This window comes from Pongo abelii, chromosome 9 (assembly GCF_028885655.2).
Source record: "Pongo abelii isolate AG06213 chromosome 9, NHGRI_mPonAbe1-v2.0_pri, whole genome shotgun sequence".
In the NCBI taxonomy this organism is placed as follows: Eukaryota; Metazoa; Chordata; class Mammalia; order Primates; family Hominidae; genus Pongo; species Pongo abelii.
In genome coordinates this window covers 24,898,543-24,970,631 of record NC_071994.2, presented here as the reverse complement: position 1 = coordinate 24,970,631, position 72,089 = coordinate 24,898,543, and positions in this window count along the sequence as shown.

Below are 72,089 nucleotides of genomic sequence, written 5' to 3'. Positions count from 1 at the left end.
AGTCCAAAACCCAGAAGGATAGTCATTAAGTCTCAAGGCACCAAAATAATTACCTTTGACTCCACATCTCACATCTTCGGCATGCTGATGCAAGGGGTGGGATCTCAAGGTCTTGGGCAGCTCCACCCCTATGGCTCTGCAGGGCAGAGTCCCTGTGGCTGCTTTCACAGGCTGAAACTGAGTGCCTGTGGCTTTTCCAAGTGCACAATGCAAGCTGTCAATAGATCTACCATTTTGGGATCTGGAGGATGGTAGCCATCTTCCCATAGCTCCACTAGGCAGTACCCAGTGGGGACTCTGTGTGGGAGATCCAACCTCACATTTCCTTCCCACACTGCATTAGTAGAGATTCTCCATGAGGACTCTGCACCTGCAGCAGACTTCTGCCTGGACATTCAGGCATTTCCATACATCCTCTGAAATCTAGGCAGTGGCTCCCAAACCTCAAATCTTGCCTTCTGCTCACCACAGGCCCGACACAATATAGAAGCCACCAAGGCTTGGGGTTTGCAACCTCTGAAGCAATGGCCTGGGCTGTACTTTGGACCCTTTTAGCCACAGCTAAATCTGGGGCAGCTGGGACACAGGGTACCATGTCCCAAGGCTGCACAGAGTAGCAGGAGTGTGGGCCTGGCCCATGAAATCATTTTTCCCTCCTAGGCGTCTGGGCTTGTTATGGGAGTGGCTTCCATGAAGGTCTTTGAAATGTCCTGGATGAATTTTTCCCATTTTCTTGGCTATTAACATTTGGAATTTTTTTTTTTTTTTTTTTTTTTTTTGAGATGGAGTCTAACTCTGTCACCCAGGCTGGAGTGCAGTGGCACAATCTCAGCTTAATGCAACCCCCGCCTCCTGATTGCAAGCTATTCTCCTGTCTCAGCCTCCCAAGTAGCTGGGATTACAGGCATGCAGCACCACATCCTGCTAATTTTGGTATTTTTAGTAGACATGGGGTTTCGCCATGTTGGCCCAGCTGGTCATGAACTCCTGACCTCAGGTGATCCACCCACCTTGGCATCCCAAAGTGCTAGGATTACAGGCGTGAGCCACCATGCCTGGCCTGGCTTTTCTTTACTTATGCAAATTTCTGCAGCCAGCTTGAATTTCTTCTCAGAATATGGGATTTTCTTTACTACACATTGTCAGGCTGCAAATTTTCTGAACTTGTATGCTCTGCTTCCCTTTTAAATATAAGTTCTATCTTAAGATCATTTCTTTGTTTATGCAAATGAGCATAGGCTTTTAAAAGTAGCCAGGCCACATCCTGAATGCTTTGCTGCTTAGATATTTCTTCTGCCAGATACTGTAAGTCATCTCTCTCAAGTTCAAAGCTCCCTAAAACTCTAGAGCAGAGGCACAATGCCTCTAGTCTCTTTGCTAAAGCACAGCAAGAATCACCTTTATTCCAGTTCCCAACGAGTTCCTCATCTCCATCTGATACCACCTCAGCCTGGACTTCACTGTCCATATCACTATTGGCATTTTGGTTACAACCTTTCAAAAACTTTGTAGGAAGTTCCAAACTTTCCCTCATCTTCTTGTATTCTTCTGAGCCCTCTACACTGTTCCAACCTCTGTCCATTACCCCGTTCCAAAGTGGCTTCCACATTTTCAGGTATCTTTATAGCAATGCCTCACTCCCAGTACCAATTGTCTGTATTAGTCTGTTGTCACACTACTATGAAGAGCTACCTAAGACTGGATAATCTATAAGAAAAGAGGTTTAGTTGATTCACAGTTCCAAAGGCTGTACAGGAGGCATGGCTGGGGAGGCCTCAGTATACTTACAATAATAGTGGAAAGTGAAGGGGAAGCAAACACTATCCTCACATGGTAGAGCAGGAGAAAGAGCAAAGTGGGAATTGCTACACATTTTCAAACAACCATATCTCATGAGAACTTTCTATCATGAGAACCGCAAGGGGGAAATTCAATCCCATGATCTAATCACCTCTCACCCAGACCCTCCCCCATCATTGGGAATTACAATTCAACATGAGATTTGGGTAGTGACACAGAGCCAAATCGTATTAGTCACCATCTACCTTACAGAGTTATTGTGATGAGAAAAACAAGGTTTGGTTAATAAGTGCTAATTTGGTGGTAGTGACTTTTGGGATGTTAAAATGCTATGAAAATTTAAGATAAGTGTTTATGTATATGTATTCATGTTGTGTTTTGGGGAAAATGGCAGATAGCCTTAAAAATTAAACTATTTTCAAATTTAAAAACTAAAAATAACAATCAGATTTGAGGCAAAGTAAGGGCCAGATAGCAAAATAAAATCCCAAAGAATTAATACACAAATAAGCATGCTGTGTGAGCTTACCAGTAGGCATAATTGATTGAATCATTACTCTCCTTAAATGCTATAGTCAAAGGATTATTTGGATAGCAAATAAAAGAGGAAAAGTATACAGGAAATTTTAAAAAGTAAAATGCATATAGAGACAACAAAAGGTTATTTAAATCTCATTTCTTAAAATTCTAAATTCATTGGTTACACAACATAAATTCATTCACATGAAGAGTTTATCTTGTAGTATTCCATCACATTTTTTTGTAAATCAGAGGTTGTCAAGTCCCTGACTTGACCCAATAATCAACATTAAACACATCTCAGTGCAAGGACACATGGGGGATAATTGAGTAACACAGAAAAAATATTTGGCTCCCATCCTGTTAAAGTCTAAAGGAATTTAGCCAAGTATTACTTGAGATAAATGCTTTTGATATATTAACACAGAATTTAAGTAAAAATATACTTTTTACAAATGATTTACTCTGCTTGCTTTTTTATACCATTTCCATTTTTTGAAAATTTTGGGGGGATTTCTTTAATTTAACTTTCAAGTTCAGGGGTGTATGTGCAGGTTTGTTATTTAGGTAAACTTGTGTCATGGGGTTTGTTATACTGATTATTTTTTCACCCAGATATTAAGCCTAGTACCCATTAGTTGTATTTCCTGATCTTTTCCCTCATCCCACCCTTCACCTTCTCATATGCCCCAGTGTGTGTTTTTCCCCTCTATGTGTCCATGTGTTCTCATCATTTAGCTCCCACTTCTAAGTGAGAACATCCAGAATTTGGTTTTTTATTCCTGCATTAGTTTGCTAAAGATAATGGTCTCCATCTCCATGCATGTTACTGCAAAGGACATGATCTTGTTCTTTTATATGGCTGTATAGTATTCCATGATGTATATTTACCACATTTTCTCATCCAGTTTATCACTGATAGACATTTAGGTTGATTCCATGTCATTTTTATTGTGAATAGTGCTTCCATGAACGTATGTGTGCATGCATCTTTATAATACAATGATTTGTATTCCTTTAGGCATATACCCAGTAATGGGATTTCTGGATCAAATATTATTTCTGTCTTTAGGTCTTTGAGGAATCACCACACTGTCTTCCACAATGATGGAACTAATTTACACTCCCATCAACAGTGTATAAGGGTTCCCTTTTCTCTGCAACCTCAGCAGAATCTTTTTTTTTTTTTTTTTTTTTTTTTGTCTTTTCAATAATAGCCATTCTGACTGGTGTGAGATTGTATCTCATTTTGGATTTTATTTCCATTTCTCTAATGATCATTGATACTGAGCTTTCATTTCATATTATTATCCGCATGTATGTCTTCTTTTGAAATGTGTCTGTTCATATCTTTACCCGCTTTTAAATGAAGATTTTTTTGTTATAAATTTGTTTAAGTTTCTTGTAGATGCTGGATAACTTGACTACTACCTATCCTGTTTGTAGCCTGAAATCTTCCTGAAGGAACAAACATGATTTCTTTCTTTGCTGTATTTTGTCCTCTTACTCTTGCAATAACTTCTCTTGCAATCACTATGTATTGAATGAGTAGTAAATAAATGACTGAAAGTCCATTCTTTAACAAATACTTCATTATAAATTCCTACGAGGAATATCATAAAATAGTAAGTATGAATGAATTAAAACATAACAATGACATTAAATGAGAAGATTCATACTAAAAAAAAACTTTGTGACTCCATTTATGTAAAGTTTACAAACAGGGAAATTCATCGTGTCAGATGTTAGGATATCACCATCTCTTGGGGAGAATGGTTAATAGAAGAGACCACGATGGGGCTCCTGGAAACCCAGTGATATTCTGCTTCTTGATCTGTTGCTGGCTATCTAGGTGTCTTCAAGTTAGTGTCAAAAATACAATACAATGTGACCTGTGTATTTTTTGTATGTATGCTATCCTCAATAAACATATATTCAGAAATAATACCTAATTACCTAGTGGGGAAAAAAAAAAACAAATTAGACCATTTGACTGTTTCTCCTTTTTTTGTGATGGAAAATTGTAAGTGAATATTTTGTCAAAAGTTTTGAAGACACTCATATTCTTATCAGTTTAGCTTTCATGAGACATCTTCAAGAGAAAGAGGCACATTATCAGTGATTATAAGCCACAAATCCTACAGAACAGACATGCACTTGAGCATGACAACCTTCACAGCAGACTAACTTCTATTTTCCCAATTCTCAGCCCTGTCTTCAAATTCCAATTGTGCTACCAACTTAAAAGTAGATTTCTCTGTTCCCTCAGCTATTGGCTATGAATTTAGCATACCCTTTTATAATATCTCATCCCCAAAAGATATTCAATGTATTCCCAAATACAGGAGCAACTGACATATTATCCAGTAGACATAACGAGTAGACTGATCTATCATTCTTTCTAAAATACTCCTCTTGTGTTTGAAAAACATGTTGGTTTACTCAGACACTGAGTGGTGATTTTTAACCTCTGGTCAAGCCAGAGTGTTGGATCCTTTTCTACTCTGGAATAGCATCTGTATTATTGGAATTAGAACAATTGATTAAAAACTGTCCATAATCTTTCCTAAAGATAGATGTCCTATAAGCTTGCTCTGGAATCCGTCCCGTGATGAAGAGCTGGTTCCTCCTACATGGATAGGTTGCAAAATTCCATAGTGTAGATATGTGTGTCTTTAAATAGGAATGCACGGTACACAAAATTGCAAAACAAAAGCCATGAATCTGCACCTATTTGCTAGATGGAAACACTGACGTCAACATAACAACTGTGAATATCTTCTCTCCCTATTTTCATACATGTATTTGCAATTCTTTTTGAATCGTGATATACTATACTGATTGGCATCTACCCAACCTTTTCCTACCAAATCTTGAAACTACTAATCAGAGATAACTGGTGAACCTTGTCTTGTCAAATCATGTCATGCTTTGAAAGAGAAAAGAATAGTTTAATAAACTCATGGTGATTCGACTTATTTTCTATAGGTTTTAAACTAATAATATAATACATTGTAAAGAATTAAAATATACAGACTCGGGTACCAGTGTTCACTGTGAAACCTTGTACATGTCTTGCACCCTGCGTAAGTGTGTGTATTTGTGATGTGGAAAATAGTAATAACGATTATTACAATTATTATGATTTCACCAAACTTTACATGAATATTGTGAGAAACAATAAAATTAGAGTAATTGAAAGGATATCAATCACATAAAATATTAGCAAACTGTAGAAAGTATGTAACAATGTTGCACGTATTTATTACTGAGACGTGAAGAGTAGAAATCTAAAGTAGTGGTTTAGAGGTATGAAGAATAGAATATGTCAGTCTAGCATACATCCAATTGGAGTTCTATGAGAAAATATGGAGTGACAATATTTGAAGAAATATTACCTAAGAATTTCCAGAACTGATGAAAGATACTAATTATCATATGAAGAGCTATAACAAATCCTAAACAAAAGGAAGAAAAAGAAATCCACCCCTAGACACATGAAGATGAAAATACATAAAATCTTGAAAAATTATTAAAGCAATCAGAGAGGAAACGTACATTATTTATATGATTCAGGCTGAACACTGACTTCATATGGCAATTTTAGAAGCAAAATCTTAGCGGAATAATATCTTCAAATAACTGAAACACAAAACTGTCAATCTCAAATTCTGTACTTATTAGAACTATCTGTCGAGAATGAAAATGTGATATATATGAAAAGCTCTTGACATTTATTCAACCTTACTTCTAGTGTGTCTCCTTGTGGTACAAACTGGAAAAAATTAAATAAATAATACATTTCCCAGATTCTCTAGTAGCAAGTGTTTCAGATGTGACTTGAGATTAGCCAATCAAGAGCACATACACATGCTATAAAATGTACAAATGAGGTTCGGACTTGACCTTTTCCTCTTCTGTTGATTTTTGGTAAATTTAATTGTGGAGGCATTGTGTTTTGTTTTTACATTTTCAATTTTTGTATTTTCCCTAGTGGTTTGACTGTTTCTGTAGAAAAAGTAGTAGAACTTTCCTTTGATTCCTAGCATAATGGAAGGTGATCAGCAACATTTGAGGGAATTCATACTTTGCAAGAATAGTGAGAACCTGGAGTCAACAGTTATAGTGACCATATCCAGATCTGTGAACAATAATTAAAGTTATATATTTCTGGAATCAGTCTTGTCATCTGGTTGTAGTAGTCATTCCTGGAAGTCCAGTTGAGAGCACATTATTCTAAGGCATCTTATAAGCACATATTTCCCTACAGTAAGTCCCTTTCTCCTTAAAAATAAAAAAAGAACAACAACAACAACAACAAAAAACCTCAAGTGTGTTCTATTATTTGTCGTGGAGAGAATCAAGACTGAAGAATAATGTACAGAGTGTCAGTTAGCTGTAGGAAAAATTCGAGAAGCTTAATCAACATATAACTGCAGCCTCTGGAAAAAAAGAAGAGAGACTGGGCAGAAAAGGCATTGGGATAAATGTCAAAATATTACAAACTTGATAAAAACTATAAATATAGTTTACACATTGAGCCAAGAAACTCAATGAACAGGAAGCAAATAATAATAAAGAAAACTAGATATATAATCATGTCGTCTACAAACAGGGACAATTTGGCTTCCTCTTTTCCTAATTGAATACCCTTGATTTCCTTCTCCTGCCTAATTGCCCTGGCCAGAACTTCCAACACTATATTGAATAGGAGTGGTGAGAGAGGGCATCCCTGTCTTGTGCCAGTTTTCAAAGGGAATGCTTCCAGTTTTTGCCCATTCAGTATGATATTGGCTGTGGGTTTGTCATAGATAGCTCTTACTATTTTGAGATACGTCCCATCAATACCTAATTTATTGGGAGTTTTTAGCATGAAGCGTTGTTGAATTTTGTCAAAGGCCTTTTCTGCATCTATTGAGATAATCACGTGGTTTTTGTCTTTAGTTCTGTTTATATGCTGGATTACATTTATTGATTTACGTATATTGAACCAGCCTTGCATCCCAGGGATGAAGCCCACTTGATCATGGTGGATAAGCTTTTTGATGTGCTGCTGGATTCGGTTTCCCAGGATTTTATTGAGGATTTTTGCATCAATGTTCATCAAGGATATTGGTCTAAAATTCTCTTTTTTGGTTGTGTCTCTGGCAGGCTTTGGTATCAGGATGATGCTGGCCTCATAAAATGAGTTAGGGAGGATTCCCTCTTTTTCAATTGATTGGAATAGTTTCAGAAGGAATGCTACCAGTTCCTCCTTGTACCTCTGGTAGAATTCGACTGTGAATCCATCTGGTCCTGGACTCTTTTTTGGTTGGTAAGCTATTGATTATTGCCACAATTTCAGATCCTGTTATTGGTCTATTGAGTGATTCAACTTCTTCCTGGTTTAGTCTTGGGAAAGTGTATGTGTCGAGGAATTTATCCATTTCTTCTAGATTTTCTAGTTTATTTGCGTAGAGGTGTTTGTAGTATTCTCTGATGGTAGTTTGTATTTCTGTGGGATCGGTGGTGACATCCCCTTTATCATTTTTTATTGTGTCTATTTGATTCTTCTCTCTTTTTTTCTTTATTAATCTTGCTAGTGGTCTATCAATTTTGTTGATCCTTTCAAAAAACCAGCTCCTGGATTCATTAATTTTTTGAAGGGTTTTTTTGTCTCTATTTCCTTCAGTTCTGCTCTGATTTTAGTTATTTCTTGCCTCTGCTAGCTTTTGAATGTGTTTGCTCTTGCTTTTCTAGTTCTTTTAATTGTGATGTTAGGGTGTCAATTTTGGATCTTTCCTGCTTTCTCTTGTGGAAATTTAGTGCTATAAATTTCCCTCTACACACTGCTTTGAATGTGTCCCACAGATTCCAGTATGTTGTGTCTTTGTTCTCGTTGGTTTCAAAGAACATCTTTATTTCTGCCTTCATTTCGTTATGGACCCAGTAGTCATTCAGGAGCAGGTTGTTCAGTTTCCATGTAGTTGAGTGGTTTTGAGTGAGTTTCTTAATCCTGAGTTCTAGTTTGATTGCACCGTGGTCTGAGAGACAGTTTGTTATAATTTGTGTTCTTTTACATTTGCTGAGGAGTGCTTTACTTCCAACTATGTGGTCAATTTTGGAATAGGCGTGGTGTGGTGCTGAAAAAAATGTATATTCTGTTGATTTGGGGTGGAGAGTTCTGTAGATGTCTATTAGGTCCTCTCGGTGCAGAGATGAGTTGAATTCCTGGGTATCCTTGTTAACTTTCTGTCTCATTGATCTGTCTAATGTTGACGGTGGGGTGTTAAAGTCTCCCATTATTATTGGGTGGGAGTCTAAGTCTCTTTATAGGTCAATCAGGACTTGCTTTATGAATCTGGGTGCTCCTGTATTGGGTGCATATATATTTAGGACAGTTAACTCTTCTTGTTGAATTGTCTCAGCCCAAAATCTCCTTAAGCTGATAAACAACTTCAGCAAAGTCTCAGGATACAAAATCAATGTACAAAAATCACAAGCATTCTTATACACCAATAACAGACAAACAGAGAGCAAAATCATGAGTGAACTCCCATTCACAATTGCTTCAAAGAGAATAAAATACCTAGGAATCCAACTTACAAGGGACATGAAGGACCTCTTCAAGGAGAACTACAAACCACTGCTCAATGAAATAAAAGAGGATACAAACAAATGGAAGAACATTCCATGCTCATAGGTAGGAAGAATCAATATCGTGAAAATGGCCATACTGCCCAAGGTAATTTATAGATTCAATGCCATCCCCATCAAGCTACCAATGACTTTCTTCACAGAATTGGAAAAAACTACTTTACAGTTCATATGGAACCAAAAAACAGCCCGCATCACCAAGTCAATCTTAAGCCAAAAGAACAAAGCTGGAGGCATCACACTACCTGACTTCAAACTATACTACAAGGCTACAGTAACCAAAACAGCATAGTACTGGTACCAAAACAGAGATATAGATCAATGGAACAGAACAGAGCCCTTAGAAATAATGCCACATATCTACAACTATCTGATCTTTGACAAACCTGAGAAAAACAAGCAATGGGAAAAGGATTCCCTATTTAATAAATGGTGCTGGGAAAACTGGCTAGCCATATGTAGAAAGCTGAAACTGGATCCCTTCCTTACACCTTATACAAAGATTAATTCAAGATGGATTAAAGACTTAAACGTTAGACCTAAAACCATAAAAACTCTAGAAGAAAACCTAGGCATTACCATTCAGGACATAGGCATAGGCAAGGACTTCATGTCTAAAACACCAAAAGCAATGGCAACAAAAGCCAGAATTGACAAATGGGATCTAATTAAACTAAAGAGCTTCTGCACAGCAAAAGAAACTACCATCAGAGTGAACAGGCAACCTACAAAATGGGAGAAAATTTTCACAACCTACTCATCTGACAAAGGGCTAATATCCAGAATCTACAATGAACTCAAAGAAATTTACAAGAAAAAACAAACAACCCCATCAAAAAGTGGGTGAAGGACGTGAACAGACACTTCTCAAAAGAAGACACTTATGCAGCCAAAAAACACATGAAAAAATGCTCACCATCACTGGCCATCAGAGAAATGCAAATCAAAACCACAATGAGATACCATCTCACGCCAGTTACAATGGCAATCATTAAAAAGTCAGGAAACAACAGGTGCTGGAGAGGATGTGGAGAAATAGGAACACTTTTACACTGTTGGTGGGACTGTCAACTAGTTCAACCATTGTGGAAGTCAGTGTGGTGATTCCTCAGGGATCTAGAACTAGAAATACCATTTGACCCAGCCATCCCATTACTGGGTATATACCCAAAGGACTATAAATCATGCTGCTATAAAGACACATGCACACATATGTTTATTGTGGCACTATTCACAATAGCAAAGACTTGGAACCAACCCAAATGTCCAACAATGATAGACTGGATTAAGAAAATGTGGCACATATACACCATGGAATACTATGCAGCCATAAAAAATGATGAGTTCATGTCCTTTGTAGGGACATGTATGAAATGGGAAATCATCATTCTCAGTAAACTATCACAAGAACAAAAAACCAAACACTGCATATTCTCACTCATAGGTGGGAATTAAACAATGAGAACACATGGACACAGGAAGGGGAACATCACACTCTGGGGACTGTTGTGGGGTGGGGGGATGGGGGAGGGATAGCATTAGGAGATATACCTAATGCTAAATGACGAGTTAATGGGTGCAGCGCACCAGCATGGCACATGTATACATATGTAACTAACCTGCACATTGTGCACATGTACCCTAAAACTTAAAGTATAATAATAATAAAATTAAAAAAAAGGAGATATACCTAATGCTAAATGACAAGTTAATGGGTGCAGCACACCAGCATGGCACATGTATACATATGTAACTAACCTGCACATTGTGCACATGTACCCTAAAACTTAAAGTATAATAATAATAAAATAAAATAAAATAAAATATTTTAAAAAATCTGTAACTAATGTCATACTTGATAGATAAAGATAAAATATTTTGCACCTAAGACTATAAAAAAGTAAATATACTCTCACCACATGCAGTCAGCATAGTTGGGGTTGTAGCCAGTGTAATAAAGCAAGAAAAAAAAGTGTAAAATAAATCTATGTTGAAAAATAAGAAAGATTTCTATCAAGATGGGATTATAACCTGTGAAGAAATTTTATAAAATTTACCGAATAGCTCCTAAACATAATAAATGAATTTAGCAAGGCTGCAGAATATACAAAAATAAAAGAAATAATAAGTTATTGACATTAACAAATACATGACAATTACATTAGCATCTAAATTCAAGAATATTTTAAAGAAAATCTGACAAAACACTTCTAAAACACAGAAAACCACAAAACATTGCTTAGTGAAATTAAAGAAGACATAAATAACTATATACACATATTTATTATTAAATAATCAGCTGATTTAATATCTTTAAAGCATCAGTCCCCCCAGACAAATTTTCTACAGATTCAATGCAATTCCAATCAAAATCTTAGTAGTATTTTTTGCAGAAATTAATAAGGTGATTATAAAAATGATATGGCCTTTCAAAGGACATAGAATATCCAAGACAACATTGAAAAAAAATTGAATGATTTACATTACCTGGTTTTAAGGCTTATGATAAGCTGCAATAATCAATACACTATTTCATTAAATATTTCAATTAAATATTAATTGAATTAAATAAATAATTATTTAATTAAATATTTCATGAAAGATTTCATAATCTTGATTATTACAGCATATCATAAGCCTTAAAATCAGGTAATGTAGTAATATTTTGATTATTGTAACATCATAAGCCTCAAAACCAGGTAAAATCGACTCACGTGACTTTTAAGGACACATAGACTGAAAATGATGGAATGAAAAAAGATATTTCAAATAAATTGAAACCGAAAGAGAGGAAAGCTGGCTACATTTATGTCAGACAATATATCCTTTAAGTCAAAAATTGTAAAAAGAGACAATTAGGGCATTTTATAATGATAAAGGGGTCAATTTATTAAGAGGCTTTAACAATTATGAATATACATATACCCAATAATAGAGATTCTAAATATATTTTTAAAATTTAAAGACTCTAAAGGGAGAGAAAGATTGCAACACAATAATAGTGGGGAATTTAATACCTCATTTTCAACAATGAACATATCATTCAAACAGAAAATTAAGAAAACTGTGGACTTGAACTGCACTTTAAATGGAACTAACAGACATATGAAGAACTTTCCATCCACAAACAACAGAATATCCATTTTTCCCAAGTACACATGAAACCTTCTTTGGGCTAGATCATATGTTAGGCCACAAAACAAATCTGATCAAATTTAAGAGAATTCGAATTATATCAACTATATTTTCTGACCACAATGATATAAAACTAGAAATCAGTAACAACAACAAGAACAAAAAAAACCTTTAAAAAATCACAAATATGTGGAAATTAAGCCACATGCTTCTGAACAATGATGGGTCAAAAAAATGAAAAGGAAAATTTTTAAAAATATCTTAAGACAAATGGAAATACAGTATACCAAAACTTATGGGATGCAGCAAAAGCAATTCCAAGAGGGTCACATATAGCAACCAATGCCCATTAAAAAAAGTTCAAATAAACAACCTAATGTTAGATCTCAAGGAACTAGAAAAACAAGGAACAAACTAAAGCTAAAGTTAGCAAATTGAAGAAAATAATAAAGATCAGAGTAGAAACAAGTGAAATAGAGACAAGAAAGACAAATTAAAAATCAATGAAATAAAAGTTTTTTGAAAAGATGAACAAAAATCAACAACAGTTAGCTAAACTAACTGAGAAAAAAGAAAGAAGTCTTAATTAAGTAAAATAAGAAAAAAGAGGAGAAATGCAAATGATACAATAGAAACAGAAAAAGATTACTATGAAAAATTACATGCCAACAAGTTGTATAACCTAGATGAAATGAATAAATTCCTAGACACCAAAAACCTACCCAAACTAAATCATGAAAAAATAGAAAATCCAATCAGGCCAACAATGGTTTAAGACATTGAATCAGTGATGATAATTTATTCTACCAAATAAATTCCCAGTGGCTGGGTTGTGGTGGCTCATGCCTGTATCCTAGCATTTTAGAAAGCCGAGGCAGATGGATCACTTGAGGCCAACGAGACCAGCCTTGCCAATATGGCAAAACTCTGTCTCCACTGAAAATACAAAGATTAGCTGGGCATGGTGGCACACACCTCTAATCCCAGCTACTCGGGAGGCTGAGGCACAAGAATCATTTGAACCTGGGAGGCGGAGGCCACAGTGAGCCGAGATCATGCCACTACACTCCAGCCTGGGCAACAGAGAGACTCCACCTCAAAAAAAAAAAAAAAAAAAAAAAAAAAAAAAAAATTCCCAGGGCCTGATGGTTTCACTGCTGAATTCTATCAAACATTTAAAGAGGAAACAATACAAATTCTTCTCAAACTCTTTCAAAACATTGAAGAAGAGGAAATACTTCCAACCTCTTTTTTGAGGTCAGCATTATCCTGGCACCAATGCCAGAAAAAAAGACATTAAAATAAAACAAAATTGGAGGCCAACACCCTTGAGGAACATAGATGAAACAATCCTCAACAAAATAAAAGTGAACCAAATTTAACAATACATTACAAGGCTAGTCAAAATGATCAAGCAAGATTTATCCCTGAGATGTAAAAATGGTTCAAGATATTCAAATGAGTAAATGTAATAGGTTATATTAACAGAATAAATAACAAAAAACATGTGATTATCTCATTAAACACAGAAAAGGTGTTGTCAATATTCAACATCTTTTCATGATATAAACTCTCTCAAAATTAGGTAATCATGTAATGTGTCTCAACACAATAAAGACCATATATGAGAAGCTCACAGCTAACATTATACTCCATGGGGGAAGATTGAAAACCTTTTCTCCAATATCTGGAACAAGGCAAGGATGTCTACTCTCGTCAATTCTATTCAACATAGTACTGGAAGTTCTTGCCAGAGTACTTAGACAAGAGAAAGAAATAAAAGACATCTAAGTAGGAAAGGAAGAATAACGTTTTCACTATTTCTTGATGACATGATTTTACACATGAAAAATCCTGCAGATGTCACCAAAAAAATGAACTACTAAATGAATAAAGTTGCAAGATACAAAATCAATACATAAAAATCCGTAATGTTCTATACACAAACAAACAATTTGGGGAAAAAGCCAAGAGAACAATCCCATTTACAATAGCTCAACATAAATGAAATGTCTAAGAATAAATTTAATCAAGGAGGTAAAAGATCTGTACACTGAAAACTATAAGATATTGATAAAAAATATTGGAGAAGATATATGTTAATGAACAGCTGTCCCATGTTCATGGATTAGAAAAAATAATACTGTTAAAATGATTATACTACCTGCTATAGGTTGATTTGTTTGATGCGTCAAACCTTATGTTGAAATTTGATCCCCAATGTTGGAGGTGGGGCCTAATGGGAAATGTTTTGGTCATGGGGAGAGATATGTTGTGACTGGGCTAGTTCCATATCTGTGGTAATAAGTGAATCCTCACTCTATTCGTTTCCTCAAGAGTTGGCTGTTAGAAAAGAAACTGACAAATCCTCTCTCTCTTTCTCATTTCTTCTCTCAACCTGTGATCTCTGCACATACTGGCTGCCCTTCCCCTCCATTTCTGCCATGAGTGGAAGCAACTTGAGGACCACACCCGATATAGATACTGACACCATATTTCTTGTATAGCCTGCAGAATCATGAGCCACCTAAGCCTATTTTCTTTTTAAATTGATCCTTTATATCAACATAAATGGACTAAGACAGAAAATTGGTACTGAGGAGGAAGTTGTGGCTATAAAGTTACCTGAAAATGTGGAAGTAGCTTTGGAACTGGTAATAGGCAAAATTTAGAATAATTTTTCAGGCTCAGAAGAAGACAGGAAGATGGGGAAAAGTTTGAAACTTCCTAAAGACTAGTTAAGTGGTTGTTACCAAAATGCTGATAGAAATCTACACTGTAAAGGGCATGCTGAGGAGAGCTCAGATGAAATGAGCAACTTATTGGGAACTGGAGAAAAGGTCACCCTTATTACACTGTAGCAAAGAAATTCACTACATTGTTTTCATGCCCTGGGAATTTGTGGAAAGCTAAATTTAGCAGTGATGACATAAGGTATCTGTCAGAAAAATATTTCTAAGTAACCAAGTGTTCTAGAAGTGGCATAGCTCCTTTTAACTGTTTATGGTCAGATATGGGAGCAAAGGAATGATCTGAAGTTGAAATTTATAATTAAAAGGGAAGCAGAGCATACAAATTTGCAAAATTCCAGCCTGGCCATGTGGTAGAAAAGAACAGAGGGTTTTCAGGAGGAATCCAAAGGTGCTGCAGAGAAACCACTTGCTAGGGAGATTTTTCAGAATGGCTGTTAACAAAATCGTGAAAGATAACAAGTGTTGGTGAGGGTGATAACTCTGATATACTGTAGGTGGGAATGTAAATTAGTATAGCTATTCAGGAAAACAGTATGGAGGTTCACCAAAAAAACAAACAAATAAAATTACCATATGATCCAGTAATTCCACTTCTAGGTATATATCCAAAGGATTTGAAATCAGTATGGTGAAGGCAAATCTACACACTAATGTTTCTTGCCATATTATCCAAAATAGCTAAGTTATGGAATCAACCTAAGTGTTCATCAACAGAGAAATGGATAAAGAAAATGTGGTGGCTGGGCATGTTGGCTCATGCCTGTAATTCCAGCACTTTGAGAGGCCAAGGTGGGCAGATAGCTTGAGCTCAGGAGTTCAAGACCAGCCTGGCAACACAGTGAAACCCCATCTCTACAAAAAAATTTTAAAAATAAAAAACTTAGTCGGTTGTGGTGGTGTGTGCCTATAGTCCCCACTAAATGGGAGGCTAAGGTGGGAGGATTGCTTTAGTTTAGGAGGTGGAGGTTGCAGTGAGCCGAGAGTGAGACCCTGTGTCAAAAAAAAAAAAAAAAAGTGGTACGTATACACAACAAAATACGATACAGACTTAAAGAGGAAGTTATGTAATTTGCCACAACATAGAATAACCCAAATAAGCCAGGAGCAGAGACAAATACCATATGTTCTCACTTATATATGGAATCTAAAACAATCAAATTCATAGAAGCAAAGAACAGAATGGTGATTATCAGAGGCTGGGGAGTGGGGTAATGGGAAGACAATAGTTAAAGGACACAATGTTTTAGATAGGAGAAATAAATGACAAGTATTTAAGGTGCCATATATGTTAATCAACTTCAATTATTTCAAATTGTATACATATATCAGAGCATCACTTTGTACCCCATAAATTTTTACAAGTATAATTTGTCAACAGTCAATAGAAAATAATTAATTAAATATCAATATAAAAATAAAACATTTAGATAAAAATTTAGTGAATCTGTTTTTGGAAAATATTTTTAATACAAAACAAAAACACAAACTATCAAATAAAAAACAATAAGTTAGACTTTTTCACAATTTAATCTCTTGATCTTCAAAAGTCACTCTTGTAAATAAGCTAAAAGTAATTATTTGTAAAATATATATCCAACAAATGATCTGTAGCTAGAATATATCAATAACTCATATCCCAACGAAAAGCAATCAACTATTTTTTAAAGGGTAATTATTTAAAAAGATATTTTACCAAAATGATGTGCAGATGATGAGTAAACACATAAAACAGTAATTAACATCATTTTTCGTAGGCAAATGCTAATTAAAATTGCAATGAGATATCACTACATACCAATTAGAATGGCTACAATTAAAAATACTTACCCTATGATGTCTGCTGAGGTTATGCCACAAATGACTCTCATACCCTGTTGAGAGAAATGTACAAAGAAAATAAATTTGGAAACACTTTAGGAATTTATTAAAAAGACAAAAATAAAATACCATTTGACCCAGTTAGTTATTCAACTACTAAGTTTCTACGCAAGATAAATGCAAGTATATATTCACATAAAGTTTTGTACACAAATGTTCATAGCAGCATTTTTTAAAATAGTATTTCCAAACTGGAAACAAGTCAAATATCAATCAACAGGTAGATGAATAAACAAGTCATGGTATATCCATATATTGGAATACTACTCAGCAACAAAAATAAAAAACAATGTATTGATACACAAAACAATATGGGTGAATCTCAAAATAATATGCTGAGTGAAAAAAGCCAGATAAAAACAAAGTACTGCCTTCCTGATTAAATTTGTGTATAAAATTATAGGGAATACATCTGTATGGAAATTCTAGAAACTACAGTGACAGAACGCACATTAATAACATTGTATATGAGAGAGAAAGAAGGAAATTCAACAAGGCACAAGAAAATTTGAGGGGATATCATGTAAATTTTCTTGATATTGGTTTTAGTTTCATGGATATATATGTATGTCAAAATTCAACAAAAAACAATATACACACACACATACACTTACACACATATACATACATAAGTCAAAACTCAACAAATTATATATACACACACACACATATACTTACACACATATATGCATCTGCCAATAAATTAAATTAGAACATAAACTGTATGCTTTCTATATAAGATACACAATTCAAAAATAAGAAACAAAACATCTCGAAATTAAAATAATGAGAATATATACAATGCAAACACCAATAAAAATTATCATATTATATATAGCAAACACTATTTTGAGGTGACAAATATTAATGGAGAAAAAACATTCCATAATAGCTCACGTGTCAATTCAACAGAGAAATATAACAATACTAAATTTATAGGTTTTATAATATAGTTTTAAATTATATGATGTCAAGCTAACAGAGCTAAAAGTGAAAATAAAATAACCCACAATTAATTTTGAGATTTGAACATAGTTTTGTGAGAAACTGCTAGAAAAAGTTGACCAAAAATCAATAAAGAATAGAAGATCTGTAAAACTTCACAATAACATTTTTCTCAAGTGTTTGTGAAAGATTTCCCAAACCATCTGTTGAGGCATAAAACAAGTATCTATAATGATCCAAGAGTGATACCATGTGTTTTGTTTTATGATCACAATTAAATTTCAGTGAAACTCAATAATAACATTATAACTAGACAAACCCTGAATCCTGGACATTAAGAAAGTTACTTCTAGATACTTACTGGGTCAAAGAAAATTATTGAAATGAAAATTTGAAAATATTTTTCAAGGAGTTACAATAGTGTTATCCCAAGCCAAATGTGTGCAATTCAGCTACTACAGTGTTCAGAGGAAAATGTATATACTAAACGACAAGATAGTTTGATAAGCAATGAGCTAAACTTCTTTCCAAAAAGCTGGCAAAGAACATTCAATTAAATCCAAAGAAAGTAAAATAATGCAACCAAGAAATAGAAAATATTAAGTAAGAAAAAAATCCACAAAATGAGAAGCTTATGTTTTTAAACATGAATTGATAAAAACCTAACTAAACTAATTAAGGGGAAAAAGTAAAGAATGGACTGATAATATAAGAAATGCAAATGTTGCCATTATTTCATATTCCACACATGTTAAAAGGTTAAAAGAGGCTTATCATTAATAATTCCCTGCCAATAAACTGACAATTTGAAAAACACAACTTATCAAAATTGATATTAAAAAAGCCAAAATTTGAGTAGCTCTCTACTTACTAATATATTAAATTAATTCAAACCTTCCCATTGAGACAGCTCCAAGAGCAGATGGTCTCACTGGTAAAATTTTTCAAACATTTAAGGAATAAGACAATCTTACACAAACTTTTCCAGAGAATAAAAAGTGTTAAAGTACCTCAATACACATTGTATGACCTGGCATAACTAGGTATCAAAAACCATAAGGAAGATTGCAAGAAAGGAAATTTACAGATCAGTATCTCCCAGGAATAAGGACACAAAAACCCTCAATGTAACATAAATTGTTATAATCTATGGTTAAATAAATATTGTATCTTATTAGCATTAAGTAAAAATTATGTCAATAAACAAATGTTCATTCCAGGAGCATAAAATTGCAATTAAAACTGAAAACTCATGAATACTATGAGGCATGTTAAAGAATAAAGAGAAAAAAATTATATCAGTATCTCAATAAGTATAGAACAACCATTTGATAAACTCCAATATCTATTCATTAAATAACAACAAAGAATATTCTCAGAAAACCAGGAATAGAATATCTTCAGTCTAGTAAAAAGTATATGCAAAAAAAGCAATAGACAAACAAACAGTGAAAACTCTCAGAAAAAAAAATACAATAAAACATTGAATGTTTTCTTTTGCAGGATAAAAACAAGATAAAAATGCCCATTACCTCCAATTCTATTAAACATATTATTAGAGGTAATGTAGTAAATGTCAGTGCAATAGAGAAAATGTAATAAGGCAACAAAATAAAATAAAATATATGAGAAAGTCCAGGCATGGTTGCTAACACATGTAATCGCAGCACTTTGGGAGGCCGAGGCAGGTGGATCCCTTGATATTAGGAATTCAAAACCAGCCTGGCCAACGTGGTGAAACCCCATCTCCACTAAAACTAACAATAAAAAATTAGTCGGGTGTGGTGGTGTGCACCTGTAATCTCAGCTACTAGGGAGGCTGAGATATGAGAATCACTTGGACCCAGGAAGCAGAGGTTGCAGTCAGCCAAGATCACACCACTGCCTTCCAGCCTGGGCAACAGAGCAAGACTCCGTCTCAAAAAAATATATATGAGAAAGAAATAAAAATTACTATTATTTACAGATGATATATTTATGCACACAAAAAACAAAATGATTCTGAAAATAAACTGTTACAAATAATAAAGATTACTGAATAAAATGCTAATATAGAGAAATCAATTGCATTTCTAGAGATTAGTACCACACAATTGTTTATACATTTTACAGGCATTATTTTCAATAGTACAAAAGATATGAAAATCTCAGGATAAATTTAGAGAAGGAATATATCATATACCCTGTTCATGAATTGGAAGACATAATATTGTGAAGAGTCAATTCTCCCCAGTTTTATTTATAAATAAATCTAATGCAATCTTAATTAAATCCCACCAGGACCTGAAGCAAAAATGTACCACTAATTTTAATGATTAGCAGTGAAAATGACCTAGGATAACCAAGATGATCTTAGAAAAGGAGTGCAAAGCTAAAAGACTTACAGTATTAAATACCAAGAATTATTTTAACACTAAAATGTCTAAGACAATGTGGTATCCATGTGAAAATCTAATGGAACAGAATAAGCAGCCCAGACACAGATACATATACAACAACACTTGATTTTGAACCCAGACGCCACTGAAATTTGGCATGGAAAGGATAGTCTTTTAATTAGCACTTCTTGCTCCACTGGATATTCTATTAAAAAATGAACTTTTTGGCTTCTACTTTACAGCATACAGAAAAATTAATTACATATAGACTAGAACAAAAATTGGGAGGTGAATTGTGGCAGGAAGTTAAACTGGAAACTGAAAAAACAGGTAAAAATCATGTTTATGCTAAAATTTCAAGGAAAAGTGTTAATTTTTGTTTTTTCAAAATTCATAATCCCTAATAACATGTAAATAGGCATTACATTTAACATAGGTTTCTCAGAATCTGTATTTACTACATATACCTTTATTAACATGCTAACATAGAAAATCATTCCTTGACACAATGGCCCGAGAACGAAACTCAAAAAATGGGAATGAAAACACCCTTATTTTCAACATACTGAAATTTGTATTTTTTTTAACAATAAATTTTTAATGTATGTTTCCTTGGGCAATATCTTTAAACCTAAGAAATTTAATTTCATCTGATTACACTTTAAGGAGGAAGATATCCAGTTTTTGTGTTTTATCTTTCAGTTGTAAAACTTTTATAGTCTTAACATAGGAGGAGAGAAAGAAAAGACGGGAGTAGATGAGTGAATGAAAGCAGGAAAGAACGAAGAAAAAAGGAGAAATAAATAAAGGGAGAGAGAGAGGGTGAGAAAAAATTGTTAAGCAGTAGAGTTTCTCTTAGGTAAAAAGAGTAGTTGGTACTTAAGAATCCACTTTACTGGTTACATTTATTAATTCAGATAAGGCCCTTTGTGAATAGTTTTTGTACGATGTGACCAGAAATTATTTAATTAAGTTAAAAGAAATTGAATAATTTTATGATGAACTAGAAGGAAATACATACAAAATTGAGGCATTATAAAGAACTATGAGAAACTAAGAAGGAATTTTAAAGCTGGGGCAATTTTACTTTCTATTTAATTTACTTATTTATTTGTATATTTTCTTTTTTAAGTTGACATATAACAGTTGTACATATTTTGGGGTGTACATATAATATTTTGATACCTGTATACAATGTGTAATTATCAAATCAGGGTAATTGGAGTATCCATCACCTCAAAGATTTATCTTTCCTTTGTGTTGGGAACATGACAAGGCTTTTCTTCTAGCTATTTTGAAATATACCATACAGTATTATTAACTATAATTTTTTTTTTTTTTTTTTTGAGACAGAGTCTTGCTCTGTCGCCCAGGCTGGAATGCAGTGGCACGATCTCGGCTCACTGCAAGCTCCGCCTCCCGGGTTCATGCCATTCTCCTGCCTCAGCCTCCCCAGTAGCTGGGACTACAGGTGCCCGCCACCACGCCTGGCTAATTTTTTTTGTATTTTTTAGTAGAGATGGGGTTTCACCGTGTTAGCCAGAATGGTCTGGATCTCCTGACCTCGTGATCTGCCCATCTTGGCCTTCCAAAGTGCTGGGATTACAGGTGTGAGCCACCGCGCCCGGCCTATTAACTATAATTTCCCTACTGTACTATCAAATAGAAGAACTTCTTCCTTCTAACTGTATTTTTGTAGCCCTAACCAGCTTCTCTTCGTCATGCCCCCTTGCTGGTTGTGTTGACACACAACTTGCATGAGGTCTTCAGTAAAGTTTCTTATACCCACAGATGTCTTGTTCGACTAGTATTTGGAGAAAATCAAGGGAAAAGAGAAGAATACCATGCCTCACTGGTGCATGGCTGAGAGAAGGGAAAAAAATGGAATTCAGGTAGGCAGGTCATTGAGAAGAGAAGTGAGGAGCTAATATAAACATGTGGAAAATTTGCAAAAATCTATGGAAGATCACTACTTTCACAGGATGAGAGGTAAGGAAGTTCAAACCAATTTTCTTTAAATATCAAAGGACTGGGTGACCTTTGATACTTTAGTTGCAATATAACTAGAAGGTAGAATAAAGAGTAGAAGCAAATGAACTCTAAGGCCTCAACCAACTTCGAAATGCTTTGATTCTAAGAGAAGCATATGACTGTTTAGCAATATATCAAAGACTTGCCAGTGTGACTGTGGTTTGGGCCAATTATTGCATTTATTTATGGTTTGGGAACTTCATTTAGGGCTTGAGGTACAAGACTAAAATAACTCAAGTTCAAAGAAATAACAATGACATTGACATTTCACACGATCAGCAAGTCTTTCAGGGAGTTACAGAATGGCAACATTTAGAAGTAAGGGATTAGTAGAGAAAACTGTCCCCAAAGCCTCATTACAGAGTAAATCAAACCTGACCTGCTGGCCTGATGTTGCTGTCACATCAGGAGAGAGACTAAACCACTAAAAATGGCAAATGCAGCAAATCCCTTATTGCTTCTTTAGGGTAAAATAGAAAGAGAGATAAATAAAAAGCCTAAACCAAGCCATTCTGCAAGTTCTTAAAACTGGGAGGCCCTAGATACTGCCATTTTTTCGATCAGATTACACAAGATAGTTTGTACTTAATTATCAAATGCAAAAATCAATGTCTGCTTATTAACTCTGAACAAAGAAGTTTTAAATGTTTGTCATAAAACTCAGAGTCTAGTTAATCAAAAGTCCAATGATATGCAAAAGGGGTCACTCATGCTTAGCTCTTTACATGTTGACATTTTGAGACAGCAGAGAGAGGCACTATATTAACCATGATGCTAATATGAATAACAGAGGAACTTCTGAGTCCCAACACATTGACATATCCATAGTGCCCTTATGAACATCATTCTATGATTATAGAGGACTGACTTGGTTGGGCAAGATCATACGTAACATATGAAAAGGAAAATGTATATTTGTCATTAGAATCACTACTTGAACTCCAGGGAAGTGCCAATGATTAAAAACCAGAAGGTATCATACCCTATGACAGACATATTTTATTGTGAAGAAGATAAACACCTTGCTTATAATTTCTGTTTTTGCATTCCAAACTATAGATTATACAGTAGGATGAAATGCATAAAGCTAAGGTTTAGGAAATTCAGGCTCCATTTCTAGTTCGGCCACTAACTAGTAACCCAGTGTCTGGGTGACATTCAGCAAGTCACTTCATCCCTTTGGCTTACACTTTCCACACCTGTAAAAAGAAAGAGGTAAATTTTTTGACTTCCCTTCCAGATGACAAGGTTTAGTGTTAATTTGCTACTTTTTCTTCATCTCTACATTTATAATATAGAATTCCATTTTGAATAATCAGAGGAGATACTTTCCTGGGTCTAAAGACCTAAGGCATATCTAATCATTCATTTATGTCTCACAGAAACATGTATATCTCTTTTTCCAACTTTAAATGCCCCACTGTACTCATTTAATTTGAAGGAGTGTTCCCACTGAGCTCTGTGTGAAAAGAAATTGCCATCACATGAATATTTACCCATCCACATTAAACTAGACATGAAAATATTCCAACCACTCCACTCATCCTATTAATATTCCAGCCTGATGGATATGGAAGAATCACTGACTCATGACCTCTTTCCCAGCTGGTCTCTGCAGAAAGATCTGGAACAATGTGTACACACATTTCGCTTATTAATTGCATAACTGGATATTTCAAGATTACTCTGACCCTCTGCAGAGCAAGATACACTGTAATAAAAGATTTCTATATGGAGAGGTTACTCTAATTTTTCAAGATCCAAGGATTTATAAGTTAGTCTTTTAAATTGCAAGAGACAGAATACCACTTTCTAGTTGTCTCAGAAATGAGAGTAAGGATGCAAGAACATTTTAGCTCTTATACATGAAAAATTACATGAGTTTCATTTAACTTTGTGCAGGTTATCCTATTTTCATCCCACTCCCCATGCATTTTCCACCTTTCTTCAGCCTTCTCCATGACACTGGAGGATTATTTCTGTTAATTGCCTCACTGACTTCCTTGAAGTTAAGTGATGACAAAGGGAGGTACCAGCTAGAGATGAAGAGCTGAGAAAAATACCAGAGCATTTCCTTTCAACTCTCTCCATTCTTCAGGGCTGTGTCCACCTGTCTAGCACTGTCTGACACCCTCACAAGACACATCATGACTATTGTAGCTTTTATTGAGCTGGAATAGCAATATTTCTTTCCCTGGTTCCTTCAGTTCCAGAGATGGTAACAACTTTTCATTTTCTCTAGACTTTGAGTGTCTCATCCTTTCTTATTTATTCCTTTTTTTTTTTTTTTTTTCTGAGATGAAATTTCGCTCTTGTTCCCTGGGCTGGAGTGCAATGGTGTGATCTCGGCTCACTGCAACCTCCGCCTCCTGGGTTCAAGCGATTCTCCTGCTTCAGTCTCCTGAGAAGCTGGGATTACAGGCATGGAATTTTGCTAGTCCTTTGATAAATAATGGTACCATTAAAATATTTTTTTTATATATAAACTGTCTGGAGTGAATTCTGCAGGCCTTGGCTGACATAGGCTAAGGTCTAGAGTTCAAACTATGTTACAAAGACCTACTCTCTATTGCTCAGGTTTATGCTCCTTCATCCTGGCTCAGGTGGAAGCAAGATGGTTACTAGTAACTCAAGACATACACCCTTCCATGTTGGTGTCTAGAAAAAGAACATTTTTTTTTCCAGAAATTTGAACAGGAACATTGAAGGAGCACTCATTAGGCCAACTGGGGGCATATGGCCATGTCTTAACCAATGTTGTGGCCAGGGCAATGAGAAGCAACTGGTCAAACAAAAATCCTTTCCATACCCCCAGAAACATGGGGTAGAGACAACAGTAGCCAAAGTTCTTGCACTGAGAGCAGGAGAGATGGATTCCAAGAGTACTCTCTGTGTGTCATTTGGGGGGGAAAAAAAAAAAAGGAAAGTAGATAAAGTGGCCACAAATTATTAATTTATTTAGGTGGGACCATGGAAACTGAGCTTGAAAAAAAAAAATGTGTTGTCCTTTATTTGAGCTCACCCTACTTCTTCTTTAGGTCCCAGACCTACCTTTAGTTTACTTTCTATCTCTTGGATCCCCATATAATTAGGATGCCATAATTGGGTCACTGCTTCCACCGATGAAATATTTTCATAATCCTTTTTCATATGATGTTAGGAAAACTCTGCCAATTTTCACTTAAAATTTTTCTGTATTTAATGTTTATTAAAATTAACATACTCTCAGGATAAAGTCCAAGGATCTTGCCATGATGCAGAAGACTATACTGAATCCAATTTCCTTCCTACTCTATGATCTCATTTTGCACCAAGATATCCTCATTGCTCTCTGTTAAAATTTCATTGAAGCGTTTTAATTTCTGTAACACACTAAGCTTGCTTCTTCCTCAGGGATTTTGCATTTGCTGCTACCTCCCCTTGGAAGGCTCCTTCCCACATGTTCACAGGCTGATTCGTTCTGATCATTTGGGTCCCAGCTCAAACGTTATCTCCTAATTGAGACTGTCTTATGCCCTCTCACTTTTTCTTAATCCATTTTTCTATTTTATGGCACTGCCATAAAATTTATCTTTGTTCAAAATTACCTTATTAATTTGTTACTTTTCTCTCTCTTGCCAGATTGTCTACTCCTCCTGTCTGACACATGGGAGGCGCTTAGTAAACATTAATTGAATGAATAACCACGGTAACAAAGCAATGCAAAGAAATCATATCTTTTTACTCAAAAGGAATGGCACAATTTCAGATACTAGAGGAAAGGAGGTTGGGGGAAGGTCCCTTGACACCCAAGACGTTTACGTTTTATTAGATATATTATTGAAATATATAAGAAAATAAAGTTTTAGAAATACAGTTGATAAAAATATATTTAATGGTGCCTAAAATAGGTTTGGCAAGTATTTTTATTCTTTCCCAGTTAGGTAAAGAAATTGGATAGTGGGAGTAGAGACCATATTGATAGGGTAGAAACATAATTGTCAGCTGCCAACATTGGCAACTACTGTTGTTCTTAATAGACACACACTGTCTAGTGAATTGGAAATTGATTCAGAAATGGGCTGCAAGATGTCTATTGCAGACCACCTGTCTTCAGATTTTCATATTTTTAGTGCCAACCACTCCTTCCCCACATGCAGCACTGAGAAATAGTGAAGATTTAACAGAGATTGATAATTATTATGAAATGGAGGTATGCATGAGAACAGAAGGCTGAAATAAATATGGTGCTTTTGTAAATGCTGTGTTGCAATACGAACAATATGTAGTAATGCATAATTGAAAGTCTTGGATAAGTATAGCAGCACTCTCTTGATTAGGTTAAGATTAGCTTGGATGAAATTCTGTCTCCTCCACTTTCTGCTTGACATTGGAAAAATCTGTTTGCTCTTCTGAGCCTCACTTTTCTCGTCATAAAAATAGTAGTAAGAAATAAAATGCCTAAAATATTATACATGTATTATTGTGAGGGACCAATGTTACAGCCCATGTAAAAAAATTTAGCATACTGTCTCATACAGACAATAAGCTCTCAATAAATGTTGGCTGTTATTAATATAATGATCACTATTGCATTCATTAATTACTCTGAGAATGCAAGGGAGTTATCAATATCTATTTTCAAAGCCAAAATTTCTCCCACTTTAGCATTTATTCCTAAGTATATTATTATCTACCTAAAAGAAATATCAAAAAATGAAGATTTTGTATTAAGTACAAATATTACTAGTGTTTGTATTGTACATCTTATAAAGAGTTTATCTCTTTGAAATTCAGTTTCATTATTTGCAAATTATAAAAGTAAGAAAAATATAAATCTCTCAGGGTAATTAAGATGATTAAGTGAAATAATAATTATAAAAGAGACTTAGCAGGGTGGATATGTAGCAAACACTCAGTAAATGGCCATTAATATTACTATTATTACACATTAAGATTAATTTTTATGTGGGGCTTTTTAATATTTGTGACAAATTTTGTAACTCCTTTTATCAGTATGAGGAGACTGAGACTCAGAAGCTAAAGACTCACTTAGGTAGAAGCTAGAAAAATAGCATCTTGACCTTAGATCTTTTCAGGTCAATAGCTTTCTTTCTTCCACCACACCTTGTCACTTCTGATGTTTGGTTTGTATTTAAAGTCTCTAGCATAATAAAGAAAAATGGATCTATTATCTTTCTATGGCTTCATTAGAAGATAAAAGAAAAGGAGTATACTTACAAGTATTGCTAATATAACTCAGATACATTTCCTGAGTTCAAAACTTAATAAGTCTAAATTTATTCAGCAGAGAAAGAAATTCTGCAAAATCCAACTGCAAAACGACTTCTAAGTAGTAGACTTTGGTCCATTTCCCATCTCTGAATACAAATGCTCCAGGACTCAAAAGTGGTAAAACACATCCCCCACAGTTGGGTGGATATGCCAGATCTCTGAATTCCTAATTCAAACAGTGGTGGCATACATTTTAGGGAAGCCCTTAACATAAAGTCATATTTTATATGAGCCAGAACTAATATTTTTAAGTTGAAGGAACTGCCATTTTTACTAGTTCTTTGCAATACAAGTCATTCTCCTTTACCCGGTTTATGGTGCCCCCTGTCCTTTCAAATGTAAGTTGCTTTACATCATATTCTGCATCTTCTGAAAACCACTTTCCTTTTCAGTACCTATCATTCTGTTTCAAAGTTCCATATATTTGTACACATTGTTCCCAGTGCTGGGAAAGTTGCATTCTCCCAATCTCAGTTCTCATTTTCCATTCCACACCCTCCCATATGGCATAGCACCACCGTTTAGAATATTGGCTCTTCTTGCCTCTATGAAGTCTTCCCCCAGGGCCTGTTGTCTCTTCCACCACAGAGTTCATCAACGTATCGCTCCTTGAATATGATCCTATTTTTTATTTATTCCATCCAATATTGTTTTTAATCTGCCCATGAAATATTTGCAGAAGCTAACTGTCTCAGGAGCTATCCCAAAGACTCACAGAGTGAACATATCAAATACATTCACTGCCCTCACGGTTCTGCCAAAATAGTGATTATTTTTAACTACTGATCTCTCCTGGATGTATCATGGGTACCATGAAAGCAGAGTGTATCTCATTCATCATCAAACCCATAGTGGCTAGCACAACGCCTGGCACACATCAGTTGCTGATTAAATATTTGCTGAATCATAGTGGTTAACAAGCTGAATTCTGTATTATCATAAGTATTTGTAATTCAGAGTCAGACAATTCAGTCTAAGATTTGACTTCAGCTTCTTCTCTGCAGATTCCCAAAGGACTGGTTTCTTACATTAGAGGCAACTGAATCTGCCCTTCAGCACAATTTGTTGACTTTGAGAAGTTATTCCCTAAGTATTGTAGCAAGTTTTGCTTAACAAGGTGCCAGAGGTGCTGGGATCATTGCAGACAATATTTAGTGGCATGCTCATGGCCCTTGCAGCTAGGGAAGGCTGGGAGGACATACAGGGAACATTACAGATAAGGACAGCCTAGTTAATATTATAAAAGAAGGAGGGATAAAGCCCGTGTTTCAGAAAGTGTCTTGGCACAAGCTTTCCCTTTGCAAAAGGCAATTGAAAATGGGCAAAGAAATCTTTTAATTTTCTGATTGTCTTCATAATTTGACTAGAGTATCTTCACTTGTGGTGAAATCTGAATCCATTCTGATCCTGTCCTCTCTGGCTCTTACTGTGACTGTATCTTTGAACACATATATTATATAACTTATACAACAAGTACAAATAATACAACTTATTTATTTAATCAACTAAATAGGTTTACCAAGAACCTACTACATGCCAAAGCCTATGATAGACACAGAGATTATAAGGAAAAATAAGACATAGTTACAAATTCACCGATATTTGCTGTTCTTTTGTGGAGGCAGAATACAGGGCAGAAAAACATAGTATCAATATAATAGGTGCCATCTTTAAGGTTTAAACACATGCTGGGAAATCCAAGAGGAGTCAGCAATTGAGTATTGTCCATGAATACAGGGAAACATCCAGAGGAGGTGACACTGAGCTGCGATTTGAAAAATGAGGGAAGAGTAATTGGAAACATCTCCACAATAACCTCTTCACTTTTTCCCTGCCTCCGTTCCCACACACTTCCATCAGTTACTACACAGCTGCCCAAATGATCTTCTATAATGAAAAATAGATCATACCACTCACCTGCTTTTCAACCCACTTAGAATAAAATCCAAGCTCCGCACCATGGCCCACACTCTCTTGACACTTGCCTACCTCTGATATCACATCACATAAAATTCACTCCTCACCAAGGACACTCCAGAAATAATATGTTCTGTCTGTCCCTTGGACAAGCCAAGCTCAATTTTATTTCTGTACCTTTACACAGGCTGTCTCTTCTGTCTGAAACTTTTAGCCCACTCCACCCCCGATTTGCATAGTTGACATTTTTTTGTCATTTAGTTCTCAGCTCAAAAACTGCTGTTCAGAGAGGCTTTTTCTAAATGCCCAATATGAATGAAGTGGACTATTCACTTCCAACGTATCACTTTTTATCTTGTTTTTTTTTTTTTTTTTTTTTTTTTTAAGTGAGAATTCAAGCACCAGGAAATAAGATTCATGCATTCAATCTGTCTTGGACATTGTCTTATTCTCAACTCACAGAATATTTCCTGGTACAGAGTAAGCACTCTTAATGTTCTTACATGATTGATTTCTCATCTGTCATCTATTTTATGATGATGTATATATTATAATTCTTATGAGGATACCTTACTGAACATATTTGAGAGTCTTTAGGAGACTCCAAACTTTTCCTATATATTTGCTTAAGCTACCATAACAAGGGACCACAGACAGGAACCTTAAAGCACAGAACTTTATTTTCTCACAATTCTGGAGGCAAAAGATGCAAGATCATGATTTCAGCAGGATTAGTTCATCCCAAGCCTTCTGTCTTTGGCTTGTAGATGGCTGCCTTTTGCTGGTATCTTCACACAGTCTTCTCCCTGTGTGTGTACACAGCCAGCCCTCCACATCTGTGAGATCTATATCCACACTTTCAATCAACTGCAGATCAAAATGTTCAAAAAAAATAACAAATGACAATAAAATAATATAACAATAAGTTTTACAAAGAAATAGCAATGCAACAACAAAACTATACAACAATATAATACAAATAAAAAACTACAGTATAACAACTATCACATTTACATTGTATTAGGTATTATAAGTAATCTAGAAATGTACAAGAAGATGTGGATAGGTTATATGCAAATACTATGCCATTTTATAAAAGGAACTTGAGCATCTGTGGATTTCTCAGAGGGTCCTGAAACCACAGCCCCATGGATACCAAGAACTGACTGTATTTGTTCCCTAATCCCATCTTTCTATAAGGATACAAGTCATATAATATTAGGGCTCACTCTAAAGCTTCCATCAATCTTAGTTACCTCTTTAAAAATCTTATCTCCAAATACAGTCATATACTGAGATGAAGACGTCAGTATATGAATTTTGGGGGTCCATAATTGAGCCCACAAGGCCATATAATATGTCACTATGAATCTGCTAGAAAATATAGAGTTTATTATATAAAATAATTTATAATCCATAAAACTTTCCTGATTTAGACCATGGGTCTTGATTTGTTCTTTATTTCAGCAAACGCTGGTATAATATTATACCAATATGCTTAAGCTCATGTAATGGAGACACAAAATATAGTAACTCAAGAAAGATACATGTTTATTTTTCTCTCAGTTCAGACATAAGTGGCTGTTTTATGGCAAGTGGGCAGTTTTCCTTTGGGAGGTTGTCCAGGAACACAGTTCCCTTCTAACTTGTTATCTACTATTCACTAAGGTGGTTTTCTCATGTCTGCATGGCTGAATCTACCCCCACTAGTACAACTTTCTCCTTTAGACCAAGAGAAAGGGCTAGAGAAGAAATGGTGAACAAGCAGTTTTCTTTTCAGGACATGGACTTGAAGTTAAGCCCTTCACTTCCTCTCACATTCCATTGGAATTAATTTACTCATATCATCATACCATTTGCAAAGAAAGCTTGGAAATGCAGTCTCAATCTGGTTGAGTATGAGATCTGTCACATGATTATACCATATGTGGTGGTTGAGAAGTTCTAGTACTAAAAGAAAGAAGTAAAGAACAGATATTGGGGAACAATTTCTGCTGCAAGAATGAATACTGAGGGAAAATTAATCTCTGCCAAATTAATTAGATTTTTAACTATATCCAAAATACTTGCAACAGTATTTTGGACAGAGAGTAGCATAAGACATGGTCTTTTCCACTTATGTAACATTCTTATTTAAAAGTGTAAGATTAGCTCAATCTGTTATAATTATCATTGGAATCTGAGATTATTTTTATACCAAGTTTGACAAAAATTCCATTCATCAGGGTCATATTTTTGATCATCCTAGTATTATCTATGATAAAAACTTAAGTCAAAATATTTTGCATAATTTCATGCTGTTTTATACAAAGTAGGAGCATAACGGAAAGGCACAATAAATAAAACTGGATAAGTAAAAGATAGAGGCATCTAAATGACACAGTTTTGGAAGGGCCCTCACCTGTGTAAGCATCAGCCAATGAACAAAAGAACAACCATATGCAAGGTACTTAATGCTTCCAAATCTCAGTTTTTATATTGCTACACTTAGAATAATACTTACCTTGAGGATTCTTCTAAAGGCTTAGGCTAATGTGTGAAAATCAACCTGCAGAACTCAATAAACCGAAATACAATTTGGTGGTTTTCTTTACTTAAGAACATGATTTCTAGATAAGATTATCTGATATTTGTTAATCATTTGTGACATCAGGCAATACTCTTAAACTCCCTAAGTCTCAGTTTTCTCAACTTTAGAACAAAAATAACAATAGCACCAGATTGACAGTAGTGTTGTTGTCAGATTTGAGTAAAACAATGCATGTAAACTGCCTATCAAGGTGCTTGGTGCATCCTAAGTGTTTAGTCAATATCATTGCCATGATTTTTTCTCTGCTGAATATTGTGGCTTAGGTCATTAGACAAGAGTCTTCCTCCAGTCCCATCTAAGGCCCTGGTTCTTTATAAATTGTCTGTGCTGCTGCTGAATAAAAAGTGAAGATACACAGCACATCTGTTTCCCATTTAAGAGGCCTTCAGGCTGGGTGCTTTAAAGATTAAACTGCATTATTGTCATTATCCATGTGAAGACTTCTTTTCATGGTGAAGCTGTTCATACTTAGAGTGGAAAATTACAAGTTCTAAAATTGTCTCCCCAGGGGAAATCTAATGGGTATTTTTTTTTTGATGTCTTTTGTAAATGATTGCTATAAAATGAAGAATTCTGATTAAGGTCATTGAAACTTTTTAACAGAGAGTGAGAGGAAAATCACTGGGCATATTCCAGTCACATTCATTCCCCCATTACCTTTTGACCCATTAATTCAACAGGACTATTTAGCTGCCTTTTTTATGATAATGGAAACCCAAAAAAGTTGGAAAATTTCTGACTAAAATTTTAATTGCCCATTTGAGGCAATTAAAATTTTACCATCAAGTAATTGCCCGTTTGAGGACAATAAGCTCAAGTCATAAGAATAAACACCAGGGCACACCATTTAGTTCTAGGAATATTCAGAATTGACATCACTCATTCTCACAAGACTTATTATTTTCTAATACAGAAGACATGTTATTGGAATATATCCCAAGAACACACTCTTTTCAAGCACTAGGAGATAAAAACCTTTCTTGCATAACACTACCTATATGCTGGTGGTTACCATGTCAGTTCTAAAAGTCATGTTGGAACCGGTTAAAATAATTATTTAAGAAAAAACTAAATCAACTTAATTTGCCACCTGTATGGGAGCCTGTGTGCTCCATCAGTTGACTAGACAAACAGGTAGCTTGCATAGCCTAAGGAAGGAAAAAATCAATCTTCTAAGAATAAAGCTAGTGTCAAAGTAAAAGGTATCCTTGAAGCTTGATTTAAGATCAGTGAATTACAAACATTTGTTGTGGTGGGATAAAAACATAACAGAAAAATTTCTCCTTGACACGGAGGTACTTAGTACTTAACAATTAGAAAATCAGATCTTGTCACATTCTGAATTTGTTGATTTCCTCATCATTAGATTCAAGTTAAGACAATTGTGGTAGGAATACCACATGAAGATATTTACTTCTTTCTGCATCCCACCAGGAGGCATATATGCTAGGGTTTTCCCACTATCAATGATGTGAAGACTGAGAACTTGATAAATACGCCAAGTGAATCATTTTATATGAAGGTAAATTCTTCTTTGGAATTATTAGGTAAACTGTGGAGAGATACTTTGAGACCATGATAATATCCTGCTCCCTAAAAGTATTTCAGAGACGGGGAAATACTTTCTAGTATCCTTCAATAATACTTGTCTAAATCAGTTACTGCATTGGCTGTTAGAAAATGGTGACTTTGTAATTTTGTCATTCCTTTATTCAACCGAACTTGTTGATTTTGGCTTACACATATTGAGGATCTTCTAAATTTGCTTTGTTGTAGGCAGCTCACAGAAAAAATTCAGCAAAATTAGAACTGAAAATTCTAATCATGTTTCAAAAGCTTAGAGTACTAAAGTTCCCAGCCCTTCTTGCATCTCTCTTTACTATTTCTGCTATTCTTATTTTGCTCTGATTTATTCCATGCCTTTCCATTCTGCCTCAAAACCTTTTTGAAAGAAATTTATATAAGAAAATACTTATTTCTGGAACCTGAATAATGTCTTTCTGTTCTTAAATGGCCAGAAAGGGAGAGAAGAAGGGCCTTTTATGACTGTGTCAGAGATATTCTTAAACTATATTAAAGAACTAGCAACATGCTTTCAGAAGAGGTTTTCTGCTTATACACAAACAAAGAGAAGGGCAAGATTAAAGAAATTAAAAATTCTGAGGAAACACACATTACACTGATTTCCAGTCAATGGGACCTGGGTCTGGCATTTGTCAATTTTATACATAAGCCAAGTACTACTGGCTTTGTGATTTGTTTAAATACATATCATCTTTAGGAGTAGATATGTCATTTCCTTTCAAAAGGTTGTAAGAAAAGGAGCAGTACAGAGAACCTACTTGAAAATGCAATTCAAAATGTATATTCTTTTTTAATTACTCAGTGGATCATTTGGAAAAAAAAAAAAGGACAACAGCTCTCATCATTCATCCATAGGTCTGTGAATCTTTCTCAAAATAAGTTTGCCATTTTTTGCCAGCAAAATGCATTCAGTTCCAGGCAAGTAGTTCCACATTAACGTGCCATTTCTGTTAGATGTTAAGCCAAATTGTTACACACTCCAAGAATGATTTTGTGAAGCACTTGTGTGAAGCTTTCCAATTGTGCTTCTTTAAAATAGTTCAACAAGCTCCCTGGGAGATGGTTGAGAAAGGCCTTTACCAATTGGCCAATTGCAATTATTCTCTAACCCAGAAGTCTCGTCTGTTGACCAAATGGTTGAGTGGTTTACAGGAGAATGTCAATAGGACCAAACATTTTGACCATCCTGAATGGCTTGCATCTTAGGCCTTTAATCAAAGCAGCTATTCATTCATTTTAGAGCAACATATCTATAAGAGCAGCAGTGAGATATTGAACTCTTATTTATTGTCCCCATACTGAGCTGAAATGCTGAGGCATAGATATGGAAGGCACCATAGATACTAGGCACATAAATGCCACTTCACCTGCCAGATGGATAACCCTGAATGTCTTTTGCAAGACACCTCAAATCTCTTCACTCAGTGCGCAGGCTTCACACAGTTATACAGTATAGCACCACAGATATTCAGGGCCAACAACTCTATGAAAGGCATGAAAATGCTTTGCCTCCCAGAAGATGTTAGGCTCCAAGAGGTTTGTAAATTGAGACTGATCTGAATGTCCATTTCACATCAGAGAGGAACAATTTTTTTTTTCAAAAATAGTTGATCTGAAACTTGTACAATAAAAATAATATAAAGCTTATATGTTGATCATTGTCATTGTATTGCAACTCCCTACTATGCTTCACCTCTCTGAGAGGTGTACAAATTCCTAGATGGTGGTAATATTGGGGAAACCCACAACCACACTGTAACTTCTCTCACTTTCTCTTCTCTCTGTCTCTCTTTCACTCAACTTTGCAAGCAAACTTGATATGGTAAAAATAATAGTAGGAGTTAGAATTTGAATAATTTACCATTATTACTCAAATCTTGGGTAAGCTATTTTCTCAATATACTTTCATTGGTAAAATTAAGTCAATTGCTTCCACATTATATATTTTTTGATGATCGAGGATGAAAACATGAAAGACACCAGATATAGACTCAAAGTCAATATGATATTGATAGTTTGATAGAAAACAATCTCTGAAACAGAACCCATAGAAGCCTCCTCATCAACCACCAGATTTCTAATTGCTATTCATTTATTCATCCATCAACATATACTGAGTACTTGTTATGTGACAGGCATTGTGTTAAGAGAAACATAGTCCTAATTCTGAAAAAAAGGCATTCCTTAATGACCGGCATGGACAAGTACAAGGATGACTGCCATTTTGTGGAGCTATAGATAATGAAAGCAGTATTTTAAGAGTTGATTTCAGCTTTCTATATGAAGTTCACAGTTATATCATAAATTGTCTTTATAAGAATACTTTAGAAATGATTGCAGGATTTAGAAGCCAAACATCTAAATCCAAGTCCTTTTCTTTCCCTGTTCTCCACTCATTAAATTGCATGAACTTGAAATAGTTATCTAACATCTTTTACACCATTTCTTCATCTGTGATATGAGGTAATAATTGCATTTATTGGTTCCTTAAGATAATTTAAGATAATAACACTAGAACAGTTTGTGGCATGTTTAAATCCTTGACATGTGGTAGCTATTGTTAGAAAGTCACTAACACATATATTAAAAAAATTATTTAATGTCTTTTATCTTGGAATTCATTCGGTTATGGTAATCTAATAGGACAAATAATACAGTTATGAATCCCAAATTTATAGAACTTTGATTCTTGGAAGAAGAGAAAAGCAGATAACAGGATTTTAAGAGATCATCTAGCCAAACATTTTATTGTGTAGATAATAAAACCAAAGCCAAGAGAGATATAAATAGTTAGTAGTTTTGAAAGCTACTGTGCACATACCTCATACTTTTTGAAGTACTGTAAATATTTTAATCACAATAAGTCTACAGCATATTTACTGTTAGCATTTTCATTTTACCAGTAAAGAAACTGAGTAACAGAGTTTTCAAGTCAATTACCCCAGGTCACATGGCTAATAAGCAGCAGAGATGGAAATCTGATTTGGACAGTCTGGCTTTAAGAGCCAAGTATTTAGCCAGTAGGCAACACTGCCTTTTAATGTAGAGGACTTGCCCAAGGGTAATAATCATCAAGACTTGTGACAAATGAAGAGCTAGATGAAAGTATATCAGATTCAGAGCAATATGGCATCACCACAGCACACACCCCCTAATTTGTATTTAAATACTTCTTACAGAGAAAGCAATTTGAATTTCAAACTCCTTTAAGAGTTTCTAAATATCAGATCACCATTCAGAAAGTCCAACTAAATATCTGCATTAATAATCAAGCATCAAATAAAAAAATTACTCTAAATTCAAAATGCCTAGTCTTTTTAAATAAGATCAGAAATTATCTGAACTGAATTTACTCCATAATAATCTTTTCAAAATAACTAAACTCTTTATCAGTTCTTAAAATTGTATTGTCACACTCATGCTTATCAGGTTCACAGAGCAAGAAATATTTTATTTTTATTGCTATTAAAGTAACTAGCATACTTTTCTGTTAGTCGTCAGGAAATTATTGTCCATAAAGGTTTCCTAGGAGAAAAAATAATTAAAATTCTTCTTCTTCTGAGAATCCATATTTACTATTACTTGGGTGTATTAGTCAGCTTATAATAGATAAATGGAAAAGCAGCAGTGACAAACAACCCTAAATTTCATACACTGAAAATGTGTTTCTTTCTCAAATAAACCTCACAGATTGGCTAGAGTTCTGTTCTACTCAGAATCTAAGCTGATAATGCTTCCATATTTTTGTAGTTACTGTATCTGCAAAAAGACATTAGTGGTCACAACAGCAGGGGAAGAGAGAATTGGAGGGCCACCTACTGGCTTTTTTGTCCTCTTGCCTATATATGAAACACATAGATTCTGTGCACAGTTTACTCACAAAAGCTAGCACTTTTCCCTGCCTAATTGCAAGGGTGTGGGAAACTGTAATACTACTTCAGAAGTGCAGAAGGAAAAACCATAAGATTTGGGTAAACACTATAAGTCTATACCACAACAAATCTGTACATACTTCTTGCTGGACAGATAAGGATATGGAATGACGTCAAATGTTCCATCTCAACGCAACTACTACTACTATTATTACTGAAGCTGCTATACTACTCGTATACCATATAGAAAGCAAGTATTATGTGCTAAGTACTATGTTAGCAAATTTTATAGAATATCTAATTTCACAAAACAAGGCCATGAACTATTATTTCCAGTTCACAAACAAGAAATCTGAAGTTTAGAAAGTTTAGCATCTTGTTCAAGATCCCACAGATAAGAAATGATGGAAATACTTTGTTTACATATAGTTCATTATGACTTCAAAATATTTGCTATTTCTGCTGTGAAATAAATTTAAGAGAGCACGCTGGGAATTCAAAGCAAAGTATATTAGATAAATCTTCTATGTGCTAAACAGAAGAAGGAAGCAACTCTCTGCATTGAGGAATGTACCATTGTATTAGATAATTAAGGCTTATACAGAAGTAACTATTCTTTGGCATTTTTGTTCATTGATGACAACCACATTGCTACTATATATAGGGTTTATGCACCAGCCAAAGTGTTAGAGCCTATATGTCTAACGTCTGAAATGTTTACTCAAACACCAAAAATTAAGTATTTTTATTCCCGTGTTATGGATGGGAAAAGAGACCCAGAGAATTCAGGTGACTCGAACTAGACTACACATTATAAATAGAAGATCTGAGATTTGAATTTATATACTTTTGGTGCAGAATTCACGTTTTGAACTATGTTAGATCAATTTCACCTGCTAAACTTCTCGACATTCGAGGCTTAGCTAAAGCATTACTCGCCCTGTGAGTCATAGTAGAAACCCCCAATTAGAGGTAGGAATGTTCTCTTCTCCACCTTCCAAAAATACTGAGTGAAAGCCACTATGTTAGCCATTATCACATTCTATTGTTACTGTCTATTTATATCACTATCTTACAGACAGACCGAAGACGCTGTGAAGTAAGCCTAGGCAAATGAGGTGGTTGTTGTTAGGCTTAAAGAGAGGTGGGAGGATTTTCACAGAAGTCCCCTGTCCCAGGAAAGCCTCAAAAGATACCAGCTTCAAATTAAATGGACCATTCTATACTTTGGTAGCAGGTAAACTTCAAGCCACTTATGCAGTACCCGCTTTTCTGAACTGGCATAGCGAGTGTCTAGAGTCAAGGACTTGAAGTGTGAACCATCAGCAGAGCTCAACAATGCTCAATTAGTAAACAGATATTGAGTGTGCATTTACTATTGTAGGACCTATGCTAGGCACTGGGAATGCAACACTAAATAAGATAGGCATAGTCTATGACTTCATAGAACTCATTTTTGTGGGAGTTTAGATAATCAACCAGAAAGCAAATTATCAAAACAAAATTTGTGGTACGTAGTGCTTTGAAGAGAAATTCACAATGGCTCACGCCTGTAATCCCAGCACTTTGGGAGGCCGAGACGGGCAGACCACGAGGTCAGGAGATCAAGACCATCCTGGCTAACATGGTGAAACCTCATCTCTACTAAAAATACAAAAAATCAGCCAGGCGTGTTGGCGGGCACCTGTAGTCCTAGATACTCGGGAGGCTGAGGCAGGAGAATGGCATGAACCCGGGAGTCGGAGCTTGCAGTGAGCCGAGATTGCACCACTCACTGCACTGTAGCCTGGGGGACAGAGCGAGACTCTGTCTCAAAAAAAAAAAAAAAAGTAACAATGATAAATAAATATAAAATGATAGATAATAGAAAATAGGGAGATAGCTAGCTAGATAGTTGGGTAGATAAACTCAAACAGGGTTATATGACAAAGTGGATAAAGAAGGCCACTTTGTATAGTGCAGCCAAGGAAGACCTTTCTAAAAAGGTGACACTTAAGCAAATACCTGAATAATAAAAAAGAGCTAAGTAGATAAGATACAGGGTAAAAACATACAAGGAATATATGTTTTTACATACTTTTGCACTCAAGGTGGAAGATAGTCCTCAAGGTGGAAGATCAGATATATTCTGACAACTCCCATATATAACTGCAACCCTCAATTTCCCCCTGAATTCCAGATGGAATATTGACATTACTACCTGGATATCTAATACAAATGTCAACTTAAAAAAATGATTTTCCCCAAATTTTTGTCCCCCAGTATTGGCAAATAAGACCACAATTCACCTACTTGTTATTGCCAAAAAGCTTAATCATTATTTCTGGGGTAGAATCAAAAGTCCTGTAGGATCTAACCTCAGAAGATATCCCTGATCCAACGACTTCTCAACACCTTCATCTCTACCCAATGACATTACCATCATTTTCCACCTGGACAATAGCAAATTCCATATATTGTCTTTCTGATTCTACTCTTTCATTCTGACATTTTATTTTCTGTTCAGCAGCCAGAGAGTTTGCATCCATTTTCTGCACAAAACATCCATTGCTTCCCTCCATCACTTAGAATTAAATTTTTAATTTTTACCAAAGACTTAGGGTTGGAGTGAATGGGAAGATATTAGTTAAGGGTATGAAGTTACAGCTAAACAGGAAGAATAAAATGGTAAGTACTGAAAGTGAAGAAAAAAAAATTCCTTACCATGGGCTGGTCTTTCACTCCCTTTATACCTGTTTTCTTACCTCTCCCTTTATCTGTCACTCTGCTCCAGTAACTGTGACTTCTCTTGCTGCTCCCTAAACATAGCACGAATATTCTTGTCCCAGAAGCTTTGTACTAGATCTCAAGACATACGAAGGGATAGCAAATGCTGTTGTGTCCATTCTTCCATCTTCAGCATTTCTCTCTGGAATATAAAATTTCTCAACAAATATTTGTTGAAAAAATATGAGGAAGGGAAGTGGAAGAAAGGAAGGAAAGGAAGAAAAGAAGGAAAAGGAAGAACATTGAAAAGACTCCTGGTATAGCCTAGAAACCCTCAAAAGACCACAAAGCCTGGAGTTTTGAGACAAAACTAATAGTATCAGGGGATGACAATGGAACTGAATAAAGAAGTCAGGCCTCAGGGTGCCCTATGGGCATTGGTATGAAGTTCAGATTTTATTTTCTAAGTATAATGGGAAGTCCAGAACAACTTTTCAAAATAAACACAAATGAAGCACACTAAAGCTGTATCTACACCTATAAATGATTACCTTCTCCCTCTTTTTTTTTTTTTTTTTTTTTTTTTGAGATGGAGTGTTGCTCTGTTGCCCAGGCTGGAGTGCAGTGGCGCCATCTCAGCTCACTGCAACCTCTGCCTCCCAGGTTCAAGTGTTTCTCCTGCCTCAGCCTCCTGAGTAGCTGGGATTACAGGGGCATGGCACTATGCCCGGCCACTTTTTGTATTTTTAGTAGAGACAGGGTTTCACCATGTTGTTCAGGCTGGTATTGAACTCCTGACTTCAGGTGTTCCACCTGCCTCGGCCTCCCAAAGCGCTGGGATTAGAGGCATGAGCCACTGCGCCTAGCCCCTCTTTCTTTTCTCTACTGAAAAAGTCTTGGTTTTCCTAGCTACTTGAGTGAACTAATCAATTTCATTCCATTCAAACAGTTGAACATTATATTTAACATCCTCCTAAACACAAATAACTGATACAAGGACACATATGTTGCCTATTTTAACTGCAATAAAGTATATAAGTGCCAGAAGGAGTCACTGAACAGAGCCTGATGTAAGAATTAGGTTTATTACAGTTATTTCCTGCACTAAGGAGACACATGTACCTAAGAATGACAAAGACTACAGTTCAACGTTCAGCCTTGTCTTTGGCTGGGTGACATTAGTCATATAACCTAAACCTCAGTGACACTCTCCGAACCTCAGTGTCTTCATCTCTAAAACAAGAATACTAAAAACCACTATTAAACTTTGCTATGACTAGTAAAATAAAATAGGATATAGAAAGAACATGCAACAGAGTACTTCTTTTTCTGCTCCCAGTGAAGAGTCAAAGAGATCAGCCTTAACTATTGAGTACTTGCTTAAAGGACAAACCACCACCTGTTGTGCTTCTGCTTCATGAACTTCTATCTCCTGCTGACAAACCATAGAAACAGTGAGATATTAATTCATTACAACCATTGGAGAATTATGATATCAGAAGGCAAAGCAATAAACTACAAATGTTATGCCAACATTTGGTGCTGAGACTAGACTCCCTGCCAGTTCAGAGAGGTTGCTTAATAGGAGCATACTTCATAAGGAACCTGAATATTTGTTTGCTTTTGAGAATTAGAGAGCCCAGGTTCTAGTCTGTTAGCTTTCCATAGTAATGATTTTTCCTGTTGTCAAATAAAAATGCCAAGCTGAGTGGCTGGTGTCCCCTTTGGGCTATAATGAAGCAGCTTTTGAGAGTTCCAGAGGCCACATTTTCAGAAGGAAGCTGCAAAAGGGTGTCCCACAGCTTTAAGAGGAACCCAAACAAAGCCAATTAAAATAGCTCTCTGTAACCTTTCCAGAGCTTTCTAATTCATTTTCTTAACAAGCATTAAATTTACTTACATGTGAAATCTGGTCACGTCTACTTCGGCAATAATGAAAAATGGTTCGATTGGACAGATACAAGTATTTACTGGACAGAACTAAATGTCTTTCAAGATTATCAGGTGTTGCCAGTGTTTATGCCCAGAGAAGATATAATCATTTTGTTTTCATCACCTGTTGCTTTTTAATTTCCTCTCTCATTGAGAATCCTATTGCCACAGAAACAATAACATCACTGTCTATATGTGTATATACAAACTGCACAGGAGCTTGGGGGCTGGGACAAGATATGCTAAAATAATAAAGAAAAGCAGATTATGCCTTCCAAAGAGCTTTGAAAATACTGGAAAAGATATGTTATCATTGGCCACGTTTACACAATGAAGATCACGAGAAGAAAAGAATTATAAATTTTCTGAAATTTATTTGAATATCTTTCAAGGATAAACTAAAATAATCTAATAAAATTATCATTACTATTTAGCTTATTATGGATTACACCAAAGACATACCTAACTGAAGAAGGATGCAGACTCAAAAGAACCTGGGTCCAAGATTCAAGATGTTAACCACAAAATCGCTATGGGAATTGAGCTGTTTGGTTGTTTTCTTTGAGCTCCAGTCTCCTCAGTTGGAAAATGCAGTAGGAAATCCTTATTCCCAGGGTGCTATGAAATGTCACATGAAATCACTGAGATGGAAGCTCTGTGGATATTGCAAATTAGAGTGCAAAATATTGGTTATTATTGTATATTATACAGTAATATATATTTAATAAAAAACAAATCTGTGCAGAAGACTAATGGAGATTTGGAGCCCCTCTGCTGCTTGAAAAATAGTTTCACATTGTGTTTGTTTTCTAGAGCTTATACTAGTAAGGTGGTTTTTTGTTTGCTTGTTTGTTTGTTTGTTTGTTTGTTTTTTTGAGATGGAGTCTCTGTCACCCAGACTGGAGTGCAATGACACGATCTCGGCTGACTGCAACCTCCGTCTCCAGGGTTCAAGCGATTCTCCTGCCTTAGCCTCCCAAGTAGCTGTGATTACAGGTGCCCATCACCACAGCCATCTATTTTTCATATTTTTAATAGAGACCAGGTTTCACCATGTTGACCAGGCTGGTCTCAAACTCCTGACCTCAGGTGATCCGCCTCGGCCTCCCAAAGTGCTGAGATTACAGGTGCAAGCCACTGCACCCAGCCCGTACTAATAAGTTTTAATCCTGTCAGGGACATACGGCTCTTCACATAAGTAGGAAACGTTATCCTAAAGTAGCCTTGGATGAAGCCAAGCTCAAGAGGCCAAACCTGAGTAGGAAAATCCAATCGCATATTGTCCTTTAGAGTTTACAGACCTGAATACATCTGAAAATAGGAATCAAAGACCCTCCCACCCCTACCTGCCCTAAGGAAAACTGACTAATTACCATAGAATAATGTAACTTCTCATCCCTTCCAGAGTGTGCTGGTGCTGAAAGGGCAATCAATGGACTAGGGAGATCTGCAGGGCTACAGCTGTGTCTCTGGGGCTTCTCTGACAAAGAGCATGATGCGGGGACCTATAATCCAACCTCAAATTTGAAAGAGTAGTTTGTATCTAAGCAAAAAAAAAATTTAGTGGGAGGAAACACATACTATCTGAACTGGTTTTCTAACCCTTTGTGAGTACAGACTATCATACTATGACCATGGAAGGTTGGTTTGCTTGCTTGCTTTCTTGTTTACTGTCCACTAAGACTGAGACCTTTCCTTCAAAAACAAAGGCAGTAAATTCTCAAGAAATCTTTCTCTAACCTCTGCATTCCCTAACCCATCTTTGGTTAGGTACTTCTTCTCTAGCCCACATCTAAGTTACTATTTTCTATTGATTTTTCTCTCATCTCCACTGAACTCCTGGTTCCTTGAGGGCACAGGTGGAATCTATTCAGTTCCTGTTGTTACTACAGTGCTGAAGACCCTGCTGGTCTATATAAAGCATTCAGTAAGTATTCTGGAAGAATTAAAAACACATAGGAATCTGCTGGAAAGAAGTATTTAATACAAACTTTGAAGATTTCAGAAATGTGATTTTATTATGTTATTGATCAGAACAGGATGATGTGAGATATTCTTTCCCTTTCAAAAACAGACAGCCAAAAACAAGAAAACAACAAAATTCCTCTTACCATTTTAGAAAGGGAATCAGATACCGCGAATCAGATTGTAGCACCTCAGGAATTCAGTCACATATCTTAAGTAGTAACTGTCTCGACTTTGTTGTTTCTGTCACACCGTCTTTCTAAAGTAATTGCTAGCAATATCTTTCTAAATGAAAATGTCTGTGGAGAAGTAAAAATGATGTTAAAAATATGATCTTTGCCAGAATGAAAGAAAAGAAGATAAAATTTGTTCATACCATAAATGGATGTATGGGTGGATAGATGGATAAATGAACCATTGAGAATAATTCAAGCAGGAAAAATAAAAAAAAATTGCAATGAACAGGAAGATGATCCATCCCCACACATACACACATGCATGTATACATGCATGCATATACATATTATATATGTGTTTACAAATATAATTATGTATACTATACACACATATAAAATAAAGGAGAGACATGGAGCAATATTTAGACTTAAGTTAGATGTACTAATATTTAGTGGGAAAGCTTAGCGCCTATTCTGATAGGTTGAAATGAATGGTTTCCATGGTATTCAGATGCCATTTGAGGTCAGGAGAGCAAGAGATATTTGCAATTATTCTATGCAGTACAGAATAAATTATCTGTGTCCCTATGGTGTTCTCAAAATAGGAATATATAGGGTCGAAGGCAATAGAAGCACTCTATCATTATCTAGGTTGTCCTATGAAGAACATTTTGGTAAGCCAGGATAGAGTCCAGGTCTAGAGGTTTTATCCTTTCTTCTGGGTATATACACAAATATCAATACATTACAGCAATCCAGGGGAATAAATGGACATCAGAAGAAAAAAAGAAAGCTGGACAGGCAGCCTTGGTGAAAGACAGGTATAAGTTGGGTACGTGCAAAAAAATACAAATATCTTCACATAGATATGGTGACTATACATTCTGATATGCCTGAGATAATCCCAGTTTCAATTGTTGCTCACAACAATTTTTAATAGTGCTTCTTTTCCTTTTAAAGATGTCTTGGTTTAGATGATAAAGACCAAATTTATAGATCATCTTATTACCCAGGACACATGCATGGAAAAGGAAAATGAGCCAGAAGATTTTAATTTTAACATAGACAACCATCCTTCTGGTCAATAAATGTGTCCAAGATTTGCCTAGAGTTTATTTTCTTTTTATTAGGAATAGCTGCAAAGGAGATAGAAGAATGCTCAAGAATCTCTATCCCCTTGGCCTATTCCAATGTATACCTAAAATTTAAATTCCTCTAAAATTTTAATTCCTTTACAAGCTTGCTTAGTCCATATGTACAACTATATAGAGAGCGTGAGAGAGATAGTATGTTACGTATATATACTAGATGTGTGTGTGTCTGTATATATATATACATGTATACACACACACACATATATACCAGTCCTATATATATAAAGTTTATTCACTCTAGATATAGTACTTTTCCATTCCATACCCTTCATTTCTATCCTTATTTGTTGTGTGAATGAACTGTTTTTCTTCCCTCCTTTATCATAGTGGAAATGTAGAGATAATACAGAAACACTAATGGCAACATTTTTAAATTTTCTACTATAAGCCAGTCACGGATAGTTACACGTACATACATTATCTCTGCCATAGTCTGAATGTTGTATCCTTCCAAAACTCATGTGTTAAAATCTAATCCGCAATGTGTTGGTATTCAGAGCTGGGGCCTTCAAAAGGTGACTAGGTCATGAGGGTGAAGCCCTGGCAAATAGGATTAATGCCCTTATAAAAGATGCCAGAGGGAGTGTGGCCACCACCTCCAACCATGTGAAGACACAAGAAGGGACCATCTATCTTCAAGGAATGGACCCTCACCAGCCCCTCAACCTCTGGATCCTTGATCTCAGAGTTCTCAGCCTCCAGAACAGCTATTGAGGATTAAATTGCAATTGTTTACAAATTGCCTAGTCTAAGGTATTTTGTTATAGCAGACTGAACAGTGACAATCTCTTTGATCTGCTTAGCAAAAAGAAGGAGGGAAGAAGTCAAAGAAGAAAGCAGGAGAGGTAACAATGGAGGCAGGAGGTTGGAATGGTGTGAAGCAGAGGTCATGAGCCAGCAAGGCAGGTGGCTCTACAGAAGCTGAAAAGGGCAAGGAAACAGATCTTTTCCTGAGAGCCTCCACAAGGAACCGGCCCTACTGACACTTTGTCCTTAGTTCAGAGAAACTGACTTTAAACTTTTGGGCTCTAGAACTTTAAGAAAATGAATTTGTTAAAATAAACAATTTTACAGGATTTTCTATATAATTCCCATAGATATCTAGGGAAATGTATAGGATTAAAAGACTCCTGTGATTGTATCAGCCTTACTCAGATGATCCAGAAGAATGTTTCCACATCAAAATTTTTAAACTAATCACATCCAAGTCCCTTATGCCATGTAAGGTAACATTCCTAGGTTCTTGAAAATAGAATGTGGATATTGTTTGGTGGACAATTCTTCAGCCTACTACACCACATATACTGTACTTCATTTGCTGTCTCCGTGGTTTGCACTTTACCTGTAGTGTAAGTTGCTGTTTCTCAACATCCTCCTCAATACCCAAATAATCAGAAATGTATATTTTTGATAAACTAGATGAAAAATAGCCTCTCATATTTTTATCTTATTTCCAGTAAGTTTGAACATTTTTCATACATTTATTGAACAATTTTTTAGCCCTTCTGTGTATTTCTTGTTTAAATAACTTGTGCTTTTCTATTGAGCTGTTTGCTATTATTTATTTGCACTACATGTTCTAAATACTAATGTTTTGCCTGTTAAAGGTTTGCAAACATGTTATCCAAAATTGAGTAATCGAATTTGTAAATCCTTTCTTTCATGCTCTATGCTTTCTGTTTGTTATTCAATGAATGCTTTCATATCTGAAGTCAAACTTATGTTCTGTTCCAAATCTTTCTAAAAGTTTATAAGGTTCTGGCTTTTTTGTTTGTTTCATTTTCCACGCTCTGATTTTTAACCCATCTAAAATATACATATTTTTCTCATATGTAAAGTAAGTGCCAATTTAATTATTTTTCCAAAATTGAAAGCCAAATTTCTAAGTGCCAGTATTTAAATATACCTGTTTCCCTTTAAACTGCTGGATCGCTGCCACTATATAGCAAGTTTCCTGATACATGTGGGTTCTCAGTTCTCTACTTTGTTCCAAATGGAGTCTATTATTGTATCAGCACTACACTGATTTAATTCACATATGTCAGTATTTGGGGGTGGAGGGTATTAGGGAGTAGTTTCTACATCTTTTATATCATACTACTAATTATGAAATTGAAATGATATATCTGTTTAGTGATATTGTTTTCTGCTTGATCAGGTTCCCAGGGTGTGTGTGTTTAATCCCTCACTGTATCTGTTAATTTATCTTCATGTGTCCTGTATTTGTTTCTTTAGGTTTATTTAACCTTATATTAAGTTTCAGATCATTTTGATGATAAACTAGGCATTCCTTTTGTCAGCATAAAATATTGTTCCTTGTGCAAATACATTTCCTTTTAGTTTTATTTTATCTATTATTAATATTGCTATAGCATATTTGTTTGGGTTATAATTTGCTGGCATATTTCTCTCTACCCTTTATTTCCAATGCATTTGGGTTATATTGTTTTCATGTGTTCTACCAAATTACTTCCTTATTCTTTCTCTGAACTTCTTCTACATAACTTCCATTATTTCACTTTGGCTGGCACATATTGGGCATTTCAGCTATGCATAATGAGAGAGAAAATAGATGATCATTATGTAAGTATCTATTAATACACAGAAAGGAACCTAGTTGTGTTTGGAGACAGATCAGGATGTGAGAATACAACCTTTCACCATGTTTTTTCATTAGTTAATTTCAGCTAATATGATATGTTAGGATGACACATTCCCCTTCCTTCTCTCCATGGGCTTTCCTCCCAATTCTTAGTTCACAGAACAGGGAGATGTGAGCCTTCCCAGGCTTGGTAGCAGATACATGCATGTCAGAGTAATCACTTCCCAGTTTTATAATCCTGCATAAGGTATTTAAACACCCTGAGTCTTAGTTCTATCATTGCTCAAGTGGAATTGCTCCCCACTATTTCATGATATTGCTCTCCAGATTAAATGAAATGCCATCTTTAAAATACCTCATAAGGCTCATGAGGCATAAGGCATGAAGTTGATGCTCTCTGTAGCACCTTCTACATAGTGGATACTAATGAAATGCATGTGAAATTATGTTGGGCTACTTGGAAAGAAAAGTTATTTCCATATTTCTAAAGGCACATAACACTTATCTAATATTAATTACATAAACATCTTAGACTTCTTTTGTAGTCTAACCTTCATCCCCAGGGAATAAGTTTAACAAACATAAATCTCTGCAGTCAGATCAAAGTTCTAGTAAAATAAATCACACAGATCTGTTTTTCTCAGGTAACAGAGCTAATATCATAAAGGCATCATTTCTCAAAAGAAAAAAAAAAGATACTGAATTGATTTAGGATCTCTCTGTCAGTGTCACCCCAGCACATCATCAACGAATCTCTTTTACAAAACACTAACTTGTTTTCTATGTCATTCACAGAAATATTCCATAGGGAAAAACAGTAAGAGCAATAGAAATACATTTTTAGGGGAGTCAGATCATAGGCCTTCCTTTCTCTTTCTTTTTCTCCCTCTCTTTTCTTACATTCATGTTAACACTCATACTTGCCAAGATTCCTTGTTAGAATGGGTATAGAAAATTGGTAAGTTTCAGCACCACGGTAGTGGTGGAAGACTTAAAATTTACAGACAATGAAGAGAAAGTAACTCTGAAACATTTCTTAGGTTATTTATCAGGACCAATGACTGGCAAAACTACACACACCACAACATGTATTTCTCAATACTCTTACACCTCCCTTCTGAGAACTTCCTTCTCACCATTTGACACATTCCCAGTCAGAGCTAAGATTCTCCTGTTCACAGCGCAAGTTCTGAAGTCAAGAAACTTGGACTTGAAACTTGCTACCACCACATAGTAGTAAGAACTCGTACTGAGTAAGTCAACTCCTAAATCTTAATTTCCCATTAGGTAAAATTGGTTAGCTACTTTTATTTTACCCAATTCACATCAAAACATAATTTTTCAAGAAATGAAAAACATGCCTTTTATACAAACATAGAGTGAGCACACGTCAAAGGTTTATTTAACTCATAAATAGAGTAAGTAGCAGAATATTGTAAAGCTTGCTCAAAGGAGACTTAGAGAAAATGAGGAAATACAGGCACTGAAAAACATTGCTGAAGTAAGATTACTACAGGGATTACATGTGCATGATGCGCAAGTTTGTTACATAAGGAAATGAGTGCCATGGTCGTTTGCTGCACAGATCAACCCATCCCCTAGGTATTAAACCCAGGATGCATTACCTATTCTTCCTGATACTCTCCCTGCCTCTCCCCGAACAGGCCCCAGTGTGTGTTGCTTCCCCACCCCACCATGCGTCCACATGTTCTCACCGTTCAGCTTGCACTTATAAGTGAGAAAATGTGGTGTTTGGTTTTCTGTTCCTGTGTTAGTTTGCTAAGGATAATGGCTTCCAGCTCCACCCATGTCCATGCAAAGGACATGATCTCATTCCTTTTTATGGCTGCATAGTATTCTACTGTATATATGTACCACATTTTCTTCATCCAGTTTATCATTGATGGTCATTTGGGTTGATTCCATGTCTTTGTTATTGTAAGTATTGCTGCAATGAACATACACATGCATGCCAGACCTTAAAATAGAAATTGAAAAAAAGAAGTCAGAAATAACAGATGTTGGTTAGATTGTGGAAAAAAAAAAAGGAAATGCTTATATAGAGCTGGTAGGAATGTAAAGTAGTTCAGCCCCTGTGGAAGGCCGTTTGGAGATTTCTCAAAGAACTTAAAACAGAACTACCACTCAAAGCAGCACTCCCATTACTGGGTATGTACCCAAAGGAATGTAAATCATTCTACCAGAAAGACATACACATTCATATTTTCATCACAGCACTATTCACAACAGCAAAGACATGGAATCATCCTAGATGCCCACTGACAGTGAAGTGGATAAATAAAATGTGGTACATATACACCATGGAATACTATGCAGCCATTAAAAATAAAATTATGTCCTTTGCAGCAACATGGATACAGCTGGAGGCTATTATCCTAAGTGAGTTAATGCAGAAACAGAAAACCAAATACCATACATTCTCACTTATAAGTGGGAGCAGTACACAAGGACACAAAGATGTGAACAATAAACACCAGAGCTTACTTGAGGGGGAGGATGGAAGGAGGGTAAGGGTTGAAAAACTACCTACTGGGTACTATGCTCACTACCTGGGTGACAAAGTCATTTGTACACCAAACTCCAACAACGTGGATTTACCCATGTAACAAACCTGCACATGTACATACTGAACCTAAAATAAAAGTTGGAAAAAAAATACTACAGGGAGAATAAATCCATAACTTTTACAGTTATCATTTCTACTGAACAGAAGTAATTTGCATGCCTACCAGAAAAATACATCTCAAAACATATAATTTTACAGAGCCATGGTTCTAATCAATAGAAAATAGTATGTCAATCAAAAGTGCATTAAGCTAGAAAACTAAATAATCCTTAAGCAGACCTGTTAGACAATACTCCAGTAAAATTTTGAAAAGACATAGAGTCATCCTTTAGTGCATTTTTCCACATTTTCGATAATATTTCTTAACAGTACAAAATATTTGTCAAAGTTCTTTAATGTTGTTATGCTTTTCCAGATATTCATTATTACTGTAATTGCTACTACTACTATCAACACAATCATTAATTATTTTGAGGGAGCTTATATGCCTATAAGCTTTTGCAAATGTATTATTTCTTTCATTAGCTTTTTCCCCTTATTTTCTGTTCTAAGTGATTCAAATAGAGATGAGGAAAAACTTCCAAGGTTTTCTGAAGCTTTTAACCTAAAAAGGAAATATGCAAGAAAATAAAAGGGTAGAATATGTTCTGCAAGAGTTATGTACATTATGAGGATGCAATAAAGCTAGCAACTTTATATAACTCTGCCCAAAGGAGACAAAAAGCCTCCATGGATAAAATCTTACTTCAGATGTATACCCAGGCAGCCAATGGGCAGAAGAATGAGACTTTGAGCTAGAGAATTATACATATACATTTGTAGCTGAAAAAACTCATAACCCACACTTATATAACTGAAAAGAGTTTATTGTGGCTAAAACACAAAAGGTATGGGGAAAAGTAATAAGAGATGAAAGTGGTGAGGTAAGATACCATCAACTTGCAAAGTTTTCTAGTTTTAAATCGTAGAAGTTGCAAACAAATGGACATATTCGCATTATAAGCAAGAGACTGAACTGGGGGCCAAGGTACCTTGATTCTATTTTTATTTTATTTATTTATTTTTGAGATGGAGTTTTTCACTCTTGTCTCCCAGGCTGGAGTGCAATGGCAGGATCTCAGCTCCCCACAACCTCTGCCTCCCGTGTTCAAGTGATTCTCCTGCCTCAGCCTCCAGAGTAGCTGGGATTACAGGCACCCGCCAACATGCTCAGCTAATTTGTGTATTTTTTCTTTTAGTAGAGATGGTGTTTCACCATGTTGGTCAGGCTGGTCTTGAACTCCTGACCTCAGGTGTTCCACCCACCTTGGCATCCCAAAGTGCTGGGATTACAAGTGTGAGCTACCGTGCCCGGCCAATACCTAGATTCTAAAACCTGTTCAGCCAATCGCTGAATTTCAAAATTTTTTCAAAGTTATTTCAAAACTTAGATTTTCTTTCTCAGCCTCAATTTTCTATCTGTAAAATGAGGGTTGCTGGACCACACGAGCTAAATCCCATAAATTGAACAATGTTTATAACATGCTGAGTGCCCTTGGGGTCAAACCTTTGACAGTGAGGGAAAAGGAGTCACAGTGGGCAGAGGGAGTAGTTGAGCCTAACGTAGAATGCAGAGAAGTCTCAGCCAACTCCATTGGAAGCTCTGGAGCTAGAATGGCCCTTCAGAGTAGTCCCGAGTTGGGTGGCCACTTGGGCTACTCCAGGACTTTGGGCAAGGTGGCTCTATAAGTGATTCAATCCCCGAAGGAACTGACAGTGAAGGCTATTGGCCAATAGCACTCTCAACACTGGGAAAAGAAGTCACTGGAGGGAGGCCTGGGTCACACATCACAGTGTCCACCCCATGGAAGCTTATAATTAATCACATTCTGTCCTGCTATTTATCTTCCCCTTCTTCTCCCTACCTCAACACTGTTTTACCTATGTAAAATTATTTACTGATCCTCAAACATGACCTGAAAGCATTTTTTTTAACAACCTCCAGCATTACCATCCTGACCTACTACTTCTGTGGTCTCAACTTAGGGGTCACTTTCTTCTGAATGCTTTCCAGGACATCCTGGTATGGGCCAAGTTTCTTACTCTGTGTTCGCTATTGGCCATTAGTCATTCTTTCTTCGTGCATCTGACTACCCTTATAAATGCAACCAACTTGAAAGTATTTAATGGGTCTTCTTATATCTAGCACATATGAGGTACATATAGTAAATACCAGAAGCATCTTTGTTGAAAACAAACAGACAAGTAAATGAATGCATGAATTACAGAGATAGTAAATTAAAATGACAATGCAAGTATGTCAATCTAAAAATCTGAGAAACAATTGGAAAAATTAAAAGCTAGATCCAATACCTCATGTTCTTACTTATAAGAAGGAACTTAATGGTGAGAACACGTGTACACACAGAGGGGAAGAACATACTCTGGGGCCTGTCAGAGGTTGGAGGTTGGGAGGAGGGGGAGGATCAGGAAAAACAACTAATGTATACTCGGCTTAAGACTTGGGTGATGAAATAATCTGTATAGCAAACCCCCATGACACAAGTTTATCTATATAACAAACCTGCCCTTGTACCCCTAACTTAAAACAAAAGTTAAAAAAAGAAAAATATATATAATTTACAGTGGCTTATATTAAAAAATTAAAAATTGTAATGTTACTGATAACAGAAAAAAACAGGGTTGAGACAAACAGAAGCTAAATTTCTCTGAATATATCTTGTTTTGATAGATTCAACTTGAACTAAAGTTACATAATTATAAAACAAAATACAAACTTTGTAAAACTATAAAAAACAAAATTAAAACAAATCATGAAAAGAGAAAATACCAATTTGACATAGGAGCTTTTTTCGTCATGAAATGTTCTGCATAAAGTGCCCGGGAGTGCACCTGCATTAGCAGAAGCCTGCGGGAGAGGGGCGGAGCTGTCTATGACTCACGGTTGTTTTCCTAACTGCGTTTCTTAGTGTTATCTTCTAATTTTGAGGTTTGATTTCTACTACCCCTTGTATTGGTCTCTTTTGTCTTCAGACTTCAAAGAAAAGAAGAAAAAACAAGAACCTCCATGCATGTGCACACTGCTGCATAACCTATAAGCAGCAATTTTAAATCAATATTCTTGGCAAAGCTGTTAACATGCCTTCATTCCTGATTCTTCAGGTATTCTAACCGTTTATTTCCTGGATTTTTTTTTTTTTAAGACGGAGTCTCTCTCTATCGTCCAGGCTGGAGTGCAGTGCCAAAGTCTCAGCTCACTGCAAGCTCCGCCTCCCAGGTTGACGTCATTCTCCTGCCTCAGCCTCCCGAGTAGCTGGGACTACAGGTGCCCGCCACCACGCCCAGCTAATTTTTTGTATTTTCAGTAGAGGCGGGGTTTCACCGTGTTAGCCAGGATGGTCTCCATCTCCTGACCTCGTAATCCACCCGCTGCGGCCTCCCAAAGTGCTGGGATTACAGGCGTGAGCCACCGCACCCAGCCTTTACTGGATATTTTAAATGGCATTTCATATCACTTATCTTTAAGTCAAATGCTTTTACATTTTTTTAATCCCTTTTATCATTAAAATAGTCCAGGGTGGGATATATCAGAGTCAATATTTTTCACATAAATTACAGGAGACTCAGAGAGGCTGCAGAGTTGCTTAAAGTCACACAGTTAAGTAGAATCTGCTCCCAAACCCAGTTGTTTGAATTCTACCCTGCGTCCCCTTTATATTACCGTAGCCGAAGTGAGAATCTTACCATATTGTCTCTAATACCAACATTAGAGACATATTTATTTGGTACTTACAGGTCTTGGTGCTCTAAGAAATAAAAGACGAATATCTCTAAGAAGGGAATATGTGTCTAACGATGTAAAAGCAGAAAAGAAGCAGCAACTATTGCCTAGTGATTTAAAGTTGCCATCTCCTTTACTTTTTCAAAAAGCCCAGTATACACATTCCTTTTACAGACAAAGAAATCAAGGCTCAGAGCAGTTGAACTACTTGCTTAAGATCCACAACCAATTATAAAAAAATTATGATTTGAACTCAATTATTTCCGGCTCCAAAACCTCTTGTCTTTTTATTATACATTCATATACCCTCCAGGTTTCAGACTTTCATCCTCCTTCACACTTAGAAAATAGCATCAACAAGTTTAAATCAGTCAAAATTGCTCTGGTCCCTTGTGGGAACTGAAGTTCACACCCCCACCTGCAATTCTGAGTGAGACTGCTAGATCCAGAGCTATGCATCATTTAAGATCATTAGTGTAAAATCAATAGCTGCAGGAAATAATTATAACTATCCCTGTGACCTTGCCCCCTGTGATACTTCATCTTTGAAGGTTATTTAATTTAAGTCCAAGCAAGATGGGTTAGCTCTGGAGTGTTGTGTAAAGTGGAATTGACATGACCCAACAGGGAAACGGCCTTCACTACTAGCCTTGCAATGGGTGGCTCAGGAAGAGAAGGTCTCAAAATATTTGGAGCCAGAAGACCTAAGATTCTGTGAAGGATCACTGCCTTGTAGGTGATTAGATTGTCTCTGACATTATAAGACATAAGCTGTGTACCATACGTAGGCAGTTATTTAGAAAATATCTACAGAAATGCTACTGTATGCTAAATTTTCATGCTGTAATGAAGCTGAATATAATATTAACGCTAATTAGCCTCCAGGAGATCATATTTGAATGGAGGCAAATGTCCAATAACTATCTTAGTTGGTTCAGGCTGCTGTAACAAAATGCTATAGCCTAGGGGACTTACACAAAATACATTGATGTCTCACAGTTCTGGAGGTTGAAAGTTCAAAATCAGGGTGCCAGCATGATTGGGTTCTGGGAGGGTTATCTTCCAGATTGCAGATTGTTGAATTCCTCTTGTATCCTCGCATAGCAGAAAGAAGGCTCTCTGGGACCCCCTGTAAATGTCCACACACTAATCTCATTTACAATGGGGTCGCCCTTATTACCTAATTACCTGTAAAAGACCCCACCTCCTAATACTATCATATTAGGATTAGATGTCAACATTTGAATTTTGGGAGGAAAAAAATATTGCACTTTGTAGCCCAATGTCTTCTGGTGTATGATATCTGCATAGACATAATTGCAGTATATACCTTTCAACAATCTAGATTCTGTCAAATCTTGTAAACATTTTAAGAGGGGGTAAATTTGAATACAATTGACCCTTGAACAGCACAGGTTTGAACTTCATGGGTCCACTTCTATATGTGGATTTCCTTCTGCCTCTGCCACCCCGAGACATCCTTTTCTTCCTCCTTTTCAGCCTACTCAACATAAAGACGAGGATGAATGATCTTTATAATGATTTGCTTCCACCTAATAAATAGTAAATATATTTCTCTTCCTTACGACTTATTAAATATCATTTTCTTTTCTCTAGCTTACTTTATTGTAAGAATACCGTATATAGTATACATAGCATACAACATATGTGTTAATTGACTGTTTATATTATAGGCTTCTGGTCAACAGGGGAGTTAAAATTGATCCATAGATTTTCAACTATGTGTGGGTCAGCACCCATACCCACTGCATTGTTCAAGAGTCAACTGTGTTTTTGTTCCATGTTGATACAGGAGCTAGAAAGAAATTATTTAGGCAGTTATTTAGGGTAAAATAGTCCTCAGTAAGACTTTCCTTGTAATAAAAAGTAGACCCAAAATCATTTCTTTTCTAACAATGATCAGCCTGAAAAATCAAGCTGCAGACATAGAGATAAGCAAGCTGGACACTTGCATAGGTAAATGCCAGCAGCTGTGCCAGTAGAAGGCTACCTGGGGGTCAGGCATATTCAACATGGAGGCTCCATGTTTCCTTTTCTTTGTCAAGCACATGTGCAGTAAAGAAGCAGGCAACATGGCACCGGCCAGGTGGAGAACCCAACTGCATAGTAAAAGACTAGGATAGATTGGCCAGCTTCTTTGCATGCAGAGTAAATGGCACACCCTGTCCAACCAATCCTTTGCACCCTGTGTAAATCAGACACCACCTCATCAAGCTCGTCTATAAAGCCCTGTGCATTTCACCACAGAATCAGAAGACCCACTTGGGAGCCCCTCTCTTTCTGCAGGAGAAAGACATTTTCTCTTTCTTTTTCCTATTAAACCTCTGCTCTTAACCTCACTCCTTGTGTGTCCATATCCTTGATTTCCTTGGCATGAGGCAACAATCCTCATGTGTTACCCCAGATGAATGATGCCACTTCAGTGTCACCTCCCTTTGGAATTCAGACCACAGCCTGAATTTCCACGAGAGCATCTCCAATTCCCAGACTGCCAGGGTTCACGCTTCCCTTGACAATGCTTGCTTTGCTTCCAATACTTGCAGGCTATTATCCACCCCTAAATTAATGCTGCTTCTATTTTGTAGTAAGAGCATACTTAACTACTTGGCACCAAACATAAACTCAGAACTCACTTTATTTTAGGTCACGAATCAGTAAAAACATCCATTTATTCATTATTTCAACACATATTTATTAAGAATCGACAGTTGTAGTGCTTTTATTAATGAATAATTATTTTATAATGACATTAAAATATTTTTATTACCATAATTAATTCTGATGTTATCTAATTCACATAACAGACATTTTCAGTGTACACACTAAGTGCTATGTAGTATTTAAAATGCCGTGGATACAACCATAAATGAAACAGGTTATTTGCCCTGAGGAACTTACATTCCATTTGGGGAGGCAAACTAAAATAAAAAGCAAACAAATCAATAATTAAATCTATTTTTATAGTTCTATGAAAAAGTACAGGTAAATTAATTGGATACACAGTGTCTGGGGTGGGTATGAATATTCTCGTTGATTGGGTGACCCTGAAAGAATACTACAAGAATGTGAGAGTTGAGATTCATATTTTACTAAAATATTTACTGAAGACATAGCAAAAACAAACTTTAACCCATAAACTAGGTATGGCTTTTTTCAAGTCTATAGCCCCACCCCACCTCAAAGCGTGTACCTCTGTAATAGAGACCTGTGCTTATATTTTGTACTGTCAACTTGGTTCATTTAGGGCTTATATTTCCTAAAAGTCTTTTCTTGTATGACTCTGAGTTATGATTAAAGCAAATACTATTACATTCTGAAGGTCTTAGATAAAATGTAAAGAATAGATAAAATGTCTTCTCTGCCTCTTCCCTCACCAAGTCCCACTGTCTTTCCTGATTGTTGACCTTGGGTGACAACAACATCCCCAGACTATTGTACAGTTAGGAAGAATCTTTCCAGAGACATTTCCATGGGCTTCCCCTTGGTGATCCCACCTGGCAGTTGGATGTGCTTGATGTCTTAGACTTCCCTACAAGTTCTAACATATTCAACCATGTGTTTTAAGAGAAATACTCATGGGCATTTTTAAATTATCTTCCTACTTCTTTTCTAGACATGAGTCTTCCTATTTCTCCCACAATGGTGTACTTTCTAACTCCTTTTAAAAATATCTTATACCATTCCCGGGCAAGATGGTCAAATAGGAAGAGTTCTGGTCTGCAGCTCCCAACAAGCCCAGTACAGAAGGTGGGGTGATTTCTGCATTTCCACCTGAGGTAGCTGGCTCATCTCATTGGGACTGGCAGCCCAAGGAAAGTGAGCAGAAGCAGGGTGGGGTGTCACCTCACCTGGAAAGTGCAAGAGGTCAGGGAACTCCCTCCTCTAGCCAAGGGAAGTCATCAGAGAGGGATGGTGCTATCTGGCCCAGATACTACACTTTTCCCACTGCCTTCACAACCTGCAGACCAGGAGATTCCCTCGGGTGACTATACCACCAGGCCCTGGGTTTCAAAACTGGGCAGCCATTTCGGCAGACACCCAGCTACCTGCAGAGTTTTTTTTCATACCCCAGTGGCACCTGGAATGCCAGCAATACAGAACCGTTCACTCCCCTGAAAAAGGGGCTGAAGCCAGGGAGGCAAACAGTCTTGCTCAGCAGATCCCACCCCACAGAGCCCAACAAGCTAAGATCCCCTGGCTTGAAATTCTTGCTGCCATCACAGCAGTCTGAAGTCAACCTGAGATGCTTGAGCTTGGTGAGGGGAGGGGGTGTTCACCATTACTGAGGCCTGAGTAGGCAGTTTTCCCCTCACAGTGTAAACAAAGATGCCAGGAAGTTCGGACTGGTCAGAGTCCACTGCAGGGCCACAAAGTCGCTGTAGCCAAACTGTCTCTCTAGATTCCTCCTCTCTAGGCAGGGCATCTCTGAAAGAAAGGCAGCAGCCCCAGGCAGAGGCTTATAAATAAAACTCCCATCTCCCTGGGACAGAGCACCTGGGGGAAGGGATGGCTGTGGTTGCAGCTTCAGTAGACTTAAACTTTCCTGCCTGCCAGCTCTGAAGAGAGCAATGGATCTCCCAGCACAGTGCTCAAGCTCTGCTAAGGGACAGACTGCCTCAAGTGGGTTCCTGACCTCTGTGCCTCCTATCAGGGGAGATATTTCCAAGCTGGGGTCAACAGACACCTCATACAGGAGAGCTCTGGCTGGCATCTGGCAGGTACCAGAGGAAGGAGCAGGCAGCAATCTTTGCTGTTCTGCAGCCTCTGCTGGTGATACCCAGGCAAACAGGATCTGGAGTGGACCTCCAGAAAACACCAGCAGACCTGCAACAGAGGGGCCTGACTGTTAGAAAGTAAAATAACAAACAGAAAGCAATAGCATCAACATCAACAAAAAGGATGACCACGCAAAAACCCCATCCGAAGGTCACCAACATCAAAGACCAAAGGTAGATAAATTCACAAAGATGAGGAAAAACCAGCACAAAAAGTCTGAAAATTCCCAAAACCAGAATACCTCTTCTCCCCCAAAGGATCAGAACTCCTTGCCAGCAAGGGAACAAAACAGGATGGAGAATAAGTTTGACAAATTGACAGAAGTAGGCTTCAGAAAGTGGGTAATAACAAACTCCTCGAAGCTAAAAGAGCATGTTCTAACCCAATGCAAGCAAGCAAGCTGAGGACCTTGATAAAAGGTTACAGGAACTGCTAACTAGAATAACCAGGTTAGAGAAAAACATAAATGACCTGATGGAGCTGAAAAACACAGCACAAGAACATCATGAAGCACACACAAGTATCAATAGCCAAATCGATCAAGTGGAAGAAAGGATATGAAAGATTGAAGATCAACTTAATGAAATAAAGCATGAAGACAAGATTAAAGAAAAAAGAATGAAAAGGAATGAACAAAGCCTCCATGAAATATGGGACTATGTGAAAAGACCAAACCTACATTTGATTGGTATACCTGAAAGTGATGGGGAGAATGGAACGAAGCTGGAAAACACTCTTCAGGATATTACCCAGGAGAACTTCCCCAACCTAGTAAGACAGACCAACATTCAAATTAAGGAAATACAGAGAACGTCACAAAGATACTCCTTGAGAAGAGCAACCCTAAGACACATAATTGTCAGATTCACCAAGGTTGAAATGAAGGAAAAAATGTTAAGGGCAGCCAGAGAGAAAGGTTGGGTTACCCACAAAGGGAAGCCCATCAGACTAACAGTGGATCCCTTGGCAGAAACCCTATAAGCCAGAAGACGGTGAGGGTTAACATTCAACATTCTTAAAAGAATTTTCAACCCAGAATTTCATATCCAGCCAAACTAAGCTTCATAAGTGAAGGAGAAATAAAATCCGTTACAGACGAGCAAATGCTGAGGGATTTTGTCAACACCAGGCCTGCCTTACAAGAGCTCCTGTAGGAAGCACTAAACATGGAAAGGAAAAACCAGTACCAACCACTGCAAAAACATGCCAAAATATAAAGACCATTGACAATATGAAGAAACTGCATCAACTAATGGGCAAAATAACCAGCTAGCATCATAATGACAGGATCAAATTCAAACATAACCATATTAACCTTAAATGTAAATGGGCTAAATGCCCCAATTAAAGACACAGACTGGCAAATTGGATAAAGAGTTAAGACCCATTGATGTGCTGTATTCAGGAGACCCATCTCACGTGCAAAGACACATATAGGCTCAAAATAAAGGGATGGAGGAATATTTACCAAGCAAATGGAAAGCAAAAAAAAAAAAAAAGCAGGAGTTGCAATCCTAGCCTCTGATGAACAGACTTTAAACCAACAAAGATAAAAAAAGACAAAGAAAGACATTATATAATGGTAAAGGGATGAATACAACAAGAAGAGTTAACTATTCTAATATATATGCACCCAATACAAGAGCACCCAGATTCATAAAGCAAGTTCTTAGAGACCTACAAAGAGATTTAGACTCCCACACAATAACAGTGGGAAATTTTAACACCCCACTGTCAGTATTAGACAAATCAATGAGACAGAAAATTAACAAGGATATTCAGGATTGGAACTCAGCTCTGGACCAAGCAGACCTAATAGACATCTACGGAACTCTCCACCCCAAATCAACAGAATATACATTCTTCTCAGCACCACATAGCATTTATTCTAAAATTAGCCACATAATTGGAAGTAAAACACTCTTCAACAAATGCAAAACATGGAAATAATAACAAACAGCCTCTCAGACCATAGTGCAATCAAATTAGAACTCAGGATTAAGAAACTCACTCACAACCGCACAACTACATGGAAACTGAACAACCTGCTCCTGAATGACTACTGGTTAAATAACGAAATTAAGGCAGAAATAAATAAGTTCTTTGAAATAGATGAGAACAAAGACACAATGTAGGAGAATCTCTGGGACACAGCTAAAGCAGTGTTTAGAGGGAAATTTATAGCACTAAATGCCCCCAGGAGAAAGTGGGAAAGATCTAAAATTGACACCCTAACATATGTAACTAACCTGCACATTATGCACATGTACCCTAAAACTTAAAGTATAATAATAATAAAAAAAAGAAAATGAACAACAACAACAACAACAAAAAAAAAGAGAACTAGAGAAGCAAGAGCAAACAAATTCAAAAGCTAGCAGAAGACAAGAAATAACTAAGATCAGAGCAGAACTGAAAGAGATAGAGACATGAAAAATCCTTCAGAAACCAATGAATCCAGCAGCTGGTTTTTTGAAAAGATTAACAAAATAGATAGACCGCTAGCCAGACTAATAAAGAAGAAAAGAGAGAAGAATCAAATAGACACAATAAAAAATGATAAAAAGGATATCACCACTGACCCCACAGAAATACAAACTACCATCAGATAATACTAAAAACACCTCTATGCAAATAAGCTAGAAAATCTAGAAGAACTGGATAAATTCCTGGACACATACTCCCTCCTAAGACTAACCCAGGAAGAAGTCAAATCCCTGAATAGAACAATAACAAGTTCTGAAATTGAGGCAGTAATTAATAGCCTACCAACAAAAAGAAGCCCAGGACCAGATGGATTCACAGCCGAATTCTACCAGAGGTACAAAGAGGAGCTGGTACCATTCCTTCTAAAACTATTCCAAACAATTGAAAAAAGGGACTCCTCCCTAATTCATTTTAAGAGGCCAGCATCATCCTGATATCAAAACATGGCAGACACAACAAAGAAAGAAAATTTCAGGCCAATATACCTGATGAACATTGATCCAAAAATCCTCAATAAAATACTGACAAACTGAATGCAGCAGCGCATTAAAAAGCTTATCCACCACAATCAAGTCAGCTTTGTCCCTGAGATGCAAGTCTGGTTCAACAGATACAAATCAATCAATGAAATCCATCACATAAACAGAACCAATGACAAAAACCACATGATTATCTCAATAGATGCAGAAAAGGCCTTTGATAAAATCAGTACCCCTTCAGGCTAAAAACACTCAATAAACTAGGTATTGATGGAAGGTAACTCAAAATAATAAGAGCTATTTATGACAAACCCACAGCCAATATCATACTAAATGGGCAAAAGCTGGAAGCATTCACTTTGAAAACCGGCACAAGAAAGAGACGCCCTTTCTCACCACTCCTATTCAACATAGTATTGGAAATTCTGGCCAGGGCAATCAGGCAAGAGAAAGAAATAAAGCATATTCAAATAAGAAGAGAGGAAGTCACATTATCTCTGTTTGCAGATAATGTGATTGTATATTTAGAAAACCCCATCATCTCAGCCCAAAAACTCCTTAAGCTGATAAGCAACTTCAGCAAAGTCTCAGGATACAAACTCAATGTACAAAAATCACAAGCATTCCTATATACCCATAAGAGACAAACAGAGAGCCAAATCATGAGTAAACTCCCATTCACAATTGCTTCAAAGAGAACAAAATACCTAGGAATACAACTTACGAGGGATGTGAAGGACTTCTTCAATGAGAACTACAAACCACTGCTCAAGGAAATAAGAGAGGACACAAACAAATGGAAAAACATTCCATGCTCATGGATAGAAAGAATCAATATCATGAAAATGGCCATACTGCCCGAAGTAATTTATAGATTCAGTACAGAGGCCTCTGAAATAACACCATGCATCTACAACCTTCTGATATTTGACAAACCTAACAAAAGCAAGCAGTGGAGAAAGGATTCCTTGTTTAATAAAGGGTGTTAGGAAAACTGGCCAGCCATATGCAGAAAACTGAACCTGGACCCCTTTCTTACACCTTATACAAATATTAACTCAAGATGGAATAAAGATTTAGATATAAGACCTAAAACCATAAAAACCCTAGAAGAAAATCTAGGCCATACCATTCAGGACATAGACATAGGCAAAGACTTCATGAATAAAACACAAAAAGCAATGGCAACAAAAGCCAAAATTGACAAATGTGATCTAATTAAACTAAAGAGCTTCTGCCGAGCAAAAGAAACTATCACCAGAATCAACAGGCAACCTGCAAAATGGGAGAAAATTTTTGCAATCTATCCATTTGACAAAGGGCTAATATCCAGAATCTACAAGGAACTTATATAAATTTACAAGAAAAAACAACCCCATCAAAAAGCCGACAGAGGATATAAACAGACACTTTTCAAAAGAAGACATTTATGAGGCCAACAAACATGAAACAACACTTATCATCACTGGCCATTAGAGAAATGCAAATCAAAACCACAATGAGATACCATCTCATGCCAATTAGAATGGCAATCATTAAAAAGTCAGGAAACAACAGATGCTGGAGAGGATGTGGAGATATAGGAATGCTTTTACACTGTTGGTGGGAGCGTAAATTAGCTCAACCATTGTGGAAGACAGTGTGGCAACTCCTCAAGGATCTAGAACTAGAAATGCCATTTTACCCAGCAATCCCATTACTGGGTATATACCCAAAGGATTATAAATCGTTCTACTACAAAGACACATGCACGTGTATGTTTATTGCAGCATTGTTCACAGTAGCAAAGACTTGGAACCAACCCAAATGGCCATCAATGATAGACGGGATTAAGAAAATGTGGCCCATATACACCATGGAATACTGTGCAGCCATAAAGAAGAATAAGTTCATGTCCTTTGCAGGGACATGGATGAAGCTGGAAACCATCATTCTCAGCAAACTAGCACAGGAACAGAAAACCAAACACCACATGTTCTCACTCATAAGTAGGAGCTGAACAATGAGAACACATGGACATAGGGAGGGGAACATCACACAGTGGGACCTGTCGTGGGGATGGGGGACACACTTAGGGATAGCATTAAGAGAAATAGCTAATGTAGATGACTAGTTGATGGGTGCAGCAAACCACCATGGCACATGTATACCTATGTAGCAAGCCTGCAAGTTCTGCACATGTATCCCAGAATTTAAGGTATATATATATATATATATCTTATACCATAACATTTACAGTACTTCTGTTTCTCTGAAGGATAATTATACTGATCCTGAAAGTGGTTCCAAAGAACATAATCTTAATAATGGGAATCTACAGTTGGTTCTCTGATGGTCTAGAGTTAAAGACACTAATAACATGTTTGCCAGTAATAAATGGAGTGTTGGTAGTTCATAGCATGCAATGGAGGAACCAACATTTAAATTATTCACCTGTAGTTATCTGGAATCAGATGTGTATAAAAGACAAAGCTTTGTCAGACTACAAAACAATTCAGTAGAAATAAAAAGTATACAACTTATGAAGCTGGTTGATTAATTTAGAAGTGTGCTTACGCATATGGAAAAAAAATGATGAACACAGGTTTAAATTCTCAGCTCAAGTTTTTGTTTGTTTGTTTTCAGAAGCTAGAAAGTTGTTATTACTGGAAGGAGGGACTTTGGGAAGAGCAGAGTGAGAACCTCTATACGTTTTCCTCTATAGAAGCAAAAAGAAAACCGGCAAAGTTGTTCGAATCAACTTTTTTAGAACTCTGGAAATTAACCAAAGAATTTCAACAATCTGAGGAGCATTTATCTAAGAAAACTGCCTAATTTCAGTAAGAAGAGTGGAGATTTGTGTCATTTTAACCTGGTTGACTCCCATGCCCCACTCTGTAACACCATGGTAAGTCTTTGAAACAGGAGTAACCCCCAATGTTGGACATGTGGCCTAGAGAGAACTATTTGTATTTAGGGTCAAATTCCTCATAAATGACTTGGTCCATCTCCTTGGTAATGACTGAGCTCTTGCTCTGGGTTCACGTGAGATCTGATCATTTAAAAGTATGTGGCACCCATCCTTACTATCGCTCACTTGCTCCTGCTTTCACCATGTGACATGCCTGTTCCTTCCCCTTCACCTTCTGCCATGATAGTAAGCTTCCTGAGGCCTCCCTGGAAGCCAAGAAAATGCCTGCACCATACTTCCTGGAAGTTCCTGAAGAACTGTAAGCCAATTAAATGTATTTTCTTCATGAATTATCCAGTCTTAGGTATTTCTTTATAGCAGTCAAAGAACAGCCTAATACAGAAAATTGGTACCAGAAGAAGGATATTGTTATAAATATACCTGAAGGTGGGGAAGGAAAGTTGGAACTTGGTAATGGGCAGAGGTTGAAAAAGTTTGGAGGGCTCAGAAGTCAGAGAGATGTGGGACAGTTTGGAACTTCCTAGAGACTGATAATATGGCTGTGACCAAAATTCTAATAGTGATATGGACAGTGAAGTCCAGGCTGCTGAAGTCTCAGATGGAAATGAGAAATTTATTGGGAACTGGAGCAAAGGTCACATGTATTATGCCTTAGCAAAGAGCTGGGCTGTATTCTGTTCATGCCCTAGGGATCTGTGGAAGCTTGAACTTCAGAGTGTTGATTTAGGATATCTGGTGGAAGAAATTTCTAAGAAACAAAGCATTCAAGATGTGGCGTGTTTGCTTTTAAGAGCCTAGCCTCAAATGTGGAACCAAATAAATGACTTAAAGTTGGAATGTATATTTAAAAGAGAAGCAGAATTTACAAGTTTGGAAATTTGCAGCCTGGCCATGTGGCAGAGACAGAAAAAGCTTTCTCAGGAGAGGAATTCAAGCAGGCTACGGAGCAAACACTTGCTAAAGATATTTGCCTAACTAAAGGAGAGCCAAGTGCTAATATCTAAGAAAATAGGTAAAAGGCCTCAAAGTCATTACAGAGATCTAAAAGGCAGCCCCTCCTATTACAGGCCCTGAGGCCTAGGAAGACAGGTACCACTCAAGGTACCACTGTTCTGCACAGTCTTGGGACACTGGTTGCTGCATCCTGGCCATCCCAACTCCACCTGTGGCTCAAAGGGGTCCAGCTACAATTTGAGTGGCTACTCCAGCTCCAGAGGGGGCAAACTGTGAGGCTTGATGGTTTCCACATGTGTTAAGCCCATAAGCACACAGAATGCAACAGGAAAAAGGCTTGGAAGCCCCCAATCAGGTCTCCAAAGATGTATGAGAAATCCTGGGTGCCCAGGCAGAAGCCTGCTGCAGGGTGGAACCCTCACAGAGAAACTCTATTAGGCCAGTGCCAAGGGGAAATGTGGGGTTGGAGCCCCCACACAGAGTCCCAGTAAGGTACTGTCTAGTGGAGCTGTGGGAAGGCGCCACTGTCCTCTAGACCCCAGAATGGTAGATCACCGGCAGCTTGCACCCTGTGCCTGGAAAAGCCTCAAGCACTCAACTGTCTGAGTAGTCACAGGAGCTGAAACCTACAAAGATACAGGGGTGGAGCAACCCAAGTCTGTGGGAGTCCACCCCATGCAGCAGTGTACCTTGGATGAACAAGATGGAATCAAAGATTATTTTGGAGCTTTAATATTTAATGGTTGCCCTGCTGGGTTTTGAACTTGCATGGGTACTATAACCCCTTTCTCTTGGGCAATTTTTCACTTTTGGAATAAGAATGCTTACCCAATGCCTATACCTCCCTGTTGTATCTTGTTTTTGTTTTATAGGCTTATAAGTGAAAGAAACTCATTTCAAATGAGAAACTGGGCTTTGGAATTTTAATTAACCTTTATTTAGTTAAAAACTTTGAGGTAATTCTGGAATGAGTTAACAATTTCAGGGACTATTGGGAAGGTGTGATTGTATTTTGCCATGTGAGAAGAATATGAGATGCTGGGACGGGGGTGAGGGGGTGTTCAGAATGATATAGCTTGAATGTTTGTCCCTGCCCTAATCTCATTCTTCTCTCTCTCTCTCTTTTTTTTTTTTTTTTTCTTATTTTGAGATGGAGTCTTGCTCTGTCACCCAAGCTGGGGTGCAATGGCGCGATCTCGGCTCACTGCAACCTCCACCTCCCAGGTTCAAGTGATTCTCCTGCCTCAGCCTTCTGAGTAGCTGGGACTATAGGTGTGCACCACCACGCCTAGCTAATTTTTTGTATTTTTAGTAAAAACAGGGTTTCACCATGTTGGCCAGGCTGGTCTCAAACTCCAGACCTCAGGTGATCTGCCTGCCTCAGCCTCCCAAAGTACTGGGATTACAGGCGTGAGTCACTGCACCTGGCCCAAATCTGATGTTAAAATGTAATCCCCAGTGTTGGGGGTGAGATCAGGTGGGAGGTGTTTGAATCATGGGATTCATTGTTCACGAATGGCTTGGCCCATCCCCTTGGTGATTTGTGAGCTCTTGCTGTCTCTCTGAGTTCACATGAGATCTGGTTGCTTAAAAGTGTGTGGCACCTCCCCCTCCTCACCCTCTCTCACTTGCCCCTGCTTTCACCATGTGACAGGCCTGCAGCCCCTTTCCTTTCTGCCTAATTTTAAGCTTCCTGAGGCTCCCTAGAAGCTGAGCAGATGCCAGCACCATTCTTCCTGTGAAATCTACAGAATTGTGATCCAATTAAACCTCTTTTCTTTATAAATTACTCAGTCTCAGATATTTCTTTACAGCAATGCAAGAATGGTTTAGTACAGAGTACAATATTTGTATACTGAAAATCACAAAACATGACTAAGGGAAATTAAGGATCTAAGTGAATTGAGAAACATACAATATTCATGTACTGGAATACTCAATATTGCTAAGATGAAAATTATTCCTAAATTTATCTAAATATCAAAAAATCCCTATCAAAACTCCACTAGGTTTTTTCAGAAATGATAAGCAGATATTAAAATTTATATGGAAATGTAAGGCACCAAGATTAGCCAAAACAATTTTGAAAAAGAATAAAATTGGAGAACATTCACTTTCAGATTTCAAAACTTACTGTAAGGCTACAGACATCAAGACAGTATGGTACTGGCCTAAGAATGTACATATTGTTCAATGAAAGAGATGTGAGCCCAGAAATAAATCCATATATTCATAGTTAATATATAATTGACAAAGGTTTACAGTAATTCTTGAGAAAAAGATATTTTCAAAAAATGACCTCTCATGGTCCAAAGATTCCATTAAAATACTCAAATATTTTTAAAGAAAGAAATCTACCTGTCCTTTGGAAAGGCTTATCAAGACAGAAGTTAGAAGTCAGGGATGTGGAATGATAGAATGGAATGAGGTTCATGGCTTACATTCTCCATAAACTTTCTTTAATTCTCCAATATTTTTGTAATGAGAAATACAGATTGGTGTGTGAACAATGTGGTATATTAAGTGCTCAGACTTGAATTAGACTGCCTTATTTCAAAATTCAGCTCAGTATTTACTTAGGTCTGTGACTTTTGGCCAAATCACCTAACTTTTAACTGACTCAATTTATATTTTTAATGAGAATAGTAATATTACTTACCTCTCAGAATTGCCATATGAATTAAATTTGATAATGTAATTAGAGTGCTTAGCATAGATCCTTTTGTATAGTAAATTCTCAATAAATATTTGCTTTGAAAAATTAAAAAGCAAAATAAACCCAAGATATTTAACCCAGATAAAGAAGAAATAAGGAGACATATAAAATAATGTATTATACATACAGATGTGAACACCAACCACTTATCCCACCAAAGCATAACCAAAAAAAGGAGAAAATCCAGAGGGCTCTAGGGAGGTAGAGACAGAGACAAAGATACAGAGAGAGACAGAGATTTCTATACAAGTTATGGCTAACGTATCTGTTCTAAATAGTCTCCTAAGGGATGCTGGAACAGCATCAGAAATTTCACTCAAGAAAAGAGGAAAGGCCAGGTGCAGTGGCTCATGCCTGTAATCCCAGCATTTTGGGAGGCTAAGGTGGGCAGATCACATGAGGTTAGGAGCTCAAGACCAGCCTGGCCAACACTGGCAAAACCCCGTCTCTACTAAAAAATATAAAAAATAAAAAAATAAAAAAAACCAGCCAGGCATGGTGGTGCATGCCTATAGTGCCAGCTACTCGGGAGGCTGAGGCTGGATGGTTGCTTGAACTCAGGAGGCCAAGGTTGCAGTGAGCTGAGATCACGCCCCTGTACTCTAGCCTGGGCGATAGAGTGAGACTTCATCTCATGGAAAAGAAAAAAAATGAGGAAAGGGAAAGTCAGGAACCGTTCAGTGCTGGTGTGTGTGGAAATGCAGCAGTAAGCAAGAAACACTAAATCATGCTGAAGGAACTAGTGCATTGTATTACAGTTTATTCTTAATTATGGCCATGTCTAAGCTGAGATCAAAACTCTGCAATTCAAACAAGATCCACTTTGGAAACATTTCTCTTCACTATAGGACTGTTAGCCTTCTGAGAGAGAGTGTTACCTGAGGAAAGAGTTAACAGTGATTAAAGCAGTTTTTCCATTCAAAAGGACATGAAGCACTTCAGACAGGAGAAGAAGGGCTGATTCCACTGGAAAAGGAAGCTTGGTGAAATATAGAGTTCAAGGTCCTCTGCTTCATATGTATCTATCCACATAATCTCATCCCAGTTTTCAGGGATCAAGAAGCAACAGGACTGCAGGATGGGATAGAAAAGAATTGAAGAGGAAAACAGGGCCCATGAAACCACTGTCTGTCCAGAAAAGTAGAGGGCTGACCACTGTGAAGTCAGAGCACACTTCTCCTAGGTTTCTGGGTACCTAAGGAAACCAATGAGCCAAGACACTTAAGGCACTGAAGCCTTCCCTCCTCCCAGTAGTTTGTTGTTACTAGCCAAAAATAGCATAGCAAAACAAAAATAAAGGTGCTCACCTTTATTTAGCTAAATCTCCTTGTTGCCACAGAAATTGCTTCACTTTTGCCATTCTCATGCTGTCAAAGGCTATCAAATGTCCCTCTCTGAATGTAGAAAGGAATAAACTAGACAGAATGTAGGACTGGACTAGCCACATTGTAGAACATAGAGTTAGCATAGTGGAAAGGGAAAGAATCCTGTTTTTAAAATTTTTTTAATTATCTTTGAGCTGCACAGTTAGCCTCTTAACATATGCAATGTAGACTTCAGAAGAGCTTACCAAAATGGGAATTTGAGCATGCAAGACGGTCCAGAAAAAGAAGAAGTGATATGCGGAGAAGTTCTAGGTGAAGATAGAAAGTGAAGCCCTGAGATACTCCAATAGCTCATACTTTTATGAGGAACAGGTGTTACAATTTGGGGCCTAGAATTGTAGCCTAAGAACTAGTGTCTAGAAAACTGAGGTTTAAACTCAGGAAACATGAGGGTAAGAGGAAATAAATGTTAGGTTCCTGGACACAAGGAAAGGAAGGTGGCAGGAAGGTAATTGGGGACCCTGATGGCGCTTTAAAACATTTGTCATTTTTGCCTGGAAAGTAAATAAAGATGATTTTCAAACTTCCCTGCAAATGAGGTAAAACCTGTGGGTGTTCTCTCAAAGGGGGTCCAGTGTTCCTAGGCTGGAGATATTTACGGTAAAGGTGCATAATCAGGTGTCATAGTCGTTAGCAGGTGCCCCAGAATTCTTTATACACGACTAGAATGGGGGATAGAAGTGGACCAAGATACAGGATCACGAAATGGTAAAAAAACAAAAACAAAAAAAAACACACAAAAAAACCCCTACTGTTCAACATATGATAGAAAAATATGTGGATTCACCAGAAAAAAAATTGATGAAACTGTATTTTAACATTGGCTGATGGCTAGTGCCTTTTACAGTGGGTTTGGTATCATTTAAACAAAATATATGTCAATCAGTCAGAATGATATGTATGGATAAATAGCTATTATCACTTTGGATTTTTAATTTCTAATATGTATTCCATAAGACATAATCTAAAGATTTGCAATCACCTTGGATCCATTTCATGTTATTAGATGCTGCCATAGACTTTCCTCTAGATTAAAATTGACAACAGATTGCGTGAGCCCAGGAGTTTGAAACCAGCCTTGGCAATATAGTGAGACCTCCTCTCTACTAAAAATAAAAAGGTTAGCTGGGCATACTGGTGAATGCCTGTAGTCCCAGCTACTCAGGAGGCTGAAGCTGAAGGATCTCTTGAGCCCATGAAGTTGAGGCTGCAGTGAGCCATGATCATGCCACTGCATTCCAGCCTGGGTGACGCAGTGAGACTCTGTCTCAAAATAAAATAAAATAAATAGGTCAGGAGTTCAAGACCAGGCTGATCAATATAGTGAAACCCTGTCTCTACTAAAAATACAAAAATTAGCTGGGCATGGTGGTGTAGCCCCAGATACTCAGGAGGCTGAGACAGGAGAATTTCTTGAACCCCAGAGGCAGAGGTTGCAGTGAGCTGAGATCGTGTCACTGTACCCCAGCCTGGGCAACAGAGCAAGACTCTGTCTCAAAAAAAAAAATCATCAAGTGTCTTCTCTGATGACAATGGACTAAAACTAGAAATCAATAAGAGGAATTTTAGAAACTATACAAACACTTGGAAATTAAACAGTATGGTCCTGAATGACCAGTGGATCAATGAAGAAATTAAGAAGAAAACTTTAAAATTTATTGAAACCAATGTTAATGGAAACACAACATACCAAAACCTATGGAATACAATGGAAAGGGTACTAAGAACGAAGTTTATAGCTATAAGTGCCTACTTCAAACAAGAAGAAAAACTTCAAATAAACAACCTAACAATGCCTCATAAATAACTGGAAAAGTGGGAGTATAACAAACACAAAGTTAGTAGAAAAGAAATAATAAAGACCAGAGGAGAAATAAGTGAAATTGAAATGGAAGAAACAATACAAATGATCAAGGAATCAAAAAGTTGGTCTTTTGAAAAGATAAACAAAGACAGACTACCGAAAAAAAGAAGCCAGAAGAACCAAATAAATAAAATCAGACATGAAACGGGACATTACAACTGATACTACATATATTCAAAGGATCATTAGAGATTATTATGAGCACCTATATGCCAATAAGTTGGAAAATCTAGAAGGAGTGGATAAATTCCTAGACACACACAACCTACCAATATTGAATC